Raw genomic sequence first — 72,089 nt, forward strand, 5'->3', positions numbered from 1 at the left:
CTGACACTAATTTACAAAATATCGCTTTGAAAGGTCTTTAGACTCCCTTATGTGGCAGCTAATGAACTGCAAATGGTTCGGAACAACTGTCCAACACAGCAAAATGTTCGGTAGGCACCCTGAGATGGGACTACAGATATGAGCTGTACCTTCTCAGCAGTCTACATCTTACGAGTCACTATTCGGTCAACAGGCAATGAATATCACTCTATCAAATTATTTATGACCAAGTGACACTTGTGTGATGTACTCTTTGTGTTGGTCTTTTTTTCCCACAGTGAAAGCGTTAAAATTGTTTTTTATGAGAAAACAAATTAACACGAGTTAATACCTACGAAATGAAAAGCAAGGATTTTGCATAAGTATTTCAGAGTGATGAATAAGAACTGCCATAGTACGAGATTACTACTGCCGCATACGATGTAGGAGACAGAGGAACCCGTGTCCATTCTATATTGCTTGCTGCAAAATTTCAGTGAATGTATTTATCCACTTCCTTTTTTCTTGGGGCTTGAGTTTTTCCTAGCCCGCGGCTGGAGAACAACCCAGATTTGTTGTGCGCCTTGGTCCTTTTGTTACCGTGTGGTCTGGAGAGCACCATCATTTACAGTAAATTGGTAGGATTTGCGACATCTTGCTAAAATATGAATGCACTAAGGTGAAGGACGAGCGCGTCTCAATTAAATGGATTTTTAGATGCCGCTGATGTTGGATGTCTCGGATAATGACAACCACTTTGTTCTGAATTGCATAGCAAAGCGTTAGTGTGCATAAAGAACCCCTCATGCTATTGAATTTGGCAGTTTGATGAAACTAACCAAACTAACTGCATTGTCATTTTATTAATATGTTGAAATCAGCGTATTGAGCAGTCTTCTTCCTGTGTGAGGTCTAACTGTCATACTGTCCTACACTGTGGGTGTCCTCCAATCTTTTTACTAAAGTGAAAGTACAAAAGTGTCAGCATCAAAATATATTCAAAGTACCAATTCTATTATAATTATTGGATTATAATTATGGATGCATTAATGTGCACATCACTTGATTGGTGCAGCTGGTAAAGGAGGAGATGCTGTATTTTTAACTACTTTATATACTGTTGAGAAGCTTTGAGAGAAAAATGAGAAAATGTTAATCTTGAGTACAAGCACCTCAAAATTGTACTTAAATATAGTACTTCAGTAAATGTACTCAGTTACTTTCGACCACCGATGTTATCTAAATCAAATTGTGTCCTCTGCTGTAGCTTTGGTGTGAATAAATATTTATTTTGTCTCCTTGTCTGGTTTGCCCTGCCTCAGCAATTTTATATTTTTGGTTGCAAAATGTACTTTAAATATTTCTATATATTGTTCATATATATATATATATATATATATATATATATTTTTTTTTTTTTTTTTTATACTGAGCGATACAGTATGTTGAGATTGTTTTTGCCTCACAAAACTCATGTCGGACTACCATAGCAGAAAACTAGGAAACTAAGAGTATTATGTATGGCATCCCACTGAGTATGATATTATGGCTTGCTGACATTAAACTGTTAAGTGCAGAATGTTATCTGAATGGTAAAGATAATGGAATATCTGGGGAAAGAAATACAAAATTTTGAAGAGTAACGTCACTAGTGTAATGTGGAATCAACATTTAGCCTTCCTGGAAATAGGCTGGTTATGGTTTTCGTTCATTGTAGGAAAATATTTTTTGTTTTAAATATCTAAGGGGGCTTTGCATGCAGCCTTCAGTGACCTATCCTATAATCAAGTTAAATAATGGCCAAACAATAGCAGCTGACTAATATAGGTGATATGCAGACTGATGGACACAGCAGCAATAGTAGATATTTAAGTGTCCTCCACCTGCTACATCACAAGCACCATTTGTTTTTGAGACTTTTAAAATCTTAAACAACCTTATTAATTGACAGGTCTTGGTATGGTGCTAGTGTTGCTCACACCTTGCTTTGTGTCATCCATCAGTGACCTAGTTTCCTGAATGAATTCGTTACGTTTATTACTAAGTTTTCGTTTCTTGTTCTTTGCAGTGCAGGAGGGTCAGACCAGGCGGCATGGGCTATTTGCTGCCGCCGCCATGTTTGGGCTTAGCGTGCACTTCTGACCACTTCACTGTCACCATGTCGAGCCCCATCAGAATGTACATTACAGACAGACTGACGTCGTCTCCTCTTCTGCTAATCTAGCATTTAGGTGAGGCGAGTTGCACTGTTTTGAGGCTTCTGAAGTTACTAAAGAGAGGTGTACGTCTACCGGCGGTTACCCAGTTTTGTGAAATAGGTCTAAGAGTCTACAGCAGCAGACATTAAAGGATATTACATTTTAATGTAATATTAAAGTACCATTCAGATTGATTTTAGAGTAAGAACACCATGAAACTGCAACGCATGGCTCTGTTCTCACAAGATGTAACGTATCTAAAATGCTTGCTCTGTTAATGCTGAATTAGTCATTAGTCAAGTTAAATCATCCTTACTAAGCATTTTAGCAAAATGTTGAGTCAACCCTTCAAACAATCAACTTTCAAGAACTCAGTATATTAGTTATATATACCATCATTCTTTAATTCTTCTTAACTTTCTCCAAACTTTAAAAATTAAAAACATCTACACATGTAAACATGTTCACCCGCACGCTGATGACTGATGTCATGCCAATAGAAAAGCAAGCCATGTGTTCCAGTTTCATCTGTTACTTGACACTGCTTAGCTGCACAGCCGTCTCGATGTCACGAAAAAACAGGCGTTACCATGTAAGGATCCAGATATCATTCTTTGTTTATGCGATCTCTGAGGGACTCGTTGTTGTTGTGTGGCGGCGACTGCTTGCTCTTCATGCTCCTGCCGTCCGTGGCGGCTCGTGAAGTCTCCGTCACAAAAAGCCGGGTCACCCAGACCGAGGTGACAATGCGTTTGTACTCGTTCCTGAAGTTCCTGTTGAGTAAGCCATAGATGATGGCATTCAGACAGCTATTGAAGTAGGCCATGAAGTAGCTGACCACAAAAAGCCACTCGGGGATACGGGGGGCCACGCGGGACGGATCTATCGCCACCGCCAGGCCAATCAGGTTAAGTGGGGCCCAGCAGATGGCAAACAGCACAAAGACCACAAACATGGTGATGAAATTCCGCAAGTCACTTGGTCTGAGGCGAGGGCTCTCCTCAGTCTTAACTTTACGTCGCACCTGGACAGGATGAAAACACACAAAATGGGAGTTAGACTTTGAACGATACCAGAAGGCTACTTTCTCTCTGGAGTCACCGTTTCACTCACATACAGACAAACAAAACACAGACGGGTCACAATTCCAAAACTTGGCATGACCATATTTTCTACATTACAGGTCCAATGTGGATGAACTCTGAAAGACTAATGGATTATGTTATTGTTTGGCCCATGGGGGGTCTGTCCTAGTCAAACCTGACGGCATGTTTCCAGGCATATTTGGTTGGTGTTATTATTCTATTCAAAAAGTCCCACCATTATACCCTCCGTGTGCCTGTAAAGACATAAATGACCATGCGCAGATGCAGGAGACTGACCTGAATCACAAGTACCCAGATGCGGAGGTAACAGAAGGTAACTACTGCAATGGGAACCAGGAAGTGAACCACCACTACCGCCACTGTGTAGGAGCTGCTGACATTCTGGGCGAAGGTGCAGGAGTAGACCCGCGGGTCGTAGCGCAGGGAACCGACGAAGAAATTGGGGACAATGGCCACTACTGTTAGCAGCCAAATTAAGGCAACAAACAGAAGAGTGTTGCGATAGCTGTACAGCCGACTGTAGGAGAATGAGTGACAGATGTAGCAGTATCTGTTCACTGCAATCCCAGTGATGTTGAAAATGGAACCGATGACACTCAGCCCCATAAGGAAACCACTGACCTGAATGGAACGAAAGAGAGCGGGGTATTTGTGACAGGCTGTAGTTGGGAGTGGGGTTAGCGGTTTTGTAGCGGTAGTAAACTGAAACATGCTGTTACTGATGTGACGTGGTCTTACCATGCATTGTGTGTTTCCCAGCGCCCATCCGTCATGGAAGAGAGCATAGAGAACCAGGGGGTAGGGGTAAAAGGCTACCACAAGGTCAGCAAATGCCAAACTCACCACAAACACATTACCTGGAGAGGAAGACACAGAGAGACAGTCTCAGTACTAAATATATTTTACATTAACTTGCTGTCTGGTTGCATTAAGTGACGTGATTTATTACCCCGGAGGCACCATAATTATACTGTTCTATTAACACTGGATTCATCCTTAAATGTGGCTGTGATGGCTTCACCACTCATCTTCCCCTCTCAACACTATGAATCTGCCTGCATGTGCTCAGCCAGTCAGGATAAGGACATTCAACCCTGGTGGCTCATTGCCATCGCCGGCAGGAGTAGTGTCTATCCACTTTTTATGGTAATACATCTAAAGTGCCCACATGGTTTGCATTTATAATTACTACATTCATATCCCAGTTCTTCAAGGCTGACATTGTATTGCAAAATCAGCCTCCAGTATTCACCTATGATGTGATATCCTCATGGCTAACAATAATGCAATTGAAATTGCTACGCACTCCTTGATTAAATTATCGTTTCTCCGAGAATGACCTAATGTGAGTTAAGCAGTCAGAGAATGCAGTTTACATTGCATTTTTTTCTACTCGGGCAAACACTACACTGGTGCATGGGGATGCAGTTTTCAGTGCGCTAGGGGGCCTATCTCAGCATGTCTGGCTTGGTGGGATTGTTGACCGAGTGGGCCAAGATCACATACCAAAGGTTCCAGGCCTCTGCCCCACAGCCGATTGCCTAGCCCTAAGACAAAGTTTTATCGGGAATGCCAGTCCCTGTTTTTCTGACTGGGTAGAAGGACAAGTGTGTGGACGCAGCACTTGAGCTTCTGCGAATCTGGGGCATGCAGAGCCTTTCTCATCTAGCCGATTCATAGCTGAATGCAAAAAGTGGTCTTAGTTCACAAAATCCAGCCATATATAATGATTTGATACACAATTCTCTGACTAAGTAGGTACTTTACTTAGAGGTGTAGGATCCTGCCCTGTTTCTGGCTTGTTTGTCAAAAACAACCCAGATGGCTATTGTGAAGATAGCTCCAGATATGATAGGGCAGAGCATTGACAAGACTTACTGTCTTGCACCATCTGAGTCTCGTATCTTCTGGCTCACCTCGTGTTTCACCTACAAACACCTGCAGAGGTCATTTGCAGGGCTGCATTCACAGTCATTCACACTGTATTCGTCGGGAAGATAAGTACTGTGGGGACCCCAAACCTTGGTGGTGTGAACTTAAGAGGGAGGGAGGCCTCACTCCTACGTGTCTTCTTGTCGGTACTTGCCGTGTCTTGTGTAATCCATCTGCTCAAACCATGTCAAAAGTGCATTGTGAAAAATGCACCACCACTTTTATTTATAGCAATAATAAGCATGAACAGTTTTCTACACATTTCTTTTTTTAAATACAGTATTCCACATCCTGAAGCCACAAGGTGTGAACCATTAACCTAGAACTGTCCCTCTGCACCATGATACACAAAGTGGAGACTGCAATTCCGCACCTCCTGTACAAGGACGTTAGTCCCCCTCTTTTTGTGGAGAAATCACTTTGGACTCCTCTGCTCCATCATTAAAATGTCAGAGTGCTACAGCAAAGAACGCTCTGCTCATGATAAAGAGGAAAAGAGGGGATGTGGCTGGTCATAACCAAGTCAAGACCACATCAACTGATATTCTTCAGGCGAATAAAATAAAATGAATAAAGAAATAATTTCATGATTTGGATACTATTCCAGATATCTGCTCTTAACTCTGCTGTTAACCCTGTAGCACTTCAGTATTTGATTGCGTTTTCTTTATACGGTTTTGTTTTCTGTATTTGCAGCTCATGTCTGTATATAATTGTGTTTTCTCACTTTAGTACTTTTCTCACTTTGTCTTTGTGTTGTCACATTAATGTTTTCTTACTTTACTTGTGTTTCGTCTATTTGCACGCGCTTTCTTAAATTGCAGTGCGTTAAGCTCACAGGGCCACCATAGTTTCCACCTTAAAATGTGTATTTCCAAGTCACCGCATTATTAATGTTCTGAACACGTTCTACACTAATCAAATAAACTGTGATTAAGTACAACAAATGCATGAGTCAGAGCACTTTCCAAGAAGAAGTGTAACACGAGAAACAGAAACAGCGTTGCCAACTAATTTGATTGAAATTGCTACCGGCAGGTTTATTTGTTGCTAAAAGTTGCTAATTGACTACATCAAATGTCATTTAGCAAATACAGGAAACGGCATCATTACACAGAACACACAATGACATTATTCAAATTGACTGGCAAATTGGTGAAAAATATAATTTGAAATTTGTTACATTTATTTGTTTATTATCACAAAGTAATAAAAACACTACATTTTTTATGATCAGCTATTTTTATTTTTAAACACAACACACTGAGTTATTTAACAATTACATTTTATTTGTTTTCTTATTAACAGGTAAAAGTACACATTCTGTACAATTACAGTTTTAAGCGGTATTGCTAATTAACATGCTACCTAAGTGATCAACAATTATTGGTAAAAGCTAAAAACAAGGTATATGATATATGCCATCTTATTGAGCCATTGCAGCTAGCAACTTAACTCAAATATGATGGGTTCGCTGGGCAACTCTCTACAGCTCTCTCCGGCTCTTGTCCTTCTTGGCTAACTGCTCAATGCTTTCCTCCGGACACTGGCACTGTTCTCGCTCACACTGCAGTGCACAACGCCATCAACAGCTGTGTTACTCCGCCAGTTGCAAAAAAAAGTCCACTCCTTGCATATGAAATATGATGAATCATAGATTGGCAAAGAAATGCTCTTCATTTTCACTGTCCATTTGCATCGTCACTGACCTGGAACCAGCAGAGGAGGACGAGGTTGGCCTTAAAGCTGTACGCTGCTGTGGTGCCAAACTGCTGCAGAACTTCGCTCGTCAGTTTATGCTGGTAACAGGTATCACCAGCCAGCTTCAGTCCGTACCGCACCAGGAGCATGGAGTTGAGATTGTGCAGTGAGATTCTATTTCTTAACTTTGACTTGACCACATTCATCTGGGTGAACATTTGAGTGTGGCAAGGAGAGGGCCTGGACTTTATTTTCAGTTGAGTCCATCCTAAACAGATGGATGTTTCTTCACTGGGGAACAATTTTGTCAATTGTTCGGGGCCTGGTGACCCTGTAGCTCAGCTACTTTAATAATTGCAGTGTTGCCTTTATTGTGCTTTAGTGTTTCCTTAACACTGAACAAAGCCATGTGTTGCAAGGCGTCTAGGTTGTCTGGGAACCTTGCTTGCAGCTACTTGCGTTAAGCAACAATGTCATTGATGAGCCGTCTTCCAATTACCTTTTTGTCCTGTGCTATGGTCATGGACTAAGATGTCAATCAATGGCATCCTTCACGACATAAATTTTTGCTATAAGGTTGAATACTCTGTTGCAAATTGATATTAAGAACTGTACCAGACTGCTGAGAGCTTGACAGAATCTGTTTGCTCTCCCTCAAATGACTTCACTCCAACTTGTCTGTTTGTTTGGACAAGATTGATTTTAAGAAATCTGAGGTCAACATAGTTGGTCTTGTCCATGTACATGGTGAGAGCAGATCCGCCAGCAATGCTCACTGACCTTGGTCAACTCAAAGCGCAGTCTGCTCTTCCCACTGGCTCAATATACGAGTTAGCGCAGGCTCAATTGGTAGCCAAGGTATTGGTAGCCACTTTGGTGATCTGCAGGGGTGATCTGCAGTTATGACCAACTGCAATCACTGGATTTTAAACGTGTTTGTTGAACTATTTAAACATATCAAGTATGTGTAGTAAACAAACCACTAGAGAAATGCACGTGTCTCTAAATCAAATGTTGAAAACCTTTTTCAAGAGTAGCTTCATTTTTGTCTGCAGTGAGTGCACTAGCATGTAGTAACGTTACTGAAGGCTTAGCTCTTTTCAGATTGTTAATGCTACTTTGTGGAGGAAATTCCATATATTTTTTTATTTTTAAATTGTGACTTCCTAACTGAACAATTGTATCCTGAACTGAATTTGTTTAAGTGATTTTGCCGAAAAAAATTCAGTTTGTTTCGTCGAACCTATGCTACTGCTGCTGCAGTCAGCCAACGATGATTGATGCTGCTGCCTGTGCCTGGCTATTGAGCTGAGCCGTCACTACTGCTGATATCACTCACAATGGACTTTTGCAGCCAGGCAGACAAACCATACGTTCTGACTGAAGACATGACAAATAAAATTGATTTGTGTCATTTAGATGGAAAATCTGTGTATTTTAGCATTTTACTTACTTTTAAAAAGATGCTAAAAGTTCTAAATAAATTTTAAAAGTAGCTAAATTTGTTGCTAGGTGCCTTTTTGAGAAAAAAAAATTGCCAGGGTAGTTTGAAAAGTTGCTAAATCTAGCAACAAAATTGCTAAATTGGCATCACTTAACAGAAAGAGAAATGTGCCACTTTTATGATTTGGAACTATTAGGATCCATGTCCAACAATCCCTTGGGCCAAATCAAAGCAAACTATCACAGCACGCTTATTTCTTGCGCCAGATGTTAATGCCAATGACGAATGCTACTGTACAAAACTAGAGGGAAAAGAAAAGAAAGTGTTTTGAAGCACACTGAAAATAATGCACAGGGTATTTTTCCGGAATAAAAAGATTGGTTCTATGATGAAGGCATCTTGCTAAAACGATGTACTTTTTCTACACTAGTATGAAATTACTGTTAGACCTGGTGTCCTATTTGAAAAACCTATATCTTTATATTCCCCTTGTTCATTGTAACTTTATTGACACAACATGCAATAAACAATGGCTCTATATTCCTTCACCATATCAGAATGGTATATCAAAACACTAACAACGTTATAGGATATTTTTTTCATTTAATATGTAGTCTAAAAAAGTTAGGTTAAAACAATTAATAAAACATGCACAAATGTCTATGTTACATACATATTTAGGTTGATCAGCTATTAAAGACTGGGCTTGAATCTAACATCAGCAGCTTGAACAGTTTGACTCTGTTGACTTTTGAGGCAAAATAGTCTTACTACAGCATTTTTTACACAACTTTCATAAAGTTTGTACATTCACACGTTTCTTCAAGAACTGGTTGAGGAGCAAGAATAAGAGTTTACAGCCACAGCAGCTCTGCGAGGCCGGACGGCTAAATGCTAACAATAGCATTCTAACATGCTCACAATGACAATGTTAAGAAGGTATAATGTTTACCAGGTTCAGCATATTAGTTTAGCATGTTAGCATGCTAACATTTGGCAATTAGCACTGGTACAGCCGAGGCAGATGGGAATGACATTAGTTTTGCAGGTATGTGGACCGTAAGTGGTCCACATACAATAGTGTATTGGACCAATTACAAGTTTGACCTCATGAAACCATTAGATGAAAAGTTAAGAGATCACCAAAGATTTCAGAATTCATCCTCTGGGGGTCATGAATGTCTGTACCAAATTTCACAGCAGTCCGTCCATTTGCTGTTGAGACATTTCACAAAAAGTACAAATCTGGATCTCATGGTGGCACAAGAAGAGAAGTCAAGGATCATAAAAATCAGTAATCATGGCTATCCATCCTTAGTTGTTGAGATATTTTAGTTTGAACTAAAGTGGAGCAATCAACCGACCAACAGAGCAGCATCGGCATCCTAAAAAACGTCCCAAAAACATGCACAATAAATAAATAAATAAATGCCCATTTCAAATACAAAAATAAGTGTACTGTTAAAACAGCAGGGAAATGATCGAACAGTATTTTCCCTAAAAATGTAGGATTAAGGGTAAATATTTGCATGACATTTCAGTGATTGAGAAGTTATAGTTAATGAGCATATTACGGAAATACAGAATGATATATATTCACCAGGGAATTCCAGTATCAGTGTAATAATCCCCTAACAGTGATAGGCATGCCTAGTTATGCCTGTGCCTGCCTCTCTGTCTTGCAATGGATGACTAAAAAAAAAATCCCGACATCAAATGGGGACAACCATTTGAAAAGTCACAGCATTCAGTATACACATCAGTCACAACCAACAAATATGTATGTCGATTAGAAAAAAAATTTGTGAAGAATTAATTATGCATGGGGTCAGGATAGATGCACCGTGGCATCTTCAGCCTTCGTCTGATGAGACTTCATGATCCTGTACTTCGTCATTTTTTCCAGTGTATTTGAATGTAGATTGGATGTTTGCAGCAAGGTGAAAGAACCCACTGTGCAAGGAAGAGGGGGACGACATCTGTACCTTTTTAAAAACCTCAATACTGTGCTCCTTTCATTACAGAGCTCCTATAAATGTGATAAAGGAGACACGATCTTTTCGGTCTGGGTAGACTGATGTTCATTACTTGCTGCTTTGTGTGCGTGGACAGGCCGTGTCCCACTTCAACACATAAATTAGTCAGCAAAGATAAGACACATATAAGGAATACAATAAACAGCCACGGGGCAAAAAAAGATCACGCTGCCTGTGCTATGATCTCCCCCTCAGGCTACTGCAGTCTTTACAGGGAGGAGGTTTGAGACTCAAACTTTACCTTCCATATACACAACAAAACCCTACTTTACTAGTTCTTTCAAAATGCCTGTTACTTATTCCATACAGAAGAATTGTTCATGTTCATAATCTCTATCCCTCTCTCTTTTTATGCTAACGATCATATAAAGATATTACTTTTTGTAGTTGTTCTATCCACTGCATGTTCTTGTTCTGGCGGCATGAGTTTTATTTATTTATTTATTTTTTTAATCTTGCTTTCATATGCCTCCATGTGCTAGGGACAAAGTTAATTATAAAGTAGGAGCACGGTTAATTTGAGCAACTACATCAATAATAGACCTTTTTAAAAATTACTGCTCGAGTTTTGGCTCATTAACTATTAAAATTTTTATATGGGTTTCTTAAAATGTATGCTCCAGCAACTGCACTTGCTAATTGAGACCTATTTTGAATAAATCTGTTCAATACCAATCACAGTTAATCAATGAAGGCAGACATAGAGAAAAAAACACAGCTTGTCAAATGTTTTCTAGAAATGTTTGTCACAGTTATTTTTAAATTGACGTCCAATTCGGTCAAGTTATTCACATCTGTTCATAACACATCTGTTCATAACTCAAAATCCTTAAGAAAAAGTTCTCTGCAGACTCAGAAATGACCGTGAATAAAGGTTTTCCTGATAATTATGGGAACTTCATTTTCAGCTTAAATGTCAAACTCGGTCACCTTCAACACAGTTCAGCATATCTGGATCCGTGACAGTTCAGCTACATGTAACTGAGCTTTAAATTATTCGGGCAAATATCACACAGCCGTCAAAGCCATGCTTTCTTTTAAGAAGGCAAACTCCACAATGTCCAAGCTGTGAAATACCTGACCCATTAAATGACCAACTGTTACACTGCACTTCCACGCCACCACATCACATGAGAAATAACAGGCATTGTATAATCTCCTTTAGCTGTACAGCTGTTCCGAGGCTCCTACTCAGGCATAATTGAGTACTTAACCAGACTTCAGGAGGTTTTTGCAAAATTTAGTGAATATTTCATTGTTTATGTTAAAGCATTGTTTACCAGGGAAATGAATGGAAGTGCAGTTACAGTATGTTTATACGAGAATGTGAGAGTAATGTGAAGAAAGTCGTTTTTATACACAATGTCAAATTTGTCGAATGAATATTAAGAGATATAATTGCGAAACTTACTGTTAAATGGACAAGAAAGCGATAAAGAAGTGAATTGTTCTGAGGTTTTCTTTTTTTTTTTTTTACTCAAACACACATCAAATGGACATGTATCAGCACTGCTGAGAAAAAGCTTAATTATCAACAAAAATGAAAAGGGAAATACCTTCAGTGATAGATACAGTAGCTGTTTATGACTTCTCTGACCATGCCGTGCTGCTAATGCATGAGGACTGGATAAGCGGCGATCCCTACACTGCTTTGGCATGAACCCAGGAAATCTGGGTCTGTGTGTGTGTGTGTGTGTGTGTGTGTGTGTGTGTGTGTGTGTGTGTGAGAGTGAGAGAGAGAGAGAGAGAGAGAGAGAGAGAGAGAGAGAGAGCAGTAGCTGGCTGCCTCATCCTCTTTGCCATCAGCTTGATGGGGAGCAGCACGCAGATGACAGAGCAGCAAACAAGTGCTTCACATGTGGGGAGCACACAGTTGCATGCTGACGCACCTGTGAGGAATTTTGAACCATCTGTTCACTAAGCCATGGATTACGATGATGATCACAATTCATAATTATTCATAGATGGGAGCCTAAGCTTAAATGTGGTAATCTTGTTTCATGGTCTAGAGCAGTGTAAACTATATTTAGATTACACTATTACCACCTTAATTTATCCAGAAGGGAATAGGGTGTAATTTGGACAACCAACTGTTCAGAGACCTTGAATTATTTGAATTTCCAGATGAAAGCGTACACGCAGTATTGAGTTTAAATTGCAGTAGCAGCCTTTTTGGCTGCTCCCATTGAAGGAGAAAACAACAAACTTGCATAGTAAACAGTATTTTTTACACTGCTGCTTTGTTTGCTATTTTGTTTTTTTTTCCCTTTTTTTTTTTGCCTAATTGATAGATTGGATGTTTCTAAGAAGGAGTGAAGTTCGGAGAGCTCTTCACAAGGTTATTCACAGGAACATATCTGCATATGGAAATGTATTCTGAAACTTAATCTTCTTTGTCAAAGGAGTGCATAAATGATTACTGTAATAAACAAACTTAGAACCAGAAATGAAATTTGGTGCACTTTCCCTCTGTGTCTGTAAGCAATGCCATAGGGGAAGAGATTGCAAGAGATTTCCTCTCATTTGCTTTTTTATAAAAGAGTCTGAGGACGTTTCAGGCAGATTTGCCTTGTTTGCATTTAAATTTGTTTTCAGTGGAACGGGGAGCAAAAAAAAAAAAAAAAAAAAAAAAAAAAGGTAAGATATGGTAAAAGAATAATGACAGGGATAGGGACTGAGTTCAGAAGGGAGTGATGTGGAGGGAGAAGTGCTCGGGGATGAGAAAAGCTGCACTTTCATGTAGAAAAGGCTATGTTAAAAGTGAACAGCAAATCTCATTTAACATGGGCAAATAATACAATTTATACAAGACATGGTCGGGACAATTAAAAGCCCTGTTATTTTATAATGAAGCTGTCACCTCTGGTCATTTCTTCAGTGTGTTAAATGGAAGAACATGACACAAAGAGAAAAAATAAAAGGCAATATCCGACTCAGTCTGCAGAGATGAATGAACAAAGCTGTCAACAGGAAATGGAAAATTAGGAAAAAAAAAAAAAAAAAAAGGAGATTAAAGGTCAGCAGAGGATGGGATTTTTAGCATCAGCAGAAGAGAAGGGAGAATAAGCTGATGACAGAGCACAGGATAAAAGCGTAAGACATTTTCTCAAAGTTTTGTGGGCAAGGCAATAAAAAATCTTGTCATCACCACTATACATCAGAGCCCTATCCTCAGTACACAGAGAAACGTCTGTCTGTGGTGGAGATTCTTCATGCCAGCAGCTTCTTCACTCCACTGCCCTGCCGACTGCCCGGTCATACATATCAGTGTCAGTTTGGCCCAGGTGACCCCACAAGGGAAAGGAAGGTAAACCTTCCTACCACATTCACCGCTGTCTGTTCTTTTTTTCTTTTTCTTTTTTCTGTTCACTCAGTTGCTCCTCACATTTTTCTCAACCAACGAGTAGTAGTTTTGAACGAGGTGACCCATTAACGCTCCTTCTTTGCTCCCTAACGATCCCCTAACCAATTTTTTTCCCCACCTTGTTTTTAGAGGATGATTGCACTTCCCTGAGAGGAAAAGAGGCCGGACACGCACCGAGACAGCAATGTGGATGGTCAGGCCGTGTTCCAAGTTTGAAATGGATTGGAACCAAGTCTGGCTACTGCTATGTGAAGAAGATGAACTTTATGACTCTCTTGACATTCCATATTAAAAAAAAAAAAAAAAAAAGAAGAGAAGTACCAGCAAAGTTTGAGTCTGATCCTATACAGAGTTAACAATATGATGCCGTAACTGAATAGCAGCTATCACCTCAGGCAGTTACTGTACAGTACGGTAAACTTTACCCTCTCATAAGCTTAGATTTTCTGCAGAAGCGAGGACAAATGTAGCCTACGGTACATCCAAATGTGTTTTTAAGTGTCTGGTTTTTTTCCAGAAAGGAAAAAAAAAAAAAAAACTGTAAAGCTGCAGCAGGCAAAGTTGGAAGCTGGAAACCTTAGACGACAGCCACAGGTAACATGGCATCCTAAGACACAGCATGTGGATAAGAGTTGGCAACGGCATCGCTATCCTCTCGAGCAGTGCCTTGTTTGTAACGTTAATCAGTTTGGAGAGACCCAATATTTGCCTCCTAACCAAATATCAAAAAGTAAAAAATATATATTTTGAATCTCTGATTTAATAAGTACATTTCTAGATGGTTCCTACCTGATCCTGGCTCAATTAATTGGTATAAACAGCCCTGAGATTACATTTTAATTAGATATATGCAGCAGTTCACCCAGTCAGAGATGTGACGAGTCCTTTAGATTTGAGGGTTGTATGGTACCTGGAAGTTAGGGCTCAAATCGAACCAGCTAAAACAAGGACGTGTAACTTTTGCATAGGGAGTAGGTAAATTTAAAAAAAAAACAAAACAAGTTAATGCTGAGATGGTAAAATTGAATTACAAAGGCCGATAAGATAAAATGTGTACTGCATTTTAAGTACATTTAATTCAATTAAATGTTCGGGGATTCGTTTTATTCATTATTCCTGTCCTCCTTGTCGCTATCTAACTGCCTTGTTATTATTTGTTTGTCTGACCTTCAATTTGGTCAACCCTCTGCCTTAGTAATTTATTATATAGTCGGGGTTTATCTTATATTTGGGCCAATAAAGCATTTTCTGATCTGCCACGGCGTACGTAACTTGAACGCAAAAACAGTCTTTGTTAAGGTCATGAAACGATAGTGGTTGTGGCTGAGGGAAGCCGGCATTAGCTGTGAGCAAGGGGGCAGGATGCAAAGCACGGTCAGTGGTGTCAAAGTGAGACACTTTTCACATCCAACCACACAAACTCCCGCCTAAGAGATTTTGCAATGCTATGAAAGTTTCACACTACACCCACTTTTACCTCTGCATCAAACAATGCTTTGAAGGGGGGGTGCTGTTTTAGGTACCTGTGAAACAATGTAATCGGGTCCCGGGACTGCAGTTTGAGTAATAGATTCCTGAGTTTAAAGTCTTACAGATGACAAAACACAAGTTTATAGTACCCCTGTGGAGTGGTATAATACCTATAATACTTTTATTGTGGGATTTTACAACTCTGGAAAGTTATTATGTTGGCAATCCTTACATCTTTTGTTGCAAAGATTACCAGGTAAACAGTAGAAATACCGGCTGTGCACTTTCCGTAGCGGATATTGTCACGTTGCGGTCCAGCAAAAGTTGAGCCTGGTTCAACATTTCTGTGTCGGACGACCCTACGTTTTTTTTTGTTTGTTTTGGTTTTTGTTTTTTTTTTGGGGCTGGAGCGCTCTTTTTCGGCATACCCGCTGCCTCGGTTACATGAATGATGAGGGTGCTTAAGTCTGTCTGACCTGTCATTAGAGGTCGCTTGTAAACACTGGTCATGTTGAGCATTTCAACAAGCGGGCGATGCTGTTATTTTTCCGACGAGGACAATCTCAGTTCACACGCTTACCTCCAACTTCAAAGAGCAACTTAACACAGAGCTGAAAAAAGTTTCAAATCTGATACGCCTCTGATCCCCCTCCGCATCCTGTGTACTCTATCGCCTCTATCCCTGCTCCACAACTGCAACACTTCAACCCTGGGAGGTCAGCAAGTATTTTTAAACTGTTACTCTTTAACAAGAGCCACAGAGTCAAAAACACTCATTGGGAGGAAAAGTGTGTAGGAACTGGCTGCTGAATATCTCAGTAAATATGATTCAGCTGTAGGTCGGCTTCTGCTTTGAAAGCAGCTTTGCAAAGAAGCTCTTCCTGTAGCTCCCTCCCTCACGTCTCTCTCTTTGCCTCCGTCGACTCTCTTTAGAGGCACCGTCACAGATTGTTTACGGTGTAAACAATGTGCAACACCCAATATGAGGCTTCATTCATAAAATACACTAACCACGGCCAGTGACTGTCGTGTTACAGTGTTAAGCAACTAGCTCCAAGCTATCAAATGCAACACGATGAAATCAAACGGTTTCCTAAGTGGGAATATAAATAATTCTCAACAACTTACATGTGGTAAACACCAAGTTTTCCTCAAGTCTTCATGCACATTGCAAGAATAATAAAAGCATTTTTGCTTAAATTGCTTTCATTGCTTTTCGGAAGTCGCTGCTTTCTCCTTTATTGAAGTTTTTTTTAAAATTATATTTACCTTTTTATGCAATTTGTATTTCTGGAAAACAGCTGACCATTTGATTTAGTGTCATATCCCTTCACTTTCCTACTTTCAAGGGTTCAAAGCTAACAAAGCACACTAACCGCAAGAACACACACACAACCCCTCATGCTGTGCACTCGACACCAATTACCGAGAACCACTTAAGTAACTGGCACGCAGTATAACAATAGTTTCGGTCTCAAATGCAAACCGCCCGTAACTGCCGAGTAAATCGCCCTAGTAATGATAGGGAACAACATAAATCATGATCACACGGGCACAAAAGAAAGAGGGAATGTGGAGAAGGAAAAAGCGTCTCCTCAAGTGAAACACTGAAAGAAAAAGGGGATTTCTTGCATTTATATGAGCAACAGCAGCAGCGGCAATGGCAACAACAACAATAGCAATATTGATAATGTTGATTCATTACGTTCAGTCGTATTAACTACAGGTGTGACACTTTAGTAAAGAGACACTTGTTTTAATCAAGTCCTCATATTGAATCTCATTTGTGCCTTTTAGTTTTTGGACCTACTTTATTATGCAAATAACTGTTTTGCCCCTGCTCACGGAAAATTTGCATATTAAACTACAATCAATAGTTTTATTCAGTTGATGGGACAAAGGGTCACTTTTGTGCCCTTTGTGCTGTCCTACTTGGAGAGAATGGCCATACTCAGACTAACTTATCAAAGTCATTGATCTTCCAGTTTGAGCTGGCATCAGTATGTGCTGCTTGTGTTAATGCTTATCTGACTGGTCCCACATTCACCCGCTTACCACTTTGGGCTAAACCTGCTGAGCCAGTGTATGTTCACACCTGTGTGTGCGTTTGTACACATTTTATGCACCTGTGCATAAAATGCCCCTGTAAAATGTAGCTATACATACAGTACGTCATTTAAAATAATGTGTGTGTGATGGGAAATGGAGACTTTTCAGGGCGGTCATTTGTTTTAGACCAAAAGCCTCTGGGATGTTTTTCCAATCAAATCTGAATGGACTAGATTTTTTTACCATGCTGCAACTCCCCGACAAATGGGAATGGAAAGTACTTATTTTTCAAAACGAATATTCCAAACAAATTTTGAGCTCAACTATTATGCCACATTGAAAAAAATGTTCATAGTATGATACATATGATACTTGTTTTGAACAGAAATATATATTACTCTGGCTGTGGGCTATACTATTAAAGTTACAAAGGAATAATATAATTTATATCCAAACCACATCAAGATGTAACCAAGAGAATAATACTTAAACAACTGTAATACACTGGAGTGCGCAATAAATTTGTCTGCAGTTTCAGGTCTCTATATTTACACAGTTAGTAGAATTAAATGATTAAATGATACTGTGCAACCTAAGAACAACACAGAAAACATCAGAAAAGAAAAAAAGCAAGGGTAGTACGGGATGTGAAAATCACACTGGGTGAAGAGTTTAGCAGACGGATGGCTCTATATCACGTCATGACTAGAAAACGTGACTCCATTACCTTGTGCACGAGGGCATGCAGAGTTGAAAATACATCAGAGTAAAGGTCTGATGGCAAAATCTTCCGGCTTTGTCACCTGCAATGTATTATTTTTATCGAATCAAAAAATCTCTGTTTGTTACGGCAGGCATGGTAAATTGCTCTGTTGTCTGAAAGCTCCTTGGTTTCAAAGCAGAATGGGGAGAGACAACGCTTGTCTTCCAAGCAGCGTTGCATAATTGGTGCTGGCAGTACATTTGGCTGTTTTGTGTTCAGGCATATGCTTCAGGGCCTGTCTTGGTTTAGCCAATGCAGGCCTCATGCTGCAAGAGAGAGTCGGCATATGGGAAACACTCGTGGAATTACAATACAATGTTATGATGTGATAAAAAGCTTGTCAGGTGAAGGGATAAGGGAGAGATTCACAGCTGGTGGGTTCATTCCACACAGAGAGACCCAAAACCTCGAGGCACTCTCTAGCATAATGTTTTTCTGTGTCAAGGCCGTGCTCCGTGGTGCTGAATGGGTTGCTAGCGCATGAACCATTTAACTTGGCCTTGCTTTTATGATTGTTCTGTCTTACTTTCTTTTTATGTAACATTGGAAGTAGAGGAACAGAATCTCACAAATGTATGCAGAGTCAGCCCTCACACGCTGAGCGTCAAACCCCCTCTGTCCTTAGGCAAAACTGTCTCTAATTACAAAAGGTGATCATTTCAAGCAAACTGTCAATAAACAGCAATGCCAATAAAAAGCTATAATCAATGACGTCTTTCTTGGAGGGAGTCTGACCAGGTAACTGTTGCTCAAACATTTGTAGACACCACAGCACAGGACTGACAGGCTAATGGCTCAACATGAGCCCTTGCAATATGTAGCACCACGTTAGGTATAAATAGATAGGTTGCTAGATAGCTAAATAATCAGGCTGCAACGAGAATATCACATAATACATATAAAACCTAAATCGTTAATGTAATTAAGGTGCTGGTGTGTCCCAGCTGTCACACAACTTCTCGACCAAAACAAGAAAAGTTTCACTTGAAGCTCTAGGTAAAGGTATTTGCAATTTATTGTATATCATACAAGTGACTGACCTGCTGTGTCATGAAAAAAACCCCCCACTAAAGATGGAATAATAACTCCTCAGTGCTCTGGAATGTGCTGCATAATGCATGTGATTTCCTTTTTCATAAAGAGCCAGAATCCATGTGAAAACCTCTCAGAAATGGGCACTGCCAAATAATTTCTCATGATTTGTCAAAGACAACATAAATTTGCATGATAAGACAGCCCCAGCTCACGGCTGCAACATCTTACACAGGAGCACTGGAGCCAACAAACACATTTTAAAAAGCCAGGATTAATCGTTGCTAGAACTTAGAGCCAAAGCATTTTAGAAATCAAAAATCAGAGGGAACAGCGACACTGGGGGCTCAGCGATGGAGGTGGAATGCCGTGAATGCAGTGAATTTGAGACAAGACGCTACAGGTGAATGAGGTTTAAGAAAATGTAACCAATAGATATCACCATGAAGTTTCCCAAGTTGATTACTTACATGAAGACAATTATTTCTTTTGTATTACAAGTTTTCTGAAATATTATGTTTAAATATGCAACATAGGTATTATCTAATTAAATATGTGCTAATTTGCCTAAATTCCCAGAACAGAAATATGAACGTTGGACATGTTGTCAACGACATTTTGGTGACATATTAAAGACGAAGGCTTTTTTAACAGGAATAAAGTGTTGTACAAATCAGGCTATGAATGATAAATGAACAAACCCCTCTGTAAAAACCTTCAGAAGATAAACAGGAATAAAACTGGAAAGATTCATGCATGTAAGTGCTACTGAAATGGAGATTTCTGGCTAATTGTATTTTTAAAAAAAAAACAATTTTGAGAAAACGGCCTTTAGAGATATGTACTGTGATTGAAATCCACAGATGCAAATAAACAAAGTGTAGTAAAATAAACACCTAAATGTGTATTTCGGATGTTTGCTTTCCGAAAGTATGAAAAATAACATGGAAGCAAAATAGCCCAAAATCTCAAAATTGACCAGTCTATGAAAAAATTTTGTTTTTGCCTATATTGTCTCGCCTTGAAGAATGGAAACAACGAAAAACTGAGTTTGCCTTTCTGTAAGTCCTTACATTACAAGATAGGCTTTGGAAACACAATAAAAATCATTACACACATCGGACCACTTGTAGGCAAATAGTTATATACGCACTTTAAGGAGTCAGTTTACCCAAGTTACAAAAATAATAGAAGAAAACATATTTTCCTCACTTACACCTCACCTCGCTGTGAACTGTTTTCACCAGAACTACATTTTACCAAAGAATGAAAACTGTTGACAGCGGTTGGTTATTCGGAGTACCTTTGAAGAAGGAGACATTGAATTGTTTCTACTGTCATTTTTCAGTAGTTTTAGTATGGTAGGTGTCTTAGTATCTCTAAGACAAAGATTCTGACCTGTGATGGAAACTGCTCGCAACCATGCGATCTTGAATTGAATGTGGACATCATTTAAGAGAGGGAGAGAGAGGGGAGTTCTCAGGATGTACAGATAATGAGAACGCATCCGTGAAATTGAGCAGGTAAGAGGCTAGAGTGGAGTTAAAGTGCGGTATTGATCGGAGCAATCACCAAAGAAAACATCAGAAACCTCAAGGAGTTTAAGTTCATTCGAGACACAAGTCATGTACACTGCCATGCTCGTGTTTATCTCCAGCGCTCTCCAACATCTCCCTGCTCAGTGATGGAGGACTGTGCTGAAATAATATCAAAGAGCCGGAGACTGAAGGTGGACTTCGGGGCTCACCAGGCAGATGAAATGAGCAGCTGGTGATACAATGAGTCCGTTGTATTTAATGTTAATAAGGAGAGTGAAAAATATTCCCATCTGCCTGTGGCTATTCTCTCAAAACTACATATACAGTCATTTTAACAAGTCCTTCCAAAGGAATACGATGAGCTTCCGAAATGAGAAATATGACCTTTCCAGAATGGGTCACATTCGTTTCTTTTTCTGATCTGCCACCTCTGTGGTGAAGGTCTAGTTAAGTGGAGGTAACTGAAAGTACTTGGTTAGGGTCGGGCGAAAATCTGGTCCTGATTAAGGCTAGGAGATTGCAGATATGGTTTAACAACACTACTACAAACTGTGGATGTAAAGACCAAAGTCATGCACTTTGTTGATCCATCTATCCACTCCAACCTCCACCAGGAGACATTTTGTGATGTTAGAACAATATCAAGCAACTCCCCAGTTTTTTTCTTAGAGTAGTCTCTAATCACAGGTCATTTTAGGAGGTTTTTTTTTTTTTTTTCAGCAAATGCACTTCCATTTGCTGTTGGGCTTCTAAAACCTGGTCCTGATACTGAAACAGTGGACAATCTTAGACAAAAGAGCATCCTACACATACGCTGTTCGCATTAGCTTTTTCTGATTCACTCTATTCAAAATCGCACCATATACAAAAAAAAAAGAAAGAAAAACTGCAGTTATCCTCTCCGTGCTGGTGTCAGTCCAGTGGAAAAATAACAGGTCATGGCGAAACACACAGCAGCGTGGTGGGTTACTGTAGCTTTAAGTGGCAACAGAGGGCAACTGCTGCGCCAATGCTACCGGTCAGCTCTGCCTGTTGGCTCCCAGCGGCTCAGGCCCCATCAGCTTGGCTAAAGGTGACGATGCCGCAGCTGCTGGCCCGGCATTCCCTCCACCAGCTAGGCTAGCCGCCGTCCGACCGTGGGCTGCAGCACCAACAGCGGCGCCCTTCTCCTTCCGCCCCTTTTGGGTTGCATTTCCTCGGCGGAGGACGCTGACTCACAGAGAGCCCGTTTGACAACATTAAACTTGAAGCACTCTCCAGTGAGAGGGGAACAGCCAGGAACCAGCCTGCTGTTTTTCTGCTGCCATCCACTGATGTCACTGGATAATTAAAGTAAACTAGGAAACAGCTGCTTGCACATAAAAGTGCATTGTTGAGTTTTGTGGATGGGAAGCACCCTAGTTTTTCTAGGGGCCCCCTTATGGAGAGTTTGACTTACCCACTTTTTCACTATTTCATCTCAATCCCCCTACACAGTACGTCTCGGAAACATTTCTTTGTATGGCCACAAAAAAAGCCAGCCACATGAAAACTAAATGAGAGAGGACACTAACTCATTTAATAATTTTGTCTTCTAAAAGTAGCAGACCAGTGTACAAGACAGTTAAGCGCATGTTTTTTTTTTTTTTTGAAAAACAATTCTTTAACATTTTGCAGTTGCAATATGCTAAATGTACAGAGGAACAATCAACGACATTTAAAAACCCAGAGAAAAAGATAATGACCCTGGTCATTTTTTAAAAATTAAATCTCCGTTTTGATATTTTTATATGTTTTTTTCTTTCAGTTTTTCTGTTACCTGTTGAATAATGTGCAATATTCCAACCCTGTCTCCTAAAAATTTTATTTCTATACGAGTAAACTGTAACTGTCAATACAAAAATTAAGTTTTCTATTAACATAATGAGGATATGTTATTAATTTATGTATTTTGCAAGTGGCAAACACATTGCATAGAAAGTAAAATGTTCACAGATGACGTACTTGTTTTCCACCAAAATATCCCATCTCGCAGTACAACGACCACTCGTAGTGACTAAAGCCTTATTAACCTTTTTTCTGTTTTTATGTTTGGGCGCTCACATCACTTTTTTAAGGTTGGGAAAAGATCGCGGTCTGGTCTGATACGGACAAAAGTTCCCAGTGACTTCAGACACAACATTTAACGAAAAGCACCGTCTTTCCCTAACCTTAACGAAAGTGCTCTTGTTCTCTGAACCGAACCGCAGCAGAACAGTATTGAAACAGAATATATCATTTGAAAAATGTGGCCGGCAAAATAGTTGAAAAAACCTGTTCCTTTTTTTCTGTTTCATGCTCCGTGTGGAGCTGTGGCATCATGCGTAACTGCTCAGTAACTAATGTGCTGCTAATGTCCACATTTCTTTTCCTTCTGCTCCAGCGTCTTCAAACATCAAATTTTTAATAGGCACCATGAATGGTTTATGTCCTTTTTTCCAGGCCATTGTCAGTGTCCTTCAAATTGTATCTTTTATTGCATGCCACATTAGGGATGCTGCTGTGGCACTGGTTTTTCTAGCCTGCTCCGGTCTTGTCCATATTTTCCAGTGCCAGATTTCTAAGGTCAAATTTGTTTTTTTCTACCAGGTGTAATTGCGCTTCCCGTCTCCGCAGCATGCAGAGGTGCCACATATAGAGTGTGTGTGTGCCTGGAAGCAGCTGGCTTCTTGTTGTTTTAAAGGAAGTGTTTTCAGGAAGAACAGCACACCCGTGAGCTCCAACTCATTTTCAGGGTTGGGAGTTGGACTTCGTGGTGGGTGGGGTGAAATGTTCATCTATATTCTACAACAAGTGCATTCAGCAGCTTACAAATACTTACATTTTGACTGGGCCCACTCAAGCAAGGGAGATCGTTGCAAAAAACCATATCACAATCTTTTTAACACACAATCGTGATCGACAATCTGAAATGGGATTTTTCTTCCCAATTTTGAGATGTACTGTGGAAAATATCCAGACTCAAACTAGCCCATGGACTTATCTATCTGCACCATTTAAAACATAATAATGTATTAAAGACATCTTTTTCAAAATGGTCATGTGCATCAGTGGCTTAAGTCTCATGTTGTCCACTGCTTTGAACAGCATCATACCCTTTTGCTAGACAGATTGTCACCGCTTCAGTCACCTCTTTCCATCGGTTGCTGCGTTTATTGTATTTTTTTTTTTTAAACTGCTCTAACGTGTTCGTCAAAGTTAATTGTTTATTTTTCGAGAGCTCGTGAACTACAGATCAGTGGGGGTTGTACCAACCTGAGTGAGACACTCTTGGCATGTTCCTTCGAATGCTTCCCTTTAAGGTGGTTGAATAGATTCAAACTAAAGGTCTCAGATAACCCCGCTTTAGGAAATATAGCCGAACCACTGCCACACTTCTGACGGCGAGTTCTCTTACTCGACGAGCGGGCCTCGTGGGTAGAACTCTTTGTTGACGCTATTTCTTAAGACAATAAAATCCTCCCCTAGTGAGGATTACAAGATTATTATAAAGTTTCTGTTGTTGATTCACATGTGACTGCAGGGAGTGTCAGTAAGTTTAGCTGGCCTTAAGTTTCCTCTAGAGAGTAGTTTACGACTAGAAAATGTCCGCCTATTTGCTAAGTAAGAGAAGCTAGTTATTGGTCAGATTTTCAGAGGCTAGACGAGGAGTACAGATATCGCTGCCTACTGTTTATCTTTTGCAAGACCATTAATCCAGGTCAAACCGCTTCTTAAACCAGATGAAATCTTACCGAATATCTTGCACAGTGAATAACAAACAAGGAACTGCGCACATCACACGGCAACAAATGATGCGTGTATTCAATGAAGTTGTCATCTCTTGGTAAAGCTTTTGTTTGGGTGCCGAGATGAACCCGGGTCAGGACCGGTCACATTCGAAATGCACCTCGTGGACACTTTGCCTCAGGCAAGCCAAGCCCTCCGTACCTCCCCACATTAAGAATGCACAACACTGGGCCTTGTCTCTATTTTCCCCTCTATTCATTCACATTAAAAATGCCACTCTGCTCAGTCTGGCGGCCCGTGCTGCCAAGCCTACCAGGCTGTGAGGTTTTAACAGCACCTTCACCTCAGTCTGTCTCTAAACTCAGAGGCTATTTATAATAGTGCAACATCTAGCCAGGAAATCCAAGACAGAAGGTGGTGCAAAGTGCAAATTCATTTAAATTTTAAGTACTGTCACACATTACCTATATTGCAAACTCTCCAACCTATGTTGGGGAAAAGAGGTTGCCATCATGCACAGTAGATTATAAGTAATATGTTACACTATATCTGTGATTTGGTAAATGTACATGCTGGACCCTGAAGATCCTATGATTCTGCAGCTTACTAGCTTTTCCACCGAGTACAGCAGGCAGGCATTAAAGTCTGGTTAGTCCTGGGAGATTGACCTTTGAAGTGCACACTGAACTGTAAAGCAAAGCGGATGATTAAATCAGAAAGCTGTCTCAGCTCATCATTATAACAGTGAACATTGGGAAAATAAAAGTCCAGATTAGAGCTGCTCTGCACAAAGGGAGAAATGACTATTGACAATATTGATCATGAAAGCACTGAAAACAGTATTTTTGGCACCATGGCTTTCATTATGTTAAATGTTTGCTTTGTCTTTCTCACATCATAACTTACAGAATTACACCCAGTTGAAACACTGCGGGCTTTGAAGGGCTTTCATTTCTCTGGGCGTTCTGTGTTTGATCAGAAAACTTGGCATTTTGGATGCACAGCATTTGAGCGCTCAAACTGTCTGTCCCGCTGCCAAGTTAAACCGGGGCCGCAAACATGCACTGAATGGGAGCTGTGAAACAGAAACCAAATGACATGTAGCCCCCGAGGAGGGAACGGCGATTTAGTTTTATTGTTTTGGGGGTTTTTTTTGTCTGTGTTTACTCACAAATATGATATTTGCTAATTTAACCTTAGCCTGTGTGTGATTTTCAGTGAAATGAGATTGTCCTGAGAGCAGTCTGATGAGCCTTTCCATATAAATTTCACAATGGGTTTAACTTCTTTTGATGGACATATTAGATTAAAATCTGTCATGGTCTCAGTCCATCAGGCTTCTGAACCCATCCACCCGCAAAAATACCAAAAGTATAAAGAACGAGTTAAGAAAAATTTCCGAGACGTGAACGTGAGGAAAAAATGAATTTATGTAGGAAATAAGGTCATTTCCATTTTGACTTAGGGAGCATTGTGTTTGAAAGACTACACCGTGCATGAGTCACAATAAATAAGATTTGATTACGTGTTCAGTGTAACTGAAACATTCAGAAAATAGATCGATGGTTTCTTTTTGGAAGAGAATGATTACATGCCCATCTCTAATGAGATGTATCTGAACTGCTGTACTGTATTTAACAAGACATCAAAGAGAGAAACTCGTTGAATGAAAACTAAACACTTTTCATCTTTTAATTTTCTTTGGAGAAAAAGCACTCAGTGTCATAAATACCAACCTGACACAACATAACATTTGAAAGATTTAGGCAGCACCGGGGTGGAACGAATCCAAGCGTAGCTTTCAACCGATGATTAGCTGGAAATTATAACTTTTTTTTCTAAAAATAAAGTTGCACTTTGCTATTATATCTTTGCCTTTATGATCTGACATCTCTCGTGCTGTGAGGGTTGTCAGTTCAAACATCGCCCATGTAAAGTTTCTACCATAAGAAAATAGACTAGTACCATCACAGTTAACCTTGCAACCTGAACACAAATGACTGTATAAATTAAATATGAAATAAATTCCCAGATGCATTTAAAATGAATATCATACTCTTCACATTTGGCCTCTAAATCAGCGTTTACATTTGAAGCCTTTGTCTATATCTCTGTGGGGTTGCATCCCGGAGTAGCTTAGGAAGTAGCTTCCATCTTGCTTCATTGTCTCTGACTGCGTCTGCCTGAAACCGGCTCCGCGCACCCTCGCCACACCTCCCTCCCTCCCTTAACCTATTCTCATTTTCTCATCCGAGATGGCCCCTTGATTTTTGACGTCTGCTCTATTTCATCTCCGTCCTCCTTTCGTTCTCTTTCTCCTCCTTGTCTCTCAGCAAATCCCGTGCTTCCTCCACCTCTTCACCCACTGCTGCCTGAGGGTTTTCAGAAACTGTTACATAATGCACTTCAAATTATCACAATGCATGTATTATGGATACGGGGAGATACAGCCGGCATTACGGGATCTGATAACGAATAAAGGAATGAAATTAACGATCACTTGCTTTTCCGATTAAATGGCTCAATCTATCACGTTCGTGGTTATTGAGATTAAAGAATGTTGTTCAGTCAGTTGCTGTGTGTATGCACGCATATGTGCAAACTTGTGCTCCTGAATCATCCCCCATCTCAGTACTAAAGTACTGATAACAACTGGGTGATTCTGATGACACATGACAGTAGTTCTTACATTGTCACGGCTGTGCCTCTTCCCCTTATAAAACAGCATGACTCTCCTACTCTTCATAGTGAGGGATTTCAGTCCTTTTCCTCTATTATTTAAATGTTGGGCTGTCTTTTGGGCTGTCTATTTTATTGCCCGTGTCCTTGCCATTTTGTCTGCTTTTGAACTCTCTCCAACCCGTTCCATCTGCATCTCTTCCTCTCGCTCCTCTCCGTCAGGCTGGTCTGAGCTCCTCCTGTCTCCTTTATCCAGCTGTCTGCGTTCAAGGAAATTACAGAAGTCATGCTTCACCCGAAAGACATAGGACAGTGTCTCGGCCCAGCTCAGGCAGAAGTAGACTCCCAGAGCCTGCTGAAACATCACCAGCAGTCATGTCCAACCTTCACTTCTGCCTAAATACTCACTGAGTAAGACAAAAAACACTAAAACCAGATGATGAAAGAATTATAGGGCAAAGCCTGAGCACATACAGAAAATCCCCCAAAGCCCCACAGACACTCTCCTCCCATGCATTATAGATCAGTGGCAACCCAGCTTCCCTATGGATCCTACACGAAACTACATGATGAAACATGACCGAGGGGCCAATATTTGTCACAATGGGATGTATAATGGGATGTCAAATGCAATTTTCATGCACGATTCCAAATGATTCTGTATCAAATAAATGGATTAATTCCAATAAAACTAGCAACGGAGCCCCTGTGTCTAATCTCTTCCCCTTTTCTTTTTGAGCTACAGCTTAACACTCTTCTATTTCCATTCCGCCTGCTCTGTGATCTCTCCCCTCTCTGTGCCTCCTTTTACCCATATCCTCTCTTACACACATAAAACGGTTCCAATACGGTCGTTGGGTGTAAGGTGTGAGCCTGCCACGCACCAGAAAGCCGAGAAAGCTTAAAAAGGATGAAAAAAGTCTGATTGATCTGACAACCTGTTCAGCCGGCTGATCTCCGGTTTTGATTTTAATGAATTAAAATCAAACACCCAAGTGCCCCCGTGGCAAAAAAAAAAACAAAAAACCTTGGTCAAGAGCATAAATTATAGTAGAAACCAGAAAAAGTCAAGGATCTGAGGATGCCTACTGGGTCATAGTGGAAATGAAGGGCATAACTATGTTTTAAAAATGATAAGCAGAATATTAAAATCCATTCTAAACCTAAGAGCTGAGAAGGACCACAGCTAGGGGATTTTTACCTAACTCAAATCTTAGCTTCTGCACTCTGTAGGCCTGCACACTTGAGATATAAGTATTAGGGGAATAACAAGAGTTATTCTAGCGTAGAAAATGGGTAAATCCACATTGTTTAAATCACTGAAACCAGGTTTACAAAGTGCTTTATATCAGAGGTAGTGACAAAATTTTTAAAAGGAACTTCCTATACCGTATGTACCATGTGTATCAAACCTTGTTTTGTTGTGCTTCTTTCAGTATATTTGATGTGGTTTTGATGTCGCTCTGATTTGCTTCTTGTAGTTTGTAGTAGTCAAAGACTCCCCGAGACAGAAGTCCTAGGATGATCCTGGAAAGCCGAATGCTTAAAATGTAAAGTTTTGAAATGCAGACCTAGGAACTGTCCAATAAACTAAAAAGCTGAAATTGTCCGTGTCACGTTTCTGACATTTCCTCAGGCACACGTGCAAACATTTGCAAACTTCTGAAGATAACCCATAATCACTACCCATTTGTAACAACAGTCCTGATCTTAAAAAGGAAAGATCATCCATCTCTGCTGCCAGCACCAGCCATCACAAACCAAATGATCGTTTTAATGTCCTGGGCCTGCAGGAGTTGTTCTTCATAAGTATAATTAAAGTAGATCAGATACACAAGTGCAAGCTCGATCGTGTGAGATGGTCGGGTCTTTGGCCTTTTGACATAAAAGATTATCAATTATTACTATGGTTGCCACTTGTCAATCAATAATCAGCTAATCATTTCAGCTCTGGAGCACTGGTTGGTTTCTGGGCCCGGGGCCCTGAAGAAGGCTAAGCCGGCCATACGCCCGGGAACAGGAAAAAACAGTAATCTCAATATGCAGCTGGAGCAGCGGCCTTCTTGCCGACATCCCAGCTCAGCTGGGCTCTAGTGACAAGACCACACTTCAACACAACTGTACAACAGTTCTGTCACAAAGTGCTCAACTCAAAGCTTCACCAACAGGCTTTTTCTTTTTTTTTTTTGGGAAGACGTCAACATGATTGACTGTGAACTGCAGTCAACAGTTACTGTCACTCTAATGTATCTCTACCACACAGCTGTTTGTTTTCATATATTGTGTGTGTGCGCCACATAATATTTCTTCGTTTTTTTTTGTGAAATGTGGTGAGATTTGTGCATATAAAGACCTACAAGTACACAGACGCAGCACCGTTGTACAACAACACACAAACTAATTTAGTATTAACAAAGTTTAACTTCCGCAAGTAAGAATACAAACATGTTCAAAACGAAACAGTGACATCACAGAAAGTGACCAAATGGCTTCCCAAGATAAAACTGTTCTCACCTTGGTTGACCGTGGACATTGGTTGGCCCATTTGGCCCCGCTAGTCTCCCCTGGCCAACGGGTCCTTACATCTCCATGAACACCGGAGCAAACTGGTAACTCTGCAAGTGGTTACTTTTCTCACATCAAATATACCAAAACCTCAGTCAGTGTCACAATTAAAGTGTCGGGACAAAAAAATTACAACCATTGGGAATCTGGCATGGGTTCTCTGCTATCACCGTTGGTTGATGCGAGAATCCATACCTGTCCCCCACCCCCGTGTGTACAAAATCAGCTTCTCTTTGAATTGGAACAGTGCTTGGGCTGCGACTGATGGTGTTTCACGAGTTCACAAGAACTCAGGTACAGAAAAAAAAAAAAAGAAAACTGAGAAGAGGCTTGGGCTCGAGTGTTTCAGGACCATGGAGAGAGAGAGACGAAGCGACTGTTTTTACAGTGTTTCGGCACCGTGAAAAGAGGCAGCGACTGGATGGGAAACGCTGCACTTTTAACGCTGCTACGGAAAATTATAAGCATTGTTTTTGTAGAGAGGGAGAGATATGATGTTAATAAAGTCTCTTTGAAGAGAGTCTCTGCATTGTGGGATCCTGTCTAACTCTTTGAAGGTTTGCAACACCTAAGCCCCTTCAAAGAAAATCTCAGGGGGGCAAAAAACCTCTGCCCCACACAAATGTGCAAGGCACTTTTCGCACACGCATACACACATTCACGCAAGAAAGCACAATATCGCAATTAGTTATGTGGACTTACTTTACTGTATTTTCCTGAATATGCTTTCTGCGCTTTTGCAAGCAGGCACGCATCTATATGTTATGAGCGCTTGCGTACGAATCCAAGCTTTTTCTTTTTTAAAAGACATATTCCGATGGACAAATGGCTCTAATGGCTCATAAATGCATGCATGTGTGTGACTGTGCGTCCGTGGCACAGGCTTGCCGGTGTACAATAGCACAGGAGGAGGGAGAAAGCCCTTTAAATTTAACATTGGGGTCTTTGAAAAGACCAAAGGGGGGGGGGGGGTTAGAGGGAGGTAATGCGCAACCGCTCTGCAATCCTAATGTAGCTTGATTATCTGACCAACATGTATCAGAGTTATGATCTGTGGGGGGGGGGGGATATCTCGATGCCAATTTATTGTCAGAATAATAAGGAGGCTGTACTATAATGTTTACAACAGTAAGAGTATGCACATGTCACCATTGTGGGTAGGTTGAGAATGGGCAATTAGTCATCGCTCACCAACCTCGCAGCGGATGAGACATCGTCGTCCAACGCGGTTGGCAGACTTTACTTTCTTCACTCTGCCATGGCAGGGACTTGTGCAAAAGCTATGGCGACCGCGGTGGGTAAGCACAATGGCACCCTCTGCTCCCGCTGTGACTGTTTATACACGGTTTGTTAGGTCGAGCGCTCCCCCCCCCCCCTTCTAAACGGTCGAGTGGGCCGTTTCAGTCTACAGTGCCCGTTCTCCGGGTTCACGACCGTGGGCTCGGCGTGGTCTCCGAACTGCCGCCGAGTGGGCCGCTGGCGTAAGTCGAGGGAGCTCAGCGGTGGGGGGGGGCGCACCGAGCGAGCAGCAACGCGGCCTGTTTTAATGGCACTAATGAGGGTATAGGAAAACCAAGGGATAGATCAACCCATAACACCCAAGAATACCTTGAAGAGAAACTAAGCAGGACACGTTTTTTTAAATTAAGGTTCAAAATTAAAACTCCGTCGTAAAGTCTTATCTGGTCGGTCAGTTGGTCTCTATGGGGCAGAGGGTGGGCAGGTGGTTAAACCACAGATACGACAGTTGTCCGTGCGCGTACGATCGCTCCTGGGACAAGGGCTGAATCTGACGGGTGTACCACCAAGTGTCCCGGTGTGAAAGATTCACCTCCGGGCCCCTTGGTGCTCGTAGCTCAGCCGAGAAAGTCAACACAATTCGCCCCGTTCGCCACAAGCGCTTCCTCCCACGAGCACGGCGGGCTCTGTGAAAAACGCAAACGTGCCTCGCCAGAGGTTCAAACGGGATCACCGCACACGGCACGATAGCATTGCGCGCGCGCGTGTGTGTGTGTGTGCAGTGTGATACAGAAACCAACGCAGTTTTTTACCGATTCTCACCGGGGCCACGTGACTGCGCGCCTTCACTACTGCGTCTCCGACGAGTGCACTCCAGAGACTGCGCAGCTCTCACATTTAAAAAAGGTCAGTATCAAAGTAAAGCGGGAGTTGGAACGAAAAGCGGCAGAGCTGAAGCACGTTCAACACGCTCCTCCTCCCCTGACGCCTCTAACACCCTAACATGCCCAACCAGCACCGACGGCACACTTTCGTTGCGCCCCTTTACCTGATCTCCTCTCCACTGTGTCTCCTCGAATAAGATCCGGCGCTCAGCGCTCAGCGTCGTCTCTCACCTGTACGTCGCTTTGGATAAAAAGCGACCGCCAAAAGGAGAAGACGTGGATGCCCAGAGTGACAACAACCAACCCATAACAAGACATAATCTCTGTCTTATTCACACAAGAAGTCTGGAAGACTTCTGTCTGATTCCATTACATCCTCTGTATGCTGCTCACTTAAGTCTGTCACTGCGTAAAGTTTCAAAAGATAATGAGTAAAAGGAAGATTGTATCTGCACTACACGCCAATGAAATCAAACTGGACATATTGCTCTTCGGATTGCAAATTAATTTCTTGCTTCTTAATTTCTTACCACCTTCAATCATTCGATAACCCCTGGTGCAAGGTGACTCAGAGCTATGGATAAGCTGAGCCTTACCACGAAATCCACGCTAGAGTACAGAATGTGGGAGTCTTTCTCCGAACACACTCCGGCGACCACTGTGGCCACCTGGCCGTAAAAAATATGTTCAAATAAAAGAAAAAATGTCTTCCCCTGAGAAACAAATACAAGGGGAGGTTCATAATGTCCTTCAATCAAAGGTTGTCGTTGTTTTGGTTGGTCCTCTAGGTACCTTAACCCATCTGCTAATAAAGAAGAAAGATTTCGGGTTGCATCCCACCGGCTGAAAAAGAGTTGCTGATTTACAGAAAATGCAAATAAATGCACATTTCCTGCCCTAATTGTTGCCTGATAAGGCACAAAACACCCGGTCAGCACAGCGCGGCCGACTTTGCTGCATAAGATATTCATCATTACGAGTTTTCGGTCTCGCGTTTTATCCCAAGAAAGTTTAAAAAAAAAAAAAAGAAATGCCACTGGGGTGAGATATTTGTCTCTGGGATTATTTGTGCCAATGGTTTTCGGTAAACAAAAAGTGTGAGTGTTAGTGACGGCAAATTAGCTGGTATACCAAAAATATAAAAGAAACTGTTTAAGATTCAGTAAAATCCCCGAAGGGGGCTCAGTTTTCCACGGAAAAAAGAGTTGAATTACAACCCCTAGGGCATAGTTCTTACCCGAAGCCAGGGTTCAGCGAGGGAGCACTCCCAAGTTCTGGATCTGGTTGTATCCCTTGCCACGGCTGCAGGAGGCCTCCCAGGTTAGTGCCACGCGTTCGCATCGAAATGGGCTCGTCGACGCCCTGACAGCCGGCACCTGTGCTCATTAACCAGCTCCTGCACAGCAGGTGCGAGAGAGACTAACTTTGAAACCTCACCAGAGAAAAGAGGGTGCAGCAGTTAGGGAAGAGAGACACGCCAAGCTGTCACGGTGGTTCTAATAGCGCGAGATATCAATCAAGCTGCTACTATGGCGTAACATCAAAATGCGCAGGCATACACTAAGTGGGCAGCGGTGAGTCTGCAACACACTAACCCACTAAATGGCAATGCACAGGTCGAATCCCTGCACCGGCCATCGGGGCGTCCATCAGCAGCCACGTGTCCCGTCAAGACGCTCTTCGGCGAGATATAAAGCCCCACAGTGCTCTGGGTGGGAGCTGCAGCCTATGTCAACTGGGAGCTGCAGCCTATGTCAACTGGGAGCTGCAGCCTATGTCAACTGGGAGCTGTAGCCCATGCATTCGGGTTGCAGGCAGGCCGACGGATGTAGGTTGACACCCTCATCCAAAGGCAGGCGTTTAGCTGGAACCGCGTATTATGTGGTGTGAGTTCAACTGAATGTCTATATTTTTAAAAAAGAAAAGGAAAAAGAACAAAAAAAAAACCTAGACAAAATGCACAAAGTTGCCTCGGAAGAGCCTTTGCCACTGGGCTCGTTGATGAGGTGAGTTGATATTAGGGGGCAAAGTGCGCTCGGAGGTGTGAAACGCGAGCAGGACGCTTGGAGGAATGTGGTGGGCGCGACAAACTAGATTTGGTCTACCCGGAATTCAGTCGAGCACAGATTTCACACACAGTCATACACGGCTCACATTATTATGCGAATTCGAAGTGCCATTGTAGGAGATTGAAAGTTCTGGCATGGGCATAAGCGAGAGTGCAGCAACTTCCCCCTAAAATGGGAGCTACTATCGGTGGTTGTGATCACTATTCATCAGGTCGACCAACCCTGTAATTGTATGAATTTAAGCTACGTCCGAGCAAGAGACGAGAGATCTTACCCGAGTTCCGCAGCTTGCGGTTCCTGAACACCGAGATGATCACCAGCAGATTCCCCAGCACGTCCACCACCGTGGTGAAGATCAGCACGCTGGCCAGGATCGCTATAAGCCAGGCGGGGCGGGCGCTCCCCTCCGTGGCCAGCGAGCGCTCTAGCTGCCCCAGCCGTGGCTCTGTCCGGTTCTTTATGAGCGTGGATGTGTCCGGCATCCCTGGCCCACAGCCCCAACGCCGCCGTCGAGTCCAAACTGTGCTCTTATGTCCCGCAGGTACCCGCGGTACCGTTGCGTCCTAGATGAAACATGGGAGCGCACCTGGGTGCCTCGCCGCGTTCCACGCCAGCGCACGTCAAGTCTGCTCCTCAAAGGTGATATGACTTACTTGATATAACGTGGTGATCACGTGTGACCTATATAAAGTTACATGGACTCCTGGTTTTTTCAGAGTCTTCTAAACAGAAAAGTCATCCATTCGCGTGCCACCTAAAAGCTCGGACACGCGGCGGTGCCACGCCTCCCCCCGGTTGAGGAAATGTAAATTATTTGTCCTTCAGAAAATGTCTCGTAAAAGGAAGCTACAGACCGCTCACATTTCAAGTCCTCGTCCTCTCCAAGTGTCCCTGGCTTGCTGGTTGGCATCTCTAACTCTTATCAGTCCGCATGCGCCCCGCGTTGAGAAAAAAAAAAAAAAAACCCGAAGCCCGTTCCTCCTTTCAAATGTCAGACCACAGTACCGTCTTCGGGGAATCCGTCCGATTGGGCTTGCGGATCCTTTGCCAGCCTTTAGCCACGTGCGATGCCCTGGCTCGCGCTGAACCACGACGCCACCGCCGCTGTCCGTGGGGAGGCGGCGCGGTGGTGGTAGACCTCACAGAGGAGCCCTCAGCCAGGCGCACAGCAGGACGTGGAGAAATCCACGGAGTGGGGACCCGCTGTCAGAAACCCCATTTCGGCTCAACGCGTTTCTCCCTGCCCCTCTCCTCTCACCGTCTTCCACTTTCTCGTCTCCTGCTACCGTGCCGAGTGTGTGTTTGTTCAAACAAAGATTTCCCTCTTTATTCCCAGCACGACTTCCCGGGATCTGTGATCTCTGCACAACACTCGGAGGTGCCTTAAGTGTACACACAAAGGGAACCAAACATAAAAAATCAGGCATTTTCTCGATTTTATTTTTTTGTTTTGTGTTTTTGTGGTTTTTTTTTGTGTCTTAGGTCTTTGTCTGAAGTGATAAATTTCGCGCTCCACGGATGTGGGGGTTGTCATCCCGTCTCTCCTCTCATTTTTCACATTTCCCTTTAACCTGTCACCCGTCAGTGTATCATGGGAGTCTTCCAGCAGCCAACGCGACACGGTTGCTTGAACCAGTATCCGGCAGCTGCGAGTGCATGCCTCCACCAGGGTGCCATTTTTGGACTCTGGACCATGATTCACTCTGTGCACAGCGCAGTCAGAGCAAGTGGAGGGTGGCAGGCCAATCCAGTTCATCCCTAGCGCGGGTAACTGGTGGCAACGGCGCAGTCGAGCCAGTGGAGTCATACGCCATCGATAGGCAACTGTCAGTGCGGGTGGTGACACATTGAGGCCAGCGCCATTCACTTGTTCAACTCCGGACCGCTGGGGGTGCGGCTGCAGCGGATGCCCTCGAGCAACAGCGGTGGGGACAGATTAGAGCAGCTCAGTGCGGTGTCAGCCGCAAAGCAGGGCGATGTGTTCCACACGGGCTGATGTGACGACCAGGAGACGGACAGTTGTGGCTCCGAGGGTCAGCCAGAAACACACACAGACGTTGAATATGGAAACAAACTCAATAGCAGGGACATGGACTGAATGAATGCCTCACACGTCAAGACAACCAATGGCAATGACACTACAAAAGACAAAACTTGAATCTGCTAATCAAAAAACTGCAGGGCTTTGATAATGCTCTGCTGAGAGCCAGCTTCCCAGACCCCATAGCCATTGTGCTCGCTGTGTGTGCTTCAGCTGGACCCTCAGCAGTCTTAAAGCACTCACTTATGGCAATGAAGCATGTTGTTGTGGGAATAAAAGCGGGAGCGGGGAAGTGGACGAATGCTGCTCTGACAAACTGGCCCGAGACTCTGGGAATCAACACCGTCCCCTGCAACAACCCGTAATGTAGCCGCCCCATATGGTCATGTTGCTTGTGCTGTACCTTATAGAACAACATGGGGTTTATTAATATTGATGACGCGGTCTTTGTTGGCCTACTCTTCTCAGAGCCATTGTTCTTACAGTGTTGCAGTCTTGAGTAGCACTCAGTATGCACACAGCGCGTAATAAAACAATTGGCTATTTGTGGATGTTGTACTCGCAGTATGGGTTTTTCTGTAACACTTTGACGATCCATCAAAGATGTAATGTGTAATATTTCGCCGTGCTAAGGGCATTGCCATCCTATATGGATGGCAGTGTCGTTCCACCAGTTGGTCAATCGACCACCAGTCAGACTGAATCATGTCGACAACTATCGGATGAACATTCGTGAAATCGTGCGCAGCCATTCGTGGTTCTCAGAGGATGAATCCCACCGACACCGATGATCGCCTCATCTTTCGTCTAGTGCCACCATGAGGCTGAAATCTGTTGCTTTTAATGAAATGCCGCGACAACGTTTGACTGGATAGCCATGAAAATCCCCTTGGCAACAAACATTTTCACCTATCCTGTGAAATATCTCCTCGTGATGGACTGGCACAAAGTTTTGTGGTAGACGTTTGTGGTCCCGGGAGGATGAATCCTAATGACCGACGTTGGCACTTAGCCGAAAGCACTGCTGTGCCAAAGTACATCCTCACAGAGCTGCAACGATGGCTTTGGACATTTGCTCTTGTTGTATTGCATTTAAGTGAGACGTAACATGTAATGGAGTGTTCAGTATTATTGCAGTTACTGTAAGGCATTTTAATTGAAATTGGTAATACGGTAGAAGTAAATTTGGTGCCACCATCTGATTATCTTTCTAAACATATTTGAGTGATGGCTTTGTTAATTTTAAATATAGAACCTCCTATAAATAAAAAACTTCCAATAAATAAATAAATAAATCCTTAACATTCATAATTGCACATGCCTTATTTATTTTTGCAGGTGCTGTGTGAAAAATTAAAAAAACCCAAGGCCCTTTGTTGGTTCTAATCCATTAACTGCAGAAAAAAGATGGTTTGTGAGAATGCTGGAAATGCATACACCCTGCGTATAAACTCAATAAAATCTCAAAAGCTCATCAATACGGTATGAAACTTGGTGGAAACTGGATCGTAAGCCAGGTAATGTTTCAAAGAGATTTTGGTATAATCTGGATTTGGAATTGCTGACAATAGATGATTATCATTTTCAATGCAGTGTGATAATTTTAGTCTCAAGTGTTAGTGATAAGAATCGTATCTTCGGGTGTGACGGCAAGAATTTCTTATGTGGGACGTTCTGTGGTCTCTAGTTGCCCTCTAGGTGTTTGTTACACAGTCTCGTCACGACACTTCTTACAATTCGAGTCATCAGATGGACTGTAAAGGTTACAACCACAGGCATTTACAGAGTTCGACGAGGACCTAATAAAAGCCTCACAGCTGTAGCAACTTCAGCAAATCTAGATGCTTACTCTGTTGGTGAGCATAAAACCCCCTGACGATCAAAGCACAGTATGGGGCAGACTTCTTTTTTTTTTTTTTACCAAAATCAGATCTCAGCAATCTCGAGAGTGACAGCGTCTCAATTCCTCAGAGCTAGAGCAGATAACACGCTGAGCTCCGAGGCCCGTAGATGCAGCCAAACTTATCAGCATCATTTTGATCCATCATTCTGTCTCACCTCTGTTTCTTTACAGGATCGGAGCAGACCGGGGAGCCTTGTAACGGTCCAACAGCGTTACGCCGGGGGGGCCCCTGTAAATATCAGCATGTTAGAGCTCAAGCCGAGATTTACCTAGGGTAAAATAAACATATCCTGGATAATGGGATTCAGGTTTTTACATTGTGTTTTGCGTGGATTGCAGAAAGTGGCCACGAGAAAACATCTTTCCATCCGAAGAAATGTAACATAGTTTGAGGCAATTACTGTCTTGTAATGTCATGTTAATGTGACCTAATCCAGTGTCATCATATAGGAAAATCCAATAAAGCACATGAAGCGTGTGGCTAACTTCCCCATCTCTCAGCAGTTTTGCAGGCATATGCCAGAGGATTGCCTCAGTAATAATCTGTTGAAACAGCAAAGGGAGCGGGGGGGTGATGGGACAGGGCTGGTACACAGCTTCCTCTGCTCAGTCACACACACGGCTTAGGGCAGCTTTCTGATGTGAATTCATATCGTCATATATGGACATGACCCCCTTCCCGTTTAATTTTCCCAACCCCCCCCCCTCATTGCCTCATTTTAGCTGTGCAGGCATATTGTGTCTTATTCTTAGAGTAGTCGTGAATAATACATGTGACCAAATTGCTTGAGACACCGACTGCATTTGTAACCGTTATGGTCATGTGAGTGTTTATGTGCACGCGTGACTGCGTGTCTGTGTGCGTGCATGTGCCTGTGTCACCAGAGGCAGATGTTGGGCACATAGATTACGTCTGGCTGGGTGTGTAATCCTGGTGTTACTGAGAACAGCGTGGAGTTATAATCACCCACACAGCTACCCCTGAATAAGCGGAAAACTGGGCAATGGTAATCTCTCTCACTTCTCCCACATCTCTACTCGTCTCTCGCCTTTCTTACATGATCTATCCTTCATTCCCCTCCTCCTTTATGTAACGTCCTTTCATCCTTCTGTCCATCCCTTCCCGTCCCTGCTACGTCCAGCCAGATCTGGAGGAACAGCATTGTGAAAAAAGGAGCAGTGAAGAAGACAGAGAAAGAAAAAAAAAAGGGGGGTGAGGGTGTAGAAAGAGGTTTTAAGTGGCTTAGCTTACTCTATGGTGTAAATGCCAGATGGTCTAATGAGAAGCCAGCGGAGCTAAAGGGACTGGCAGGTCTTCATCAGTTTCCTCTGATGCATGATGAACACAACAGTCACTTTGTTAATCGCTCTCTCCCTCTGTCCCTCTTTTCCCTCGCACACCCTCACATTTGCCTTTGGTTTGACCCTGTGCCTGTCACTGGGGCAGCCCGCTTGGAAAACGTTTAACAAGCAGGGTGGTCATCAAAAGAGCGTATCGGAGAGAGTGTGTACGTTATTGGGGCGTGTTACATAATCCTCGTCAGAATCGTTGAATAAGCTGTGAATCTGGATGAATAAATTGCTTGTAGTTTCTCCCTTCCCTCTGACCAGACAGCAGGATGGTTTCTACCTGTGGTGTGTAGTTTATGTTTTTGTTTGTCGATTCAGTATGTACCACACGCACTGCTGGAGGCAGAGGTAATGTTACGTAAGGTTTTGCCAGTAAGAATGTATGTCCTCTGGGTAATGAGTCATCTTTCCCCCCCCCTCTGAAGATTTACAATGAATCACAAGCAAAAACCAAAAAGCAAAACAGGAAAAACAAAACAAAACATAAATGAATGGGTAGACTGTGAGAAAGCTGACACACCATTTTCACCTTTTAGAAACCTCTGGCTGTTATCACTTGAGACATCTTTAGCAAATTATGCTAAATGAAAAATAGCTCATTTTCTGTGTTGCCAGGTCGTGACAGGAAGGGGTAATAGAGGAAACATAAATTCAGTTTTTGTGATCACATCGCGAGGCAAAACAAGCTGAAGTTTTAGGATGTCTCCTGCAAGTTTTATGTACACTTTACACGGTAATACAGGAATTTTTCCTGGGCTGAGGAAAATATAGATTCTCTCTCCCTCGATTTCTGCCTTGTACCTGTCTGAGCCTTCTCTGGTTCATGGTTCCTGCAGGGAGAGAGAACAGAACTGGAAAAAGCCAGCCGACATTTGGCTATGAGCTATTTCTATCTTTCGCACTGACACAGGCTGGCATGCACTGAAACATATATGAAGGGTTCCACTCAAAAATGATATCCAGGGTTTTTGTCCGAGTAACGTGACAAAAATGATTTCTGTCTTGAGAGTACAGCTTTTAGCTACAGCTGTTGGCTATCCTAATATGTGTCTTTTTCAAATAGTCATTTTTAAATGATGCAATGACAGATTCTTGAAAGGTTTGGAAACAAGTTCAAGGTCCCTTTTCGTCCCCCAGACCTAAGATACTCAGGCACACGCATGTTACCACTGAATCCTGACCTATCTCGGTGCATGCTTACACAATACCTACATATTATATTTTTAGGAGTGGGCAAGTGCTTATTCTTGCGCCAAACAACTCTGCTCTCTACATGTAGCACTGCATCAAGGAATCATACAGTCACAAACACACACACACACACACACACACGCACACACACTCCTTGCCACTTAACTGGCCAAAATGGGTTGTATATGACAGAGAAAATGAAACACAAACACAATCAGGGACAATCAGGGGAATGTCCGGTTGCCATGGGAATGCTTTCTGGCAGATAGTCAGCCTTGTGCTGTTTATACACGGAGGGCTGGATGATAACAAGGACAAAGTTTGTGTCAACTCCACAGAGAGGGGAAGGGGGGGGTGTCAAAAACCTCCATGTGTCTCCTCGTTAGTTACAGACAAAGTGAGTGTGGGGCCTAAATCTGGAGCACACTGACCGTTGCCTGCCTTCAACCCCTTCGTCACCAATCAAGAATGAATGACTAGTTACCTTTGTATGATGTAGATAAAGCGATTACGAAATGTCACCTTACCACAGACATTGTAGCATTCAGTAATTAAAGCTGCTTTAATTTGGAATATGTGCCCACGTGCGTGTTGTATTACTCAAATACATACCGAGGCTGTGGAATGCAGCTCATTCATTTTTATGTGTAGCCGATGGCTGGTCAACAGACAAATTTCTGCGCAGACAGCAAAAGTGTTATATAATCAAAGATACGTGCTTTTACAGAGGTCCCAATTGGATCACCGCACTGGGTCAGTATGGAAATAAACTCAAACTCGCAGGAACCAGGAGTACCACACAATGAGCCGGATGAATCTGTTCAAGGCAAAAAAAAGAAAGCAGACAGTGAGGTAAACAAAAACGCATTATGAGACGATTACACTGAAATCTGATCAACTGTCGACATTGTATACAGCCAAGGCAACCTAATCCACGATAACACCCTGTTCAAGTGGTCCGAAATGACTTCAAAATAAAATTTATTGTTTGAGCGATCATACAGTTTATGCACTCAACATAACAGAAGACACTCTCACACCTTCGCGTCTTCCCAGGACATCAATGACTTTAAGCTCTGCTAAATGAACCTGCCAGTTTCCAGTCGGGAGGGAAAGAAAAACATATAGGAGGCGTGACAACACTGACTTGATAGGATTAAATGTTTTATGGGGATTATTTATCTCATGTAGTCCGCATTGAGATAAAGCTCACCTGCCACAGCGTACCAGGTACATATTCACCCTTGAGACAAATGCAATTTTCTTGCCAGTAAAGTAGGAATCCGTTTGACTGGAGCTTATTCTTCACGTCCTAGTAATGTGCAGCCCATCAAACTTCCACAATGGTACATAAATGTTGTGCTTCAGCATGTCAGCGACCTGAAATAACTTCAGTCTGGTAGACTTCAAAAGGTACTTTGCAACATGACTCAACTGCAAGTGATGGCAATGCAATTAAGTATTAAAACAGCACAGCAAAGTTGTCTCGGTTGTTAGCAGTACTGATTCTCAGCACTGAGGTTCCTGGTTTACAGCTTCAGCCTTTGGAAGCTGCTATTCTGTTTTGAGTTTTCATATTCTCACAGTGTTCCCGTGGGTTTCCTTCAGGTGCAACAACTTCCTTCCACAGTCCACAGACACGCAGGCGAGGTGAACTGGAAACTGTAAAGTGCCCAGGGGTATGAATGTGTTTGTCCATGTGTTATTCTGCGCTGTCGGGGATGTTTCTCCGCCCGTTGGACGATGCGAGCAGGGACTCGCTTCGGCAATCCACACACAGAGTAGACCTGAACGGGGATGGATAAACGGGATGAATGGACGGACGGCCAACCCACTGCGGGACACGGACACATTAGGTGACACTAGACCTGATCACAACTACGTTAAGACCTGTCAGTTGGTCTGTGGCTATTACTGTTGGTTATCACGGTACTTCCAAAGAGTTAATCCACGTTTTGTCTTTCAGGATAACATTCCCCACAGTTATTCAGAAAAGCTGCATTCTTGCGACAGCAAATCAATCCATTTACTCTCGTTGTAGCAAGCCAATTTTTCATTGGCACGACAAAAGCCATTCAAAACATGAAATAGCTTTTAATGGCATTTTTTGTTGGAGATTTTAGAAATCCATTTGAATCAACACCGTGCCCTTCGATTCCTGTCTTAAGTGCTCTCTATCTTAAAAGGCCTTCAGAGTGTTACGTTTCCATTAAGATACGGGTCCCATACGTACTGTCTGATGTGGATGATTTACATTTGCACCTGGTAGTACCTACGAAAACCCCTCGGAGTCCCAACGTTTGCTATGTATGTTGTTCGTTTACATCCTTGAGTATGAGTATACACCTTAAACAGAGTGTTTTGTCAAAGGCTACATATAAGCACGAGATGGCAGCAGTAATGACTAACTGTAATTCTGACGGCAGACATCTGGTCTGGCTTGTTCCCAATCCATGGTTGTCCAGAACTGCCTTTGTGAATAAGCTACTCTTAGTTACATGCCACCTGTTTGTTTGGCCTTTGTCTCAAAGTTGTTTAACGTGGAATTTAACCCCATTTACGTTCCCACTGTTGCGTGTGACCTGGAGAACGTAGCAGCATTTACATTGTGTTATCAGTGAGGCAACCATGTGTGCATGTCTCGGGGTGAGTGATAGTGTACGTCCCGGATGCACTTCCGCACAATTCTTTAAGCATTTCTGCACACAAAGTCTGGATTTTATATTGATTCATATTGCATGTTAATACTAGTTGAGAAGGGTCTTAATTTTATTTAAAGCACCGCTAAATGTTCAGCTTTGGTCATATATACAAGTTACATAATGTACACTGAGAGTAATATGTGACTCTGTCTTGATAAGTGAATCATGTCCACACACTGTCTCTCATAAGTGCATGAGTGAGTGAAGTTCTGTATTTATTCATACTTTCATGAGCCAGATATCCCTGATGACTGCATTTATGAGGAGGCTCATAGGCAACCAAACAAACGAATAACGCAATTATTAAATACATAATTACAGAATAATCAAATGATTAAATAAAGAACAACTGGTATCAATTTCTGGTAATCTTAATAGCATCTCTGGGGCTATGTCAGGGATGTAAATAAGAAGTGCGTTATTTCATGGCTGAGCAAACAAAATGATTGTGTGTGTGTGTGTGTGTGTGTGTGTGTGTGAGTCTCTGTATGAGTGTGATCCAACAGCACAATGTATGAAATGCATAATTACATATGTACACAACGTTGCTATCACCTAAAACAAAGACACAAAGACACACACACACAAACACAATCGCTTTGTCTGCTCAGCCATGTAATACTTCATGCACTCCTTGTTTTTATTGACACATGCGTGGGGTCGTTTTGGAGAGAACTATTCACCCACATCCCTGACACAGCCTCAGAGATGCTACTAAGATTACCAGAAGGTGATACTGGTGGGTCTTTATTTAATCGTTTAATTAATCTGTAATTATTTACTTAATAATTGCGCTATTCGTTTGTTTGGTCGCTTATGAGCCTCTCCATAAATACAAAATGAACGTGCGGCTGTCTCTGTATGAGTGCGATCCAACAGAACAACGTATGAAATGCATGATAACATATGTACACAACATTGGTATCATCTGAAACAGAGACATGTCAGCCCCTTTCATATTTTGATGTTAATAAATACTGTGCTCCAGTGATTCTATAAATAATAAATGTAATAGCATTGATTCACAGCCAATCTCAGCTAACTCTCATACAGCACAGGTGAAGGCGTCTAGAGAACAAATATATTTCCTCCTTTTCTCTCCAGTTTATAAATGAGCCGGGGGATTGGTGATGGATTACTGGTTTCTTACAGCAGGATAATAATGCGGAATAATAAAAGTATATATGGTAATATTCTCCTTTAATTATTTTTAGGCGGTAGATCAACAGTATTATAAATGTCAAGTATAGTCAGAGAGGGCCACTTCCACTCTTTAATATATAAAGGAAAATTAAATCTATTTGTGTCAAACAGCCTTGTGTGCTAATTTAAATCATTCCCAGCCTGTTGTGGGTTCAGATCCGGTGGAGGCTCTGTTTATTCTTGTGGCTCTCCTGGCTCTGAGTGACACCAGGTTCAGTAGTCTCTCCAGCTCGTCCCCGGAACCTGCCAGACCGCTGGAGCCGAGCCCTCCGCGATCCTCCTGCGATTCCCTCCACTCCCCTGTCTGTAAATCCCACGCCCTAAGTGGGGGCAGAAGTTGAGCCGGGTGCAGGTTGAGGCCTGGGGGGCTTAACGGGTATCCTTCGTAGGCTCGTCGGGTCGGGGGTAGAGTGTCATAAAGGCTCTCCGAGTCTTCATTTTGCTCTGGGTCGTGGCTGCACTCTTGGTATTCCTCGTAAACAGGCGATGAGCTGTCTTCACAGCCGTCATGGCCGTGCAACTGCTGAAGGTCTCTGTGGTCCTGGTGCGCCCCCACATCTTTGCTCCTGTTGCCTGTGTTCTTTCCCTCCACGTCGTGCCTTCTCTTCTCTTCTCTGTCCAGGATGCGTTTCCTCTCCCACTCACCCGACTGATTCCTCTCCCACTGGAAGGTCCTCCTCGCGGTCTCCTGTCCCTGCTCTTGGCCCCTGTTACTGCTATAGCCCGCCACTCTGTAGTCCAGCTGGAGAGAGCGGGTGCTTCCCCCTCTTCTCATGTTCTGCTGGGTGTCACTGAGGTTGTAATGGGATCCCAGCTCTGGAGGACGCAGACGTGATGGTGACAACCAGCTCGAAGTCTGGCTGGAAGACTCCCAGCGGTATGCTGAAAAGAAAAGGCCAAAGACAGTAAGAAAGAATAAATATCTTTAAACAATTCGGAATAGTTTCAGTGATTAATAGCATGTTTTTAATGGAACAGCAAGGTGAGAGAGTTAAGACAGGGATCTGCTTTAATATATCGTGTAAGGTGACTGAGGCTTTATCCCCCTGGAGAATCTAGTGCTGCCAAATCACTGGAAATATGTAATTCTCACTCGAATGTGTTTGTTATGTTCAGCCTTTCTTGGTTGCACAGTTTGAGCAAGAATGAGATTATCTATCTAATAGGATCAGCTGGCAAAAGGTGCAACATCAACAAATCACTTCACTTCTTAAACAAAAGTTATCATCGCAATCTTGCAGGAGGTAAGCGAGGTGACGCCAGTTAATATGCTTTGGTGCATCAGTCATCATCATCCTCTGGCAGGACTGATCTGCAGCGATGTTCGACATCACTCACATCGCTGCAGATCCCATCTTGGGCCTGTTAAAGCAGCAACGGCTAACTCTAGGTACAAAGCCACAAGCATGAGGTTTACTGCCACACAATAAACGAACTCCTTTACTCAAAAAAAAAAATATCAGCCAACTGTCATTACATTCATGAATATTCTGCGTGTATTCCCTGGCTCGTTGTGTTTTTTTCTAATTTTCTCCTCTTTATTTTCACGAGCGGGCGACTCGTGAACGGCTTTCCCTCTGACTGTGTCACTATGGGGCTTACGCTGTGTGTTCTGTGGAACTTCTCCTGTGTGTTTGTGTGTAATTGCTCCATTTCTTCATTTAGTATTGATTAATGTGCAAATAAAATCAGTCAACAAAATTCCTTTTTTTTTTTTTTTACATTTAAGTTCATGCTGTTAAATGGACTGACACAGAACTCCCAGCTAATTCACTACTTACTACAAACTACAGCATGCAGTTTGCATTATTCATGGTTAGGTTAATGAGCTGTGAGTGAAAAAATATCATATTGATGAAGTGAGATGAGCCAGAGGGGTCACCCTCCGTGTGGGATGGAGAGTACACTCCATTAGCAGTGCTAGCTCCTGGTATTTAATGCATGACACATGTGTTGACAGGGATATCTAATAAACTAGCGTGCCAGCAAACCACAAAACATGTGGGAGTTCCTACTGCATGCCATGCCGCTGAAATATCCCTGTTTCTGGTTGAAACATTTTCAAATGAAAGGTAAAGGGGGGGGGGGGTATAATATAATGTTCTTACAATCCACAATGTATTCTTTGATGAACTCTACACAAATCTCATCTTTGCTCTGCAGGTGGCGACTTGCTGTCAGCGGAGTGGAAAACAAAACAAATTTCTCATGGGACAAGGAAGACTTTGATGACGAAATGTTCTTCTCATAGAAACGACTGAATGCAAAAAAAAAAAAAAGACATGGAGAATCATGACATGGGAGAATACTCAGCAACGGGAGAGGGAGGCTGGCAGAGAGCCATTTAGCACATCGCCGGTGTTTACAAACTAACCAATAACATACACATAAATACACATGCACACTGTAACCGTGCGCACAAACACATAATGTAATCTCACGCAAGTGGCGATAATGGTGACTGAAAATGTTCGATCCCATTTCCGGTAGAACAGGCTTGAAGACTGTCAACCTCGTTATAAATTACACTCTTTTTTTCCTCTCTGTTATTACAGTATTTTGGTATTTTTGCCTTTTTTTAAAAATTCAGTTGTTGTTGTAGCAGCCTGTGTTCGGTATGTATGGCCATTGTCATTGGCCCGTCACTTTTCTTGACCTGAGCACAAACATATGAGAATATACGTATATATGTAGTATAAAAATAAATAAATAAATAAATAAACAATGTTTGTCCAAGTGTTATATTAACAGAAATACACTGAGTCCCGTAGGTTATTTGGAACAGTCTACTGGACTACAATTTCACTGACCATTTAATTCTCTGTGTGAGTGCCGTGAGTAAGTAATGAAATGCTTTGTACACCTAGTTAATTCCATGCAATTGACAACAGACAGACGTGGTACCTATGAGCCAGTTAACATTGGTTTTAAGACCGTAGAACAAGCAGCTGACTGAAGAACATTGGGATTTTACGGGATAGAACTAGACCATGGCTGCCCTGATCTTTGTGTAAGCAAAACCATGCATTCATTACGAGTGGAAAGTCATTGTTCAGTCTATAGATGATGCCCCATTTACTGTGAAAAAGAAAGTGTTCGAAGCTGCCTTCTCTGCTTTTCTGAGCAGATGTGAGTCTTGGCTCAGAGTGCCCCTAAAATCCACCGGGACCCTCTACCAGTCCAGGGTGGAAGCTTTGCTTTGCCTGGAGTGAGGACCACGACACCGAACCTGACCAAGCTATTAAATGTCAGCATAATTCAAATAACTTGATTAACTATTTATGACCAGTAGGTACCTGTGTATGTTGCATAATTACCTTCGGTGAGAAAACTGTTTTATACATGGAACATTTTATACAATACTTTTTTTAACTAATGTTTTTATTTGATTAAAAAAACCCTGTGTTTTATATTGAAAATTGGTTTGGGTTTGATAGCGTTTTATAGAATCTGAATCCCGTATCAAATCCAATTCTCATCCTTTCAAGTCCCCTATCAAACCTGTTTCAGTGTAGCCTTCAACATTTGGAAGTAATGAAACACATGAATAAAAATTCGAAGACATTCATTTCTAGATCTCAGCTTTTACTGGCTGGGAACGCAGAAAAACTACAGTTCTGAGTGGAAGCCTAATTAGTAATTAACAGCATTAATAATTAAACACAACCTGTAGTTATAGTCTGAAAATGCAATGAGCAGCATGAGGTGAAATGTTGAGTATATATCATACACACTGAAATTACAGGAGTAGCTGACTTGTTTCACAAGCTACTTTCTCCAAACACTGGATGTCCGGAATTGGAAATTTCGAGCTAGCAAGGTCGCAATTTCAATATGATATTTATGAATGTTACATGAGAGATTCTGAATACTAACAATCACGTGTCACTGGAGAGGTTCTGCTAGCCTGTTGGTCTTTAAGACTACAAAAACACAAAGACCACTTATGGTTGTAGACAGGTGTTTGAAAGTGAGGTTTCATAACAAAGCTGAGTATAGACACAAGCTTCTACAGAAGAACATTAACCAGACAATGGCTGGTTCATTGTGGCCTTTCATTGAATTACTTACAGAAGAGCCTGACTGATATTGGGTTTTTGAAGTCAGTGCCAATATTGACTTTTGATATCTACGTGTGTTTTCTAACATAAAGCCATGCCATAAACAGACATTTCTTGATAAGGATCCAATTAGATATTGCGCACGCATCTGCGCTATTGCTGCAGAATTAATGTTAATTAGCTACAGCTCATACATTCTGCTATTGTAACTGATGGAAAGCGACAACGACGAGAAGCCTGCTACATAAACGTTTTGTTCTTTGCCTTTTGTTAGATTAGAAATGGAACTATCTGTCAAAAACCACTCCCAGTTGCAAATCAGGAAACTAGAAACTGGTAACCTACATTTCCATTCAAAGTCTGGGAAGCAAAAAATTGCAGATAAACAGATATGGTAATCTGTGCTCTATGGGGTATAATAAAAGTGTTCAGAGGAAATGACTTAAAGAATAAAAAAGGTTGGCTTTGGGGATCACTGCTTGAGAAATAAGCCAAAGGGATGGCAAGTTAATAATACGTTTTCCAGCTGCTCTGCATCTCACTCACCAGGGCTGTTCCGCTGCTGTTCTGTGTCCATGTTTGACACTACAAAGGGAGAGAGAATGCTAAAGTCAGAGAAGGACTGGGACAAACAACACAGAAACCAAAGGGGGAAAATCTGAAACACAGGGAGGTCCAGTGTCAGAAACTAACGAAAAATATTTGGAAATCTAAGCAGGATGTTTTATTCTGAATAAGGAGGGGTGGGGTTGAGTGGCAAAGGCTTGGCTGCATTCCGTACATTATGAAGTATCTTACTGCTACACTGAACAACTGAACACTGAACAAACACTTTGGCATCAGAAGACAGACAGTTAACAGGAGCTTTTCTTTCATACCTTCACTTTCAATGTTGTCAACTGCATCATTGACTAGACGTATGACTGTCACTATGGAGGCTAGAAAGAATACATAGAAAGGGAGCGAAGGAGAAGAGAAACAATGTCAGTGCACTTATGAATAGGGTAAGGTGCTGTGTGCAACTGAGATGAGATGGAGAATGTGTGTGGGCATGCGTGTGCACACGTGCAGACAGCAGGGACATGTTTGCCTTGCCAACACGTTTGTATGCATGTGGTGTGTGTGTGTTTGTGCGTTTGTGCGTGTCCCCTGTAAGGGAGTGGGGGAGGCATGAGAATCCTTTCTTTGCTGCTACACTAATTACACAGGAAACAAAGCATCTACTTGGGTTCCCTATCTGAAAAACACCTACACACGCACACACACATGATCGTTAGGGAAGATCAATGGTATTGAGTTATCTGGGAAAAAAGACACCCTATAGAATCCAAGAAACTGATTGTTTTTTCTCCCACTGAAGGCCTGTGCATTAACCTTTAATGCACAGAAACAGTTTTAGAGACCTAGTGTGGTAAAACAGTGAAGTATCACACGAGAAAAATGCAAAGATTAAAGACTGCAAAGTGTGTTGGGTCGTTTTAGCATCAGAGTCTTACCGTTGTCATCGAAGGACTCGGAGGTGTAGGAACTAAGGGAGTGCTCCTCGGACGGGGAGTCTGAGAGACATGCCACCTCGTCCAGCAGCTCTGACACGTCTAATGTACAAACACACACAAACACAGGTACAAATTCATATTAACGTATTCCACAGAAAATTAAAGGCCAATTAAAAATTGTTAAGCCAACGTAAATTCTAAATTTTAGAGGATTGGTTCAGATTTTTGTCAAGTCTATCTTAAAACAATTCTCATATACCTGTAAGTACATTTAAAAAGTTACTGAATGCTGCAATTATTCCTTCGGTCCACCCTGGCTGTGGAGAGATCCCTTCGTCGCGGGACTCCAAGTTTATGAGGCTTCTGCAGTCTGAGTTAGCCGGATCCAGAGGGTGCAGAGTTACAGTCGTTTTAGTTCCCTCTTGATTGAAGCAGGCACTTGATTTAGCCAACGTAGACTGCCTAAGCCTCATATTAACTTTGACTGGACTTTGGTACACGTTTGTGCTCGGAACGGGGACTGCAGACTTCCCCCTATCTTACAAAGGAGGTCTCTTCACATCGAGGATGGAACAGGAGAAATGATTACATTGACATGAAAGAAGTTGGATTACGATAGACTTGTATGATATCTTGACCAATACTTTAATATGTCCACCTATCCATACTTTCACTTGTCCATTTTTTTTCCTTTCTGGTTGGCTATGTTAGGTAAGGAGAGAGCCTAAAAGGCCCTATATTGTTGGGCAACACACATAACAAAGCACTGATATCTAAAGGCAATTTAAGATGCGGTACATCCAAATTAAATTTGGTGTTTTTCTCAAAGTCTGCCTGACTGCCATGGTGAACAGCACTTTTTAACAAATCCCAGTACACCCACTGCGAGTCCAGGTCTGCTCGTTTAATACCGTGTGCACCAGCTGGAGGAGTCATGGAAGGTGAAGACGACAGAGCTACCTCCAGTATAGCTCAGTGCAGCAGGTGTGAGACACAAACTCCTCAAAACAACAGGCACATTGGAAAAATGCTGCCCAAAAGCAGAGCAAGTCATATTAAAAATCTTGAAAAGTTGGTCTGAACAGCCTGTTTTCCACTGCAGCAATCAAAACTTTTTTTTTCTTCTAGTCAGAAACCTGACATTTCCTCTGTGCAAACAATTCAGGTTAAATTTCATTTGGGGAAGGCTGCCAAGCCTTGGGTCTCCAGTTAACCTCAACCTGCACGTCCTTAGAAGAAAACAGTTCGAATAAATAGATGCTTACAAGTCAGTGTAATTCCTGACCCTATTTTCCTTTGCTGAGTTGCTATTCCGGGGCTTGTATTCTTTAAAATTACTCAGAAATGTCTTTGAGTGATTGTTTGTCAAACAACTGCCAGAGGGGCAGAGCAGGTACTTTTGTGTCACGACGACTTTAGATAACCCCATGTTGCTGTGAAGACAGTCTACCAGACCGTCTGTTAAATTGAGAGACACGTACGCTGACCTACCAGGTTCTCTAATAATGTATCAGTTATAAAATGCCTGGTTCCACATTACTGTCCAAATTGGGTAACAGATACAGTGGTATGGGCTCAATATGAAACTGCCTGGATATAGGAACCGGCAGCTTCGCTGCTGTGATTATAAGTAAGATTTGGCAAAACTAAATATGCCTTATGTTTTGTAGGTGGTAAAATAATGAAAGGGCAGGAAGAGAAAACAGTTTGAAGACAATTCACTGGTGAAATCGATTGATCAGTGACTGGCGCTGAATGCTCAGGATGCTTAGTCTTCATCAGATATTTCCTTTTTTAAATCCTACATTGCTAATTAGAAACTACATGTATATTCTTGCACAGCTGCTTATTCTAGACAACAGGAAACACTAATGCACTGAGACGTTATATTTCGTTGAATGGAAAAAAAAAAGAGTCTCGTAGAAAAACATATATCCCTATTCCTTGAAGTAAGGTATTGAAAAAAAGTATCATTGTGGTATCAGTACCAAAACTCAGGTATCACATGACATCTAAAAATTCAAAACTACACCTAGTGCTATTCTGCTTTTTCCAGAAATCCTGTGCAGAGATGTAACAGGTGAAAATGCGTGATCTTGAACTGCTTTGGTGTTCCAGCAGCACCTGTATATTTACCACAGGTAAATCGTTTTTCCTGTTTTGCAACGAAATAAACTATTTGCTGGTGTAGCATGGTTTGTTTTAAGAGGCTTCGTGATCGCGGCTTCTCATAAAAGGACAAAGCCTGTCTTTCGTCACCCTTGTCTGTCGCATCTTCTACAAATGTCCTTGCCCGTTTCAAAGTTGTGCCTCACCCTGGACATTCAGCAAGCAGCCAGCAGTCAGGGCTTGGCCATCTTATAACTAAAACCACACTCTGCCCATGAGGGCCAGGATGTCTGGACATCAACTTTAGCTTTCGAAAAGCCCAGGCTGCGTGGTCACGGTCCAATGCGTATGGAACAAGTGAAACAATCCTACGGGAATGTGAGCAGTAATGCAGTACCGTCAATCAAACTAAACAGCAAAAGGCAGGCGCCGCTTCAACTCAGCACGCAGGCGACGGGATACTTCTAAACATAATCAAGTTTTTTAAAAAAGTATTTTGAACATTTCCTTAAGTCCTTTTTTATTTTCCACATAATTTCTTTCCCTACACGTTCATTCGTTACTGTGCCAGTGACTACCCTACCATGTGCCAATGTTGGCAGGCATGCCTGGGGTTACAGCCCCTGCTCTAATCCTAAAGCTAACACTGACGCACCATATTCTCATCCTGGCAGCAAACTTTTTAAATCCCCTCCATTGCTCGGATTGTAAGAGCCATCTGAAAAAGACTAAGTACGAAATGACTCACTTTTCTTGAAAATGTAAAACTTCACATTATGGTTTGGTTATAAATCGGTTATAAGTCAGTTAAATTGCAGATGAACGCAATTAATCAACTAGAAAAACGTTCGGCTCCTTTCCCTTTTCGCATTATTTTCCACTCAAAGCAGTTTACAGCATTAAAATTGGAAATACACAGTAGCAATATGGGACCTTATTTGTTCATAAAGTATTTTCCAAGTATTTCATTATTCATTACTTTTTATTTATTGATGTTGCAGCAGGTAGTGACAGAGAAAGCAACCAATATGTTCCCTTGTTAGTTACTATCTCACGTATTGACTTGTGCCCATCTATTGCAATATTCATTGTTATACTTGTTAGCGGTTGCTGCGCTGTAAATAAATAACTAAAGTGTTTCCAATTGATTCATTAAATTGGCAGTTAACACTGGAGTCAACACGATAATCAAGATATTAGCATAAGCTTAATCACATATTAATTAATGGACTGTGATGTAGTGGTTAACCCTGGAGGTACAAACTTTTCTTTGTTTTTGTGCGTACATTCAGCAGGGTAGCAAAAAAATTGAAATAACCTATTTCCCATTCCCACAGGAAGGAATCAATAATTAACAGGCAGGAAGTTCCCACCGCAGGCAGCAGTCCTCATACAACAGGTTGGACAGAGAGTCGAAATATGTGACGTCTACCTTCGCAGTGAGATGCAACTGGGCTCTCGTTGTCGACAATGTTGGCAGCTAAATATCAGACTGAAGTTGAATCATCTGAAAACTTGGTTTTACCGCTCTCCCTTAGTTTGTTGTCCTCTCGTTTGACGAGGGTACACATGAAGCCAACTTGGATGAAAAAAACGGCAGAACACTCGGCGGGAAAAGTTCACTTTCCTGAAGTGGAAGTTTTCCAACGAGCTTTGATTTTTCACTTGGCTTTTTTTGAGCTAAAAGTAGGACAAGAACACAGGACATCATCATCGGTTCTGGCTGATTACCCTGACCATTCAAATAGAAGTGTCACTTGCCAATTTGAGCAGTGCGACAGAAACGTAAGTTATATCATCATTTATTGCTCCCATGAAGTAAATAGTAAAACTAAGATGAAATGATAGCAAAATAAAAATATCAATTCTCAACCACGCTTACTTACTCTGGGCCATTTTCTTTGATGTGTGCGATCAAAAGGCATAGATCCCTGTGAAATAAGCTCTCTCAGTTGAGATGATGGTATGGGTGTAACACAATGAGTTCGTGGCCCGTGTGCTCTGTGCCTTTAGAATCTGTGTGCGCCTGTAAGTGTGTGCGTGCGTGCGTGCGTGCACATGGTCGAAGTCTTACCCTGGCGACCGTTATCTCTCTGTGTTCTCTCCAACTCAAAAGCTCTCTGCCCCCATTCCTCCTCTCTCTCATCTCTCACCCTCTCCAGCCCTTCCTCCCTCGTTTCCTCGCCCTCCCAGGACACCTTGTGGGCTGGACTGTGCTCTGAGCGGCAGGCCGATGCTGAAGGGAGGTTGGGGGCCACACTGCACACCGCGATGCCTCTCCTATTGGCCACACCTCGGACATTAGACATGTCCGAGAGTAAGCTGCTCAACTATAGAGATGGGAGAGAACAGAAATTCTCAAATATGGAAAAAAACACTCGAAGGATCTCTAGCGATATTCTATATTTTTCTGACTGTCAGCAAGTCCGGTAAAAAGGTCAAGAGCAGTTCGTCCTACCAACAAGAATTTTCTGGACATTGATATAGCTTATGCCTCCGTGCCATAGAGCTCCACTGTTGTCATCTAACAAGTAGAAACACATCAATGAGCAGCACCACTGCACTGGGTAAGATGTTCCTTCATTATAAGGAACACTGTACCGTAGTTTGTTCTGAGTCGACCCCCCATACACCGCTATCTCCCATAAATTCTTGCCAGAGTAACAAATCTGTGGCTGAAAATAGTCCCCGCAAAAATAAACTATTAACTCCTGTTTGAGTAACATTTTCTTAAAACTACAATGCCCAGCTGTTTCAGGAAATCATTTAGTCATTTTAAATGAAAGAATATATTTGTGACCGGATTTTTTTGTTTGGTTTTTTTTTTTTTTACAGATTTTTCTGTCTTCAGTAGAAATGAATGGGTTTAGGACTAAGAGCCAAACAGAGGGTCAGGAGGTCAGAAAGTCCTGACAGAGAGAGACTAATGTATGTCGGTTTTGGTCTTTCTATTGGACATAAAGATAAAGAAAACGCAGACTATCTGCAGCCTTATCCTTTGACATTTTATTTGTTAATGGTGCAGTTAAAGCCACAATGTGTCAGGTTTTCGTGCAATTAAAGAGTCTTCTAAATTGTGCTGATGGCATTAGATTTGTGTGAAAACTAGCGTAGCTTCTGTGTTGCCTCTCAGCCAATTAGTCTCAGTGTCCCGAAGTTTAATTACCATGGTGGACGGCCTATTTTGTTTATTTTTGGGTCCGCCACAGACATATATTTTCAAATTTTTACACATTTTGGCTTTAAATGAGAAAATACATTTAAAAAAAAAATCTTGTAAGCTGATCATCCGTATCATTCAGTAGCTTCCTGTCACTTCAAAAGTAAACTCAAAAACTGTAAAATGTCATTTTCTCATATTTTCAATTATATCAAAACCCATCACTCTTACTTCCTAACACAGAAGGACTTTTTTAGTAGTTCAACTGTGAGGACAGTGAATCCTCTCTCAAGCACACCATGGCTGTTAGTAAGAATAAGGGTAATAGAGTTACTAGAGTCTCTTTCAAACAATAAAATAATAAAAGGAATACAACTGAATTACAGAAGCACAGTATAATCAAAACAAGGAGCTGGAAGATATACAGGTATAACATTAATATTGATTTCACGATATAAATTTGGTATAGCCTGGGATTTTCATTATTGTAGTATCATAATAAAACTTAAATGCCGTCCTGATGTTGAAGGCTGAAGCACAGTTAAAATTATACAATGCCTGCTTGGCAATCATACTGTTAATTTGTTTCTGTCGGTGATCATATCAACCAGACGTATTTTATTTTATTATTTGTTGGTATATAGTATGAAAATATGGATATAATATTTGATTTTTAATATCACCCAACTCTATCAAATCATTTTCCTGTGATTAGAACAAAACTAAACCATTAACAAGTCTCTCAGCCCTGTAAGGTAACGGTCATGCTATGATGCAGGATTCAGGAAAATAAATTTCAATCATTATGACTTGCATGCACATTTCCTCATACCTGACTGCCCTCACTGGAAGTGGTCCTGTCACCATCTCCAATTCTCATGCCCAGGTTGCTGGGTCCTCCCGGCAGAGGGGAGTGGGCATTCGGACGCACCATGACCTGAGGAGGGCCTCCAGTGCTGCCGCTCACCTCACCGTAGGTGCTGGTCCCCGGTGAACCCGATACACGCACAGCTTTGAACTCAATCCCTTCCGCCCCTATGCCAGTCTTGTGCAGCATGTAGCTGGTTTCAGTGGAAATGGCTGAGACGCCCATCACAGCCTGAGTCCCTGGGCCCAGGTCTGAGTCTTTCCTGAATTTGATTTTTTTCCTAAAAGCGATGAAGAGTATGAGGAGGAGAATGATGACAAAGGCAAGGACCCCAATGCCAATTATCTCTCCTGGTCCGACGTAAGACAGGGGCTCCGCCTGTGAAACACGAAGAGGAAAATCATATAAACATGGGTACAAGTGCGTCTCCCGTTCCAAATGTAACACTGCATATCCCATCGCTGTCCGGTGGAAGCATAGCAAGTCCAGTTCTGGGGATTTTCATGTTCGGGATTCACCTCACTACAAGTCTTGCTTTTTCCACATTACACATTAAAATGATCCAGGCAGCCATATGACAGCCGCAGTGAAGATGCATGCTTGATGGTCAAATGCACAGATACAGTGCAGTTGAACACACATCCCCAAGGACTCTTAGAAAGGAGATCAAATAACATATCACATATTGACTTACTGATATTATGTTGGCATAAATTTAAGATTTTCTTTTTTGTATCTTGTGACTTAAGGATTAAAAGGTTATGAATCATAAAGGATTAGAACACTTGTAACAATCTGGTCTTGCTGTATTAAGAAAATGACACAGATGCTTGTTTTAATATATTACATTATGAGTAAGCTCCACCAAAAGGAGGAACTTTTATTCAGCTTAATTTCCACCAAAGGTCCTTAAAAACAACAAACCAACCTATCCATTGGTTGTGGAAGCAGCCTAATACGTTTTCTTGACCGTGATTACTTCTCTGTTAATTACTGTCTTCCAGTGAGTAATGAAAGCAGATTCCCTCTCACAATTTGCACCATTAATTGAGCTTGCAGTCTCAATATAAGGTATATCCTGCACGCCAAGAGTCAAGAGCATGACAGCTTCAAATGGAAACTACACTTCACCCATTACCACACTTTCATTCATCTGCTGCGGAGACAAAGATACCGAGCTGGCGGATAAACCTTCCGGGAGGCCACTGCACACTCAAAATTCTCTGCAGCTTCACTGAGTAAGCCAAGTCCAATTAGGAGCCAACTGAAGGCACAAAAAGCAATCCAAAAAACGAGCACTTTTTTGATTGTACTTGAGTATATTCTGTGAGACATACATAAATTCAGTCTCGAGTGTCACTCATACTATACCTGCATGTCATCCCCCGGATCACCAGGTGTCTCGTCATCACAAAACTGACCCTCGTACCCTTCAGAGCAGTTACAGTAGAACGACCCGAATGTGTTAACACACTCCCCTTCATTCAGGCACTCTTCCTGGTCACATTCATTCACATCCTCATCACATCTGCAGAGGCACGGACCAAAAAAAATTGGGAGCATAAAGGATAGAGGTGTGACAGTGAGTTGAAAACAGAGAAAGAGAATAAATACTTTAGCTTGTTATTTCAAACACGGTGCCCTGCTGTGCATGAGATAGAAAATACTTGTATTTTTCTTGTCAATTTTTCTTTCTTGGTGGGATTTTCAAAACACTGTGCAAGAGTTGGTCTGATGTGAGAAGAAAAAGCATTTCTAAGTATTTCGGGAGCATGCTTGTATAATTATCAAAGTTTAAATGATAAAAGTGTAGAGAGTCATCGAGCATACACAGTTCACTTAACAAGGCCTGGAGAGATCATCCAGTGATATCATCTCATTAATATTTTAGAAAAGGAATACTGTATACCTTGATCAACCAACTTCAGCAAGTTGTGTCATATTTGTACTGTATTTCTGAGTCTGTGAGTCAGCTTTTCACATTTTATGGAATTTTCCAATTGAACAAACTAATACTTATTTAGCTGTTATTTAAATGCAAATATTTCAGCGTTATGTTATCATTTGTCAATCAGAGGGAAAATCAGTTTCATAGCCAGCTGTTTGCTTGTGGCAGACTATAGTATTTCCTTCAGCTATGGTTTCAGTCTTTTTTTTTCATTAACTGATAAGGTCCTGAACAGTCTGATGCTTAAACTCAGCTAAATTCAATTTAATCCAACTTCATCAAAAGAATTTTTACATGTTTGTTAAAAGCCTTAAAAAGCAGAACCATTTTCTCCTTTTAGGGAAAACTGCTCTCTAGTGGTAGCTCCAGCAAACAACCACATGAGCAAAGATGTTATTTCAAAGGCAATTCCAGAGCTGTAATTAAGCTCAGAGAATGGTTAGAGGCTTTTCTACCAAAATGATACTAAATTAAATTAGAAACACTAATTCATCTCACACAATAACAATTAAAAGAACACAGTGGATGCTGGGGTGCTAATGTGAGCTAATGAGTGTGAGTGTGTGTGTGTGTGTGTGTGTGTGTGTGTGTGTGTGTGTGTGTGTGTGTGTGTCCTACGCATGTTCTTTGATGCTTGAATCTGTATGAGAGGGGAGATGCAGATGTAAATTTGTCTAAGTCATCACTCCCCTAGTTGTCATTGTGTATACAGTGTGTAAACAGGGCACAGCATTCGTCAGCACTGTTTCTACAGTCAGTAATTACGGCTTCAAAGTCTGCGTGTCTGATTGCGGGCTATTTCAACTTACATAAGTCCCCTGAGTCCACTAGGACAGCCACAGAGAAATGCACTGCCTACAGGCTTGCAGTCTCCACCATTCTGGCATGGATTTGGCATGCAGGATGTCAATTCAATTTCACAGTGCACCCCAGTGAAACCAGCACTGCAACTGCACACGAAGCCTGTTTGAGAGAGATTGAAAATGTGTCAAACAGTAACGTGTATAATCATAAATATCAATAAATCATTCCAATATTAAATCATGTCAACATCGTGTGATTTTGTTTTTTGAGTAACTGAATATTTAAGTACCATACGAACAAAATATATACAAGTTGATGGTCACGAATGCAAAAACAGGGAATTTTCTTCATATGCAATCAGTTATTTATGTCATTTATCTGTACAACAAGGCGACTGACACCCCACACACATTCACACCGTCATCTACACAGACCTCCAGAGGGCAGGCTGCTGCAGATGGCAGCGTTGAGGCAGGGCTGACTGACGCATGGATCTGGATAAAGCACGCAGCCCAACTTGACCTCACTCAGCCCAGCAATCTCAGCGTAACGGCTCCTCTTATTCTGGAGCGGCAGCTCGTTACCATTCAGCATCAGCGAGCCCAGGCAGCCCTGGAAGCCGTCCTGGGCTCTTGGAGGGCCCCTCGCTCCACGGTCCCCGAGGCCTTGCCCTCCCCGGGTTCTTCCTGTCCCCGGAATTGGCCTCTCGCCTTGCCCATTTGGTGGCCTCACTTGGGCCCCGAAGAAAAAGGACGAGTCCGGGGCCAGGGGCCAAAGGCGAACAGGTGCGCGGGCTGCTCGGCGGCGCTCCACATAACTGTCGTCCAGTGACAGGAGGGTGTAGTTCCTAGTCAGCTCCAAGGCAACAGCATGCCAGAGGCCGTCGTTTATTGGTCTGCCAGAGATACCCATAATGCCAAGTGTGTTGTCACAGTCCAACTGGAACCAGAGTCGCCCCCCTTCGATCTGTGGAGGAAAAAAGGGAAAACAATTGAATCCTCAGAAATTGTGCAACCACTAAAATGCAGTACACTCTTTGCTGAGAAGATCTGGCATCTGGAAGCATTAGGATGTAAATGTGTTTACCTTGAGCATCGTACAGGGGTTAACCCGTGTGAACATAATGACTCCTCTTCTCTGAAGTGTTCTGATCCTCAGGCCGAGCCTCATCTCTCCACTCTGGCCACTCTCTGTCACTCTATACTTGATGTAACTGTTTCCCGAGAAGCTCAGAGAGGTTTGTCCTACATATTCACAAAACATAGTGATACATGAATAAAATGAGAGGGGAAAAGCTTCAACTTCAATTGGAAAAAAAAAAAAAAAGACAATTAATACCTAATCAAATCCTTGTAATGTGATGATCTACCCATCTACCTGGATGAGATGGATCAAATCATACCTGCACACTCGTCTAGTCTCTCAGGCTGACACTGGCAGACAGATGGTGCTGTAGGACCAGAGCGGACACACTGCATGTCTGCTGGACAAGACTGGCCTTCACAAAGCTCCAGAGGGGTGGGGCATGTATCTCCTGCTCAGAGAGGAACAGACACAGTAATATCTGGAAATAACACCTTCAGGATGTCAAAATATCATGTGCCTACATATGAAAAAATCCTTTCTATTTATTTTATTCGGTAATAGGTGTATGCACCTAATGTGCATAAAATCTGTCTGTATTTCCGACATCTGTTTATGATAAAAAACATACATTTACATGTATCAAAATGCCCACAAATTCAATGTCTGTTCATTCAGACACTTCAGGATATCAACAATTTGTATAACAAGATAATGAATCAACAATACTGTTAATGTATTTCGTAGCTGTGACAGATATTTAGGACACTAACAATGTGAGCTGGGCTTTGTTAGATTGGTTGAAGTGCAAGCATGAGTGCAGGGCTCACCAGGGCAGGTGCAAGTGTCTGTACGGCCGAACCCCGGTGACACCAAGCTGACCCTCTCTGTGCTGTAGGTTACTGGCGAGCCACCCTCCATCACCAGTGTCTGTTTACACGCCCTGTCCCCACACTCTAGCTCCCCAGAACAAGCACTGCTCACCACCACCGCTCCAGCTAGGACACCTTGAATCTGGCCCCGCGCCGCTGCTTCCTCCAGCTTTGCAGACAACTCTTGCGGGGAGTAGAACCCACCCATCCGCCTGCTGCCTGATGCCTCTGGCCGCTCCATGGCCAGAAGCAAGTCCACATCAGACGTCCCCATCACTGGCTGTACACTGAGTATGTGGAGGGGATCCTGTTGTCCTGGTGACCATTTCCAGCCCGCTAGTCCACGTAACATGAGCTTGATCTGGCTCAGGTAGCGACCAAGCAAGTCCTCTGGGGACAGGGAGCTGAAACGCAAGTTCAGGGCACTACGCAGCAGCACGTCTGTCACCTGTTCGACCTGGACTGACACATCGGCTATCACAGCAAAACGTCCATCACTGACTGTGGCATTCATCTGATATCTGAGAGAGGAAAGGAAATATGTTGTATTTTGACACACGAACTTATTCTCCATATCAAATTTTTTTGTCTGTATGTGTGTGTGTGTGTGTGTGTGTGTGTGTGTGAGAGTGAGTTGTGTGTTGCCGTGGTGCAGTGTGTACCTGCCCGGTTCCAGGCCCGGCAAAGCCACAATGCTGCCATCTTGTCTGTTGACCGTAAACATGCTCTTGGGCTGAGGCTTCTGGGTAAATGACAGAGCGTCATTGGGGTCGCGGTCGGTTGCATATATCTGACCGACCGGGCCGCCCTGGAAGGTGTCAGTTACCATGACGATGAAGATTTCCAGGGGGGAGACGGTGGGTTTGTACTGGCTGTTCCCAATTACCCTCAGAAATACCCAGGAAGAAGAGGTAAGACTGGGCTTACCAGAATCGCTTGCCTAAGAGACGGAAACAAAGTTATATTCAGATATTCAGTAACTCAGATCAAAGAAACAGAAGTTCCACTGAAATATTACAGGACTGACTTGGTGTCGAAAGTGTTAGCCTTAAGTTTTGGTTGTATGTGAGCCCAAGTGCTTAATGAAGATGATGGGGGAAAAATGGTTAAAGGGCACCAAGGAAGGTCATATGTCTCAAACACTCTCCTGGCATCTGTAGAACCAAAGATTAAGAACATGCAGAGACAAAGAATAAGGGAAGCCATGTGGTAGTAATGTAAAAGAAAATCACTTGCAGTGGTCAACACCAACACCGACATATTAGTGGTGTGAATAGCATCTGCATAACAGAAATGTGTCAACATAAATGAGGCTGTTTAAATGCAGGACTCTAATAGCCTGACTTAACAGCTAAAAGTGAGCGACTTTGTAGGTAAAGTTCCCAGTGGTGACTGTGTGTGTAACCATGCTGACAAAATGTATATGTCAGTCAACCTTTCCTGATTATATTGGTTAAAAAAAACAAAACATATCGGTCTCTAACCTGGATTTCAAGAATGAACTCTCTGGGGGCTTCAGGTCCAATCACACGGTTGGACCTCAGAGTTCCAGTCTGGTCCAGGGAAAGGAAGTTTCCCTCATTTCCCGACACAATGCGAAACTCAAAGGGAGGTCCGTTTCTAGGGGAATCTTTATCGCTTACGGACAGCTTCAGCAGGGTGGTGCCAGCGGCTTGATTTAGCTGCAAGTATAGAGAGAGAAGTTGAGATGGCATTAGCACAAAAACACACGAGCATAAGCAAACACACACACACACACACACACAGACTTTTACCTGTATGATGGCTGTGGAGTTGGCAGGGGTGAAGACAGGAGGGTTGTCGTTAACGTCGGAGATGTCGATGTTTATAGTGACGGTGGAGGACATGGCAGGAGATCCACTGTCGAACGCCTGCATTAACAAAGAGTACCTGGATACCTAGATAGAGCAGAAGTGAATCATAGTGACATAGAATATGAAACTTCGTCGGGTGTTGACCTTGAGCGGACTTCTGTCTTGGCTGTGCTCATGAACCATAAAATTACTATTTATTGTTTATGAGACATGGTAGCCTACTTAAAGATGCATCCTCACTAGTTCTCTGTCGAGCCGCTTATTGACTTTGAGCAGTCCCGTTACAGGGTCGATCCAGAAGTGGTTGCTGCGGTCACCCTTCAGAATAGAGTAGGTGATTCGCCCGTTCACCTGACTGTCCAGATCTTCTGCCAACACCTACAGAACAGAGATTACGAAATGAAAACAAAATCTTGCGACAAAGGAAAGTTTGAAATCATGATGTAGTACAGATAGACCAACATAAGGGACCTAATGTTACCCTTGTAATTGTCTGCCCAACGGATGCATCCTCGCTGACCAGAACATTGTAGATGTCTTGACTGAAGGCTGGAGCGTTGTCGTTGACATCCATGAGTTCAATGGTTACCATGGTTGCAGTGCTGAGAGGAGGGTCTCCGCTGTCCCAGGCCTCGACCGTGAGGTAGTAGTCCTTACACACCTCAAAGTCCAAATCATCAGCCACAAAAATGGAGCCTAAAACATACACATAGTATTGTATATAAAGGATGTATTAATTGAATTAATTTTACTGCTCAAAAAATGGGATTAGTTTTTAATTTTGCACTTAGCTATAACAGTAACAAGCCACATACAAGGACCTCTGCTCACCCAGGTTTCTGTCTATGGTGAACTTTCCCAACTCGTTGCCCGACCGGATGTTGTAGGTGATGTCAGCGTTAGGTCCGATGTCAGCGCTGGTCGCCAACACTCGCAGCACCTCGGTTCCCACGGCGACATCTTCGGGGACAGTAACGGCGTAGTCCCTCCTCTGGAAGACTGGAGCATTGTCATTCACATCCAGCACCAAAATGGTCAAATCAACCTGAGGGGAGGGGAAACGCGTGAGACGGGACTCCCTATCAATTCATTTGTCTGCACTGCTCCGGGGCCTGAGAGTTCAGTTTCAGCGCCACGGCCAGTGGGCACATAAATATTGATGGAAGCAAAGATACTAAAGGCTTTACTAACAAGTTAGGGACTTAGGAAAAAATCAATCTTATTCTGTGTCCAACCAGGCCTGAGAGACAATTTCTCAGCTGCTGGATAAATGGTAAAGATTTGTGGCTTTACTGAGCCAGATAAAAGCTGTTTTCGCTCTGTGGAATCCGAGTCAACATTTCACCTGTTCTGGTACTGTCATGTTATTTCTGCTTTTGGAGGGCGATATGCTTTAAAATAAAGCTTTACAGAACAAGACGTCACAGAAACAAACAGTTTGTTGTATTTTTTTATTTATTACGGAGGGATGCCACCGGTGGTACAAGTAGTGGCTACTTGTACTGCCGTTGTTACTGTGCCTACTTCAACTCCTGCTATTACAGCTACTGCCATAAATAACAACATTAGGTGTCAGCGCCGCGAACAGTGGACAAAGGCATGCGCTGTATTTGTCAGGAACGGACACGTCTGGCCTCAGTTTTGTCTGGGCTTTATCTTCAGTCGGTGTTTACGGCTTGTTCTACCTAACCTAATAGGTGACCTAGTGGGTGTGAGGGAGCCAACACTGTTTCAGCTTGTCTTATGGTCTTTCCCTCTCACTTTCCTCACTGCCTCTATCTCTGTAACTGTCACCTTACCCATCTTTCCCACCCCACCCACTGCACAGTTTGATGAAGATTTATCTTAATTAAAATCTACTAGGTTCTTTATCCAATTTCTTCAGTAAACAACGTGTATTTATTCATTGGCTTATTTTATTCAAGTGTATGGACAGAAATACAGATTGCACATCATCAGATAAATGACTCCATGGATGACTAATCTGCAATTTAATATGAGGTGAATTAATTCTAATTACATTGTTGTGTTAAAATGGTTTATTTACAAAATCATGTCTATTTTTGTTTTTTTTTAAAAATATGACTATGTTAATTACTCAGAAGCTGTGTTAATCAGTCTGTATCTGATTTAATTACTCTGAAACCTTCATTATATCACGTAAAATAGAGACGTTGTGAGGACTGTTGTGAATTTTAATAATGTTCACAAGTACACTTTATTATTATTATTATTGCTGTTTTCCAGCTCGCATTATTTCAGAATAAGTGCCAGTTTTTTGGGATTGTAAGTGTCTTTTGCACAAACACTCCCTGCAGTTAGGTTGAGCGGATATACGTAACAGCAAAGCAAAAAACACAACTGAGATCGAATCTGTCACTTTGACTTCCCACCTACCCGTGAGGACAGTGCCCCCTGTTGGCCAGCTTGGTCAGTGGCCTGGACACGGACACGATAGGAGTCTCGGCTCTCTCTGTCCAGAGATTTCTCCAGTATTACCATCCCAGATACCGGGTCGATGGAGAAGAACCCGTTGACTGAATCCACCAGAGAATATACCACTGTGCGGTTAAGGCCTGGAGAGGACAAGAGACGGATTCATGGGCACAGAGGACTGGCTGAATGTCCGTCTTCCTGTTCATGGCAGTCATCTTTTTGATCAGAGAGAGATGACAGATGCGTGTACAAATTGTGTGTGACGCATACACAACAGAACATTGGCTCATGGTCATGCTCGTAATCTTGCTCGTGTCCAGGTCAGCAGTTTGAATTCTTAGCGACACGGTGGATCGAACCTGCATTCATTGCACGTGGTAAGCTCTCCGTGCTCATTATCAGCACTGCTTGACGTGTCGCACACCTAGCGTGTAACAGCATAAAATCATACCAGCTTACCCTCGTCGGGGTCGGTGGCTTGCAGCCGGGTGAGCAAAGCTTTGGGGGCCGCATTCTCATACACACTAGCCAGGTAGTGAGTGGAGGAGAATGAGGGGGCGTTGTCATTCACATCCAACACTTTGAGAGAAATGTCAGAGCGGCAGAACAGCCCGCCCCCATCAGTTGCCTGAGCAATGAGTTTGTAGGTGGGTGTCATCTCTCGGTCCACGACTGTGGCCGTACGCAGCTCACCTTAGGGCGCAAATGGAGAGATGTGTAAAGCTGTACAAAGTATGTTTAATCTGTGGTGTATTGTGCTGCTTGGATCATAAACAAACCTAAAGAGAAATTATAACTGAACGTACCAGTGTTTGCATCCATGTAGAAATCTTCGACACCGATGCCAAACAGTGAATATTGAATCTCAGCACTGGAGCCTGAGTCAGCATCTGTTGCACCCACTGTCAGAATGCCCTTGTTCGTGGGAATGTCCTCAGGAAAAGAGGCGCTATACACCGCCTGTCATAACACACACACACACACACACACACACACAGACACACACACACACGCACACACACACAAGCACAAGCACACAGTTAAACCACACTGTCTGAAAAAAAATAAAAACACATCTGTCCAGCACATCAAAAAACACATTAAACTGTTGGGCGCTGCATCCATTATCCCTGCTGACAGAACAAGCACAACACAGTTAAGTGCCCTTTTCTGACACTGCTCCACTCCTGCCCTTGCCGTTTCACCAGACACAGGCCAGCACAACGGAAAAGCTCCTGTACTATGTCCAATGTACAATGCAGCATATTCCACCCCTGCTGCTTTGGCTCTGTCACATCAAAGTTCAGAGTTGAAAATGATGAAAGTGAGGAATGAGAAAATGAATCGGCAAGTATCAAAATATAGTCACGTAGCCAAACATTCTAAGGTTCCAGCTTCTGTTCGTAAACTGAATATCTTTGCGTTAACTTTGTCTGCTTGTCAGAGAAAAAAAAAACAAGCAACTTTAAGACATCACCTTGGGCTTGAGGAAATTGTGAAAAATTGTGGTTTTTCCTTTATTTTAGTTGACGAACAGTTAGTTGAAAAAATAATCATCTGACTAATTCATGATGAAAATAACTGTTAGTTGCATCCTTAAAACTATTCAAATAATGGCCATCAAACAATTATCAATGAAATCCTTGACCCCACTGCTTAAGACTAGCATACTTGCTATGGCTAGTACTAGAACTATCGTACTACTTCCAGTACTATCGCTACAGTTACAGCTACTGACGTCGCTAGTGCCACGAGTGTTACTATTATTTCAAGTCCTACTAGTACTACAATAGCTAGTACTACTCCAACAACTCCTATTACCACTACTACTTCTTGTCCTGCCTCTACAACGACTAATACTATGGCTAGTAGTAGAAGTGGCAGTGGTACCTGTAATGTTCAGTCCATTACTGCTGCTACCACTTTAAATAAAAACTTTTTTTCTTTAAAAACATGTGAATAATGTGCTAAAAACACAGTTATAATACAGTGTCTGAAACTTATTGTCTTTTGATACATTTGCTGCTGCTACCGTGTAATGCAAGAGTAACCACTCCAAAACAGAAAGAGAATGAACACGAGTTTAGAGGGAGAATGAAAATTTCTCAACTAAATATGTGAAATTGAAGATTTTTCCTCCCTTTTCACGGTGATTTTCCTCTCATAGATCGGCTTGTGGCGAAGTATTAACACTAATTTTAGGACGACTCTTAAAGTCGCAAGGTAGGAATTAGCACAATAGGCTAAAGTCGCCTGGTCTTTATTGTTTATTTATGTCATTTGTTTGTGTAAATTCTGTCATATGTGTAATAGCACCGTTCACCAGCTCTTGTGTAACTGTGGGTATTTTCAAGATTAGTATTTTATTATTATATCATACACTACAAAAAGGAACCCCTTAAATACAGTGCTAAGACTGTTTATCTGAATGAATTTACATTTAGTCTGTACTTTGGTACACTGCAGAACAGAGAACCAATATTTTAACTAAAAAAATCCGGTTGTACGTATTGCAGCCATGGATTTTGCTTTTCTTACCAAGTCATGAATATCCAAACATTTAACATTAGTCAACGCATTAATTTTCTGAGCTATGTCAACCTTAAATTTACCAAAGAGAAAGTTAATCTTTGTGGCAACTGGTTCCCTCAACTAATTCTTGAGACTTTGTCGATCTGAAAATTAACACTGTATAATACTGTATATTGTCACCAGGTATTGTAAGGTGAGATCCTTATTATTCTCATTATTGAAGGGTTATTATTTCTCTATTCTATGTTAGGTTTTTGCCCTCTGTGTTTGTCTTTGTTCCATTGTGTGCCTTTAATGTGCTATATAAATAAATAAAGTTGAGTATAGCCACAATAGTTTGATTTTTGCACTGTCCTAATACTTACTGTACATTGACTATATTATTATATAAACAAAAAACACTAACTTGAATGTGGTTAGCCTGGAGACAAACAGTCGATGAAGGCAAATACTGAAACAATGAATAAAAAAAAAACAACATTCTGCTCTGTTTGTTTCCTTTGCATTTCCTTTTATTTCTTTGCCTTTTAATTTTTACCCATTTCCAAATCTTTTTATCCCTGACCTGGTTGCAGATGGGACTGTTGTCGTTGGCATCCATAACCGTGACTTCTACCGCAGTGCGGGCAACATATAGGCCATCACTGGCTGTGATGTTGAGCAGATACCAGTCCTGCTGCTCACGGTCCAGTAGACCACTCACGTAAACCTTCCACTCCCCCTGCACAAGGACCAGGCCAAACACACCCCGCGGGTTTCCCCCTGGAAATTACAAGGAATAGGATTCAAACGCTGACATTAAACAGCAAAGAAATAGGTAAAGATGGATTGTAACAGACTTGTGAACAAAAGGGAAGTCTTATTAATTCACAAGATCAATTAGCATCAGCTCCCTGCCCATCCACACACAAACACAGACAAATGATGCAGGTACCCTTTGGCATAATCAATAAGCATCTATCATCAAAGGCTGGTGGCGTAGCAGCAATGGCTTTTCAGAGTTTAAAAATCTGACCTTTGTTACAACACTTCCATTTGACCAATCAGTATTTTTAAATGCCAGAACATGAGGCCAAAATAGTATATCATCCTTAATCATTATCAGACAGTATTACGTGAATGGAAAACATCTAGCTCAGCATCGACGTGAGCGTTTTGCTGGAAGGGCCTCACAATGATTTTTTATTACTCCCGTAAAAAAAGGAGCAACCACGCAAAGTCATGTGTCACATAGTCAAAGTCAGATAGTTCTGCAAAAGTCATTCAAAGCTGACGTTCCCAGGTTGCGTGGCTCTATTGAAAACTACAGTAATTTATATAAACTATTATTTGTTACTAAGCATTTTATTTCGTCATGTCCTATTTGAGAAATAAAAACCTGAATATACAGGGTTTTTTGACCTTGCTTGAAATGTTGTGTTGTATAATACATATCTTGTAGTATTAAAATTAAAAAGGAAATATATAAAAAACCAAAAGGTTCATGTTTGACATTTGAATTAAAATGTATTTAAAATCTGAGCTTTAATAAGAGCAACCCCATTAGGCCAGTGAATAATTTATAAGCAACTCAACCTTATTTCACTGCATGAGGGAAACTTCTGAAGTTATATTCTGAAACGAAATTATGTTAGTGTTCTCATAATTTCCTCACCAGTGATGTAAAGGCTGACTTGACGGTTTTGATCTGTGCCGTCTCGATCTCTGGTTTTCAGAACGGCCACCACTTCGCCGAGGGGATCGCTCTCTTTTACTGCACCCCGGTAGAGCTCCCTCTCAAACCGCGGCGGGTTGTCGTTAACGTCCGACACAGTGATGGTTACCACTGTCGTCGAGGAGAGAGAGAGTAACTCCCCCAGATCAGAGGCCACTACTTCAAAGCTGTAGCTGGAGCAGGCCTCGTGGTCCATCTGACTCACTGTGGTGATCCAGCCTGTTTTACTGTCTATGGCAAAGACGGAACTTGTAGTGATGGGCCCACTGAAGGAGCGAGCGTCCTTTGTCAAGTCCAAGTTGTAGGTGAGCAGAGGCCCGAGTTTGTAGGTTACCTGCAGTTTAACAAAAAAAACCCCACAAAAAAAACCATACAGTAGCTTTTCAAAGCATCTGCTAACAGTGTACCGTACCGAGAAACATATTTGTGGCAAAATATAAAAAGAACAAAATACTCAGTGCCACTTAAACTTGGCTGTCACGCACCTGTCCATTGGAGCCCCAGTCTGGATCAAAGGCACGCACTTGGACCACTCTCGTCCCTACTGGCATGCCCTCCATCGCTGTCGCTACATAGGTGTTGGTCTCAAACACTGGCTTGTTGTCATTCACGTCTAGGATCTGCAAAATGACAAATCTTCACCGATTCAGCTGCAACATGAAGTTAAAATTCCCTCACTGTCTGAATTTTAAAATCAATTCAGCATTTACATTGCTTTAAATTCATTTATTGCATTGTTTTTTAATATTTAATTTGAATTTCTGAATGGTAAAAAAAAAAAAAAAAATCAACCCCCCTTTAACAGAAACTGCATAAAATATTTAGACTTCTGACATTGTACTTGCTCTCATTTATTGCAGCCATTTTTAATTTTGTTTATTTTGTATTATGAAAAAGAATAGGTGATGGTTTCAGCCTGCCAGATTGCATATCAAAGCACTAAGTGAAACATGTTGCTCTTATCAGTGTTAAAAGATCCTTCATCAGGGTGCCAACCATAAAACACTTGTGATTTATTTTTTATGACTCACTGCTATGCCTGTTGTGATACTGACACTGACAGACCCCGTGTTTAACTGTATCACCAACCTTAACCTCCAGATCTACAGTGGAGACGGACTCAATCAGGTCTCTTCTTGTTGTTGCTGCAACCTTGAAACGGAAGATGCTGACCTGTTCATAGTCTAGTGGCTTTACCAGCCGGATCAGACCTGTCTCCCTCTCCACAAGGAAAGTCCCTCCCTGGTTGCTGTCGAGCGTCTCTCCCCCAACTGCAGTGAAGAGCCCAGTCTGTCCAGGGCCCATGTAAACAGACCCCAGGGCTGTTCCTACTGCTGTGTCCTCGGGGATGGTGAAGGAGTACTGGGGCTGGCTGAAAGAGGGAACAAATGCGTCTGGAGGGACAACGTGGATGAAGGCGGACACCAGGGAGTGTTTGGCCGGTGAACCGCAGTCTGTGGCTTTGACAAAGAAGGACAGGACAGTCCCCTGGAGGTGATCCACAGTGCTTTTAGTCATCATCCAACCGCTGTCTGGCTCCACCTGGGCTCCATCAAAATCACAATGTTATTATAGTCTACTTTATAATCCTGGCAACGCTTACATCTTTGAATCTCAGCCTGAACTCAACTGTGTCTGTGCCAATAGGTTCTTAATGAGCTAGCTTTCTCTCTGAGTGATTGTTTTAAAAGTTAATATAGCCAATACATACAAAAATGTATAATCTACAGCTAACAGATGGTTGTGGATCCACTGAAATGGGGGGGTGTGGGTTGAGAATATCGTTGAGAATATCTCCTAATTGAAAAAGGGGGTAACAGCATCACTGTTGAGTTTTAATAAGGTTTACTCTCATTAAACACATTTGTTGAGGTTTCGCCATGGTTAGACTTTTCTTGAGGGAACTGAGTTTGCAGATGTTTGCAGATCTACTAAAACTAAGAATACGGCTATGTGTAATGTTAAAGAGAAAAATGTACTGACCTCCAACACGTCAACCAGTGATAGGCGTGCCTCGCTGTAAAGGGAGTAGGTGATCCTTCCATTAGACCCAGCATCAGGGTCAGTGGCTTGGATCTGTGTGACCAGAGAACCTTTGGCAACATTTGCTTTAATGCTCATGCGGTACTCCACAGCTCTGAACCGAGGGGCATTGTCATTCTCATCTGCAAGAACCACTCGCACTGTGCAAAACGACGCACGGCCTGGAAAAATAACAGAAGATAAATGTATAGATTTATCTAATATACAAAGTAAAAACAGTAACAATATTGACTTATATATGGTTGCATTCACTAAAGGTCTTTCTGGGAATTCTATAACATATCATGCATGCGCTTAAATATTCATAAATCTTCAGGAGTTTGGGATATGTCTGGTCAGTGTCCAAAATTATACCTCCACCATCCAGGGCCATAACCGTCAGCACCATGTCCTTGTTAAGAGGATTTTCTCTGTCTAATTTCTGAAGAGTGGAAATGACTCCATCTGCATCAATGGTGAACTGGGATTTCCCCAGGTCATTGATGAAGGAATAGGTGATCTGGCCAAACAACCCGGAGTCCTCATCTGTTGCACGAACCTGGAGGTCCATACAGAAATCCAGGAAAGAATGTTAGATTGTTCATTACAAGAATCTAAGGCATTATTATTGTAGAAAGATTCATTAAAGGATTTATGAATTATGAGAAAGTAAACTTACCTGAATGACCTTTGACCCTGGAGGGGCATTTTCTCGAACCTCAGCCAGGTAGAACCTCTGGCTGAACACTGGGCTGTACAGATTAGCTCCCAGGACACGTACAATCACCTGTGAATCACCGTCACATCACCCATCAGAGATGATCATGTCAACAGGGTGTGCAGACTAGAGGTAAGAGCATCAGGTTTGTAAAAAAATGGTGACCCATATGAGTTACAGAAAAGTTGCAAACAGGTACGCCGTGGTCACATCATGTCAGAAGGAGAGGAGAGAAAAGAAAAAGAA

At 42.2% G+C, this 72,089-nt stretch overlaps 2 protein-coding genes across 8 annotated transcripts in view; both read right to left on the reverse strand.

Moving 5' to 3' along the window:
- Window positions 1–2,560: 2,560 nt before the first annotated feature.
- mtnr1bb (melatonin receptor 1Bb) lies at window positions 2,561–33,452 on the reverse strand. Its single transcript, XM_040150934.1, has 4 exons — window positions 32,964–33,452; window positions 4,022–4,140; window positions 3,560–3,904; window positions 2,561–3,201 (listed from the first exon to the last, which is right to left on the reverse strand). Exons 2-4 carry the CDS (start codon window positions 4,022–4,024, stop codon window positions 2,785–2,787), a joined length of 765 nt encoding a protein of 254 aa, XP_040006868.1. The 5' UTR covers window positions 4,025–4,140; window positions 32,964–33,452; the 3' UTR covers window positions 2,561–2,784.
- Window positions 33,453–43,795: 10,343 nt separating this feature from the next.
- LOC120802277 (protocadherin Fat 3) overlaps window positions 43,796–72,089 on the reverse strand; it is a 67,100-nt gene continuing 38,806 nt past the window's right edge. For 2 of the 7 annotated variants that reach the window (XM_040149910.1, XM_040149909.1), the window contains exons 25-52: window positions 71,805–71,912; window positions 71,501–71,684; window positions 71,087–71,307; window positions 70,193–70,645; window positions 69,589–69,723; window positions 69,044–69,437; window positions 67,955–68,151; window positions 65,664–65,817; window positions 65,317–65,550; window positions 64,819–64,997; window positions 63,253–63,466; window positions 62,903–63,117; window positions 62,662–62,799; window positions 62,362–62,505; window positions 62,071–62,268; window positions 61,249–61,526; window positions 60,545–61,107; window positions 60,034–60,165; window positions 59,718–59,875; window positions 59,066–59,597; window positions 58,637–58,790; window positions 57,251–57,407; window positions 55,844–56,257; window positions 53,926–54,181; window positions 49,743–49,841; window positions 49,125–49,184; window positions 48,793–48,831; window positions 43,796–45,067 (exon numbers count right to left, since the gene is read on the reverse strand). In XM_040149910.1, coding sequence (XP_040005844.1) covers window positions 44,316–45,067; window positions 48,793–48,831; window positions 49,125–49,184; window positions 49,743–49,841; window positions 53,926–54,181; window positions 55,844–56,257; window positions 57,251–57,407; window positions 58,637–58,790; window positions 59,066–59,597; window positions 59,718–59,875; window positions 60,034–60,165; window positions 60,545–61,107; window positions 61,249–61,526; window positions 62,071–62,268; window positions 62,362–62,505; window positions 62,662–62,799; window positions 62,903–63,117; window positions 63,253–63,466; window positions 64,819–64,997; window positions 65,317–65,550; window positions 65,664–65,817; window positions 67,955–68,151; window positions 69,044–69,437; window positions 69,589–69,723; window positions 70,193–70,645; window positions 71,087–71,307; window positions 71,501–71,684; window positions 71,805–71,912 — 6,762 coding nt within the window. In that variant the 3' untranslated portion in view covers window positions 43,796–44,315. Of the gene's footprint in view, window positions 45,068–48,792; window positions 48,832–49,124; window positions 49,185–49,742; window positions 49,842–53,925; window positions 54,182–55,843; window positions 56,258–57,250; window positions 57,408–58,636; window positions 58,791–59,065; window positions 59,598–59,717; window positions 59,876–60,033; window positions 60,166–60,544; window positions 61,108–61,248; window positions 61,527–62,070; window positions 62,269–62,361; window positions 62,506–62,643; window positions 62,800–62,902; window positions 63,118–63,252; window positions 63,467–64,818; window positions 64,998–65,316; window positions 65,551–65,663; window positions 65,818–67,954; window positions 68,152–69,043; window positions 69,438–69,588; window positions 69,724–70,192; window positions 70,646–71,086; window positions 71,308–71,500; window positions 71,685–71,804; window positions 71,913–72,089 lie in introns of those variants that run through there. The other 5 variants (XM_040149914.1, XM_040149913.1, XM_040149911.1 and 2 more) reach the window with 5 other exon arrangements.

Source organism: Xiphias gladius, chromosome 17 (genome assembly GCF_016859285.1).
Source record: "Xiphias gladius isolate SHS-SW01 ecotype Sanya breed wild chromosome 17, ASM1685928v1, whole genome shotgun sequence".
Taxonomy (NCBI): domain Eukaryota; kingdom Metazoa; phylum Chordata; class Actinopteri; order Istiophoriformes; family Xiphiidae; genus Xiphias; species Xiphias gladius.

What these genes read in the sequence shown, in the direction of transcription:
- mtnr1bb (XM_040150934.1), bottom strand. An exon ending in TCTGGGTACTTGTGATTCAG is followed by an intron (nt 3,202 to 3,559) that starts GTCAGTCTCCTG and finishes CATCCTGTCCAG; the next exon opens with GTGCGACGTAAAGTTAAGAC.